The sequence below is a fragment of the Anopheles ziemanni genome (genome assembly GCF_943734765.1).
Source record: "Anopheles ziemanni chromosome X unlocalized genomic scaffold, idAnoZiCoDA_A2_x.2 X_unloc_5, whole genome shotgun sequence".
NCBI lineage: Eukaryota > Metazoa > Arthropoda > Insecta > Diptera > Culicidae > Anopheles > Anopheles ziemanni.
In genome coordinates, this window is record NW_026689818.1 from 427,372 (window position 1) to 499,460 (window position 72,089).

A 72,089-nucleotide genomic window follows, 5' to 3' on the forward strand; every position below is an offset into this window, starting at 1 on the left:
ACGAACGGCAACGCGCCCTGTGAAATTTGTTTACTTTCCATTTGATATTTGTTTACATCCAGTAGTCTGTGGTGCGTGTCTGGTGACAGCGTTGACAGCACACCAAAATGATGCGATCGGATGCAAACTCAAACGGAGCCATTACATCTATAGATGTAGCCGGCCGTCAGAGTGTTCTCACTCAACCTCAACAAAAAACTCACGTGCTTTCGATTAGCTAATAAATATGAAAAAGATGCACGTTGACTAATCCTATCCATAGTAACTTATGTGTTAAATTGCCGAATGTTCTTTAAACACTCGTTTGCCCATCGGCGACATAACCTTTTTCATCCATTCCAATGTTAAAAATGTACATTGTTGTGCCTAGTTCCACAAAAATATCGACTTCCCTATTGATATTTTACAATAAAATATCTTGCGCGGAAGATTTGTTTATTAAACAACTACCCCAGACACATCATATAATAAACCATCGTCAACGCTGAAGTCAGAGCGTATGCGATGCCAGAAACCATGGTTTATTATACTGCTCGAAACTTTTACCCGTAGAACCCTAGGGTGCGTGACAATCGTTTGTTTAGTTTTAAACCACCCAGCCAACATTCCGCTATGGAAAATGACCGCTGCTTTTCTGTGGAGTATTCAGCTGCTTTTTCTATTAAAGCAGCTGCGTTCATTCAGAAGCAGCGCTGCAGTTCATGAAATAATTTAAGTGTCTCGACTGTAGAAAGCTTACACGATGCAGCTTTAAGCTTCAACAAGCTGAAAGCTTGCGATGCGAGCAAAAAAAAGTTTTTTTCATATTTATTTCTCTATCCTCTTTCCTTCGTTTGTGATATTACTACTTTGTTGCTGCTACCATCCATGCTACCATGCTGCGACCCCCACACTTTTCTCTTCCCTCTCTGGTTGTCTGCCAGCTGGTGGTGCTGCCGGCTTTTCGCCGAAGTCTAGCTTAGTCGTTCGGTTTGGTTTGGTGTATATTCTGTCACTATCCGCAAACCGTGCGTTTTTGGGGGCAGAATAGCGGTCGTGCACTACTGCTCGAAGAAGGTATTCTTGCAGACGAAAAATACCGTCTTCGGGCGCGGCACATTCTGTCGCGAGAACGTTTTGAGCTGGTTTCTAGCACGCTCGAATTATGGCAAAAACAATTAGTCGGTACACCTAGTGGAGACAACCACCAATATTTTTGTAAAAGAGATTATGCATATTGAAAAGTATTATGCATATTGATGAGCGGAGGAGTTAACTATTTACGCACACTAATTGCTCAAGCTAATTATTAGGCGGTGTTAACTTTTGTCTCGGCAGCAGGTTGGATCGAAGCTGGCTAGGGAGAAATGTCAGAATATGTTTATGTTATATTTATTTGGTGACAAAGTAGTCCTCATTGGAAACAACTGTCATTGGCATTGATGTGTTTCTGTTGGCTCCGTGGTTTTTTCCGTTTTTCATCGTGTTTGATTGTTGTTTGTTGATGGCTGTAGTTTTTGTGCGTCTCTGACTGTTTTCGCCTGCTACTTTGGGTCTTGATAGTGAAGTTTACGCGGCGTCCTGTGCTAAAACAAACATTTTAAAGTTCAGTGCTCGATCATACTCTTCGGTTGCCATAGCTACTTTTCTGTTTAGTGTGCGTGATATCCCGGATAATGGCATCTGTGTTCTCAGTGTGCTCCGCCTGCGGAGATGACGTTACGGATGGAGAGTGTGTGTGTACTGGCTTCTGTGGAAGGTCCTTCCACTACAAGTGCACCGGGCTTGCCACCGGTATCATTAAGGAACTAAAACGCCCGAGTTCACAGCTTTTCTGGTCCTGCAAGTCGTGCAGAGATATTCATCCAGGTGGTTTCTCTGTGCTCCTGGGCCAATTGGAGGCTCGATTCAACACCTTTAAGTCGGAGCTGATAGAGTCGCTACGGAAAGAAGTGTTCGATAAAAGTAGTAATCCTTCCAATCTCACCAATACTGCTCCAATGAGCTCCGTCGGAGGCGCCATTCGCGCTGCAACTCAACACTCACAAGCGTGGACCAGCCGAATTGAACCGATTCACTCTGGCACTCCGGTGAGTGCGCCTAAACGTAGACTAGCCGACCGCTCGCCACCGGCTCCACCTCAGCTCCTGACGGGAACTGCCACCACCTCCCCATCGCTATCGTTTAGAACGGTGCCAGCTGTGCCAAAACAGCCCAGATGTTGGCTCTTTCTAACACGTATCGCACCCGAGGTCACAAAGGAAAAGATTGCTGCTTTGATCCTGAAATGCTTAGATACTGACGATCACTTGATTTACCCACTGCTCCCCCGCGGTTTGGATCCAGGGACTTTGACCTTCCTATCCTACAAGGTCGGGCTACCCATGAGCCTCCGCAATAAGGCTTTGGACCCTTCCTCATGGCCACAGGGTTTAATGTTCCGGGAATTTATCGACAACCGCCAGCACGTGCCGTACTTTTGGCGTCCTTCAGATGACCCCGAACAGCTCCTTTCACAACCAAGTCTACCAGCACAACGACAAGATTCCTCTGGTCTGCCCGAGCACCAGATGGAGGCCACCACATCACATAATACTTCTCTCACTGGCTCGACTTTTTTAAACAAAAACTGATTAATTCGACCCGACTTGGCTGCTTCAATATTTTTTATCAAAACGTCAGAGGATTGCGCACCAAAACCACCGAATGCTATGCCTGCTCTACGATCACTGACTGGGATGTGATTGTTCTAACTGAAACTTGGCTGGATGATAGCATTCCATCCTCACTACTATTCGACACCAACCGATATATTGTATATCGTATGGACCGTTCTGCCACAAACAGTACAAAAAGCAGAGGTGGTGGGGTTCTCATTGCGGTCAAGTCAATATACACTTCAACTCAGTGCTCACCCAACTCATCAAGCATAGAGTGCCTTTGGGTTAGAGCAAAAGTTCATGAAACATTTGTGATCATTGGTTCTTTCTACCTGCCTCCAGACCAAACAACCAATTCGATCGTAATAAACCTGTTTTGCAATTCTCTTCATAACATCAGAGACAAATTCTTAAATGATCACCTCATCCTCTTTGGCGACTTCAATCAACCTTCCTTAAAATGGAACATGCCGAATAACCTCCCGATGCTTGACCTTCTTCATTCCCGTATTTCGTCAGCGTGCGAGGCTCTTCTCGACGGCATCTATTTCGCTGGTCTTCAACAGCTGAATACTATCCAGAATCGCAACAACACCATGTTAGACCTCGTTTTTGCCGATGAAGACTCCACCGAACTTCTGAGTCCAATTGACTTGTGCCAGGATAATTTGGTCGATCCTGACTTGCACCATCCTGCACTAACTACCAGCTTGTCGATCCCGTGCCGCAGCATTTCACAAGTTCGCGCTTCCACGCAACGTGACTTTAACTTCAGACGAACGAATTTCGCTGGTCTCACCGATGCGCTCTCTGTTGTAAACTGGGACTTGGTTACAACGGACGATGACATCGACGAAAATGTCAAGAGCTTTACTGGAGTGATCAACAGCTTCTTCGACCAGTTTGTCCCACGTTTCTCAAAACCCAAGAAACCACCATGGACAAATTCCTCGATCCAAAGTGCGAAACGCCAAAGAAATCGAGCTTTGAGAAAACTACGTACCATGCGTCATTTGCGAAACGAATTTCACCAGACAAACTTTGCTCGTGCTGCCAAAATTTACAAAGAGCTCAATCGGATTGCCTATGCTGAACATATTAGAAAAATCGAGATCAACTTTAAGAAGAATCCCAAGGCATTTTGGAACTTCGTGAATACTAAGAAGTCTAGCAAACGGCTCCCTTCCTCCCTGGTCTATCAAGGGAAAACGATCACCGGAGATGCCGAGTTTTGCAAAGCTTTCGCGAAGCACTTTGCCTCTATTTACACCAGCAACTCCTCGACCAGTTACGACACCACACCAGCTACAACTGGCATTAACGAGGAAGTCGACCTAACATTGCCCATTCTTTCTGAAGCTGAGGTGTGTGCTGCACTCTCTCAATTGAAGCCATCGTTCGCGCCTGGGCCTGACTCCATCCCAAGCGCAATCCTACTAAACTGCAAGGCTGCTCTTATACCTGTCTTGACTGTTTTGTTCAACAAATCCTTGCAGTCGAAACGCTTCCCGCTTCTTTGGAAATCGTCCTGGATGTTTCCCGTTCCAAAAAAATCTGACAAAATAGATGTGTGTAACTATCGAGGAATTTCAATGTTATGTGCTTGCGGTAAGCTGTTCGAGAAAATCATGCACCTCCATGTCCATCGTGCTTTCAGTCAGTCTATTTCCGTTCTACAACATGGCTTTATGCCGAAGCGTTCTATTGAGACCAACTTGCTATCGTTCTTAAGCATTTGCTACGACACCATTGACAAGGGCGAGCAAGTTGACGCTATCTACACCGACTTCCGTGCTGCTTTCGACAAGGTCAATCACTGTATTCTGCTTGCTAAATTCCTTAAGTATGGTGTCCATATCAATGTCGTTAATTGGCTCGATAGTTACCTACAAGATCGTCAAATTTGTGTCAAAATAGGGTCATGTTTTTCCGAATCATTTTGTAACTCGTCCGGTGTCCCCCAAGGCAGCATTCTGGGCCCGTTACTGTTTTCAATATTTATTAATGATATCGCCTACACCGTACGTAATGTGAATGTTCTGCTGTTTGCCGATGATTTGAAAATGTTCCTTCCTGTGCAGGGCCTTGACGACTGCAAAAAATTACAAGACGCGCTTAACTCATTTTCTGTCTGGTGTACTAAAAACGACATGTATGTTAATGTGAGCAAATGTAACTCTATAACCTTTGCAAGGAAAAAGACACCTGTGATATTCGATTACAAAATTACTGACCTTGGCGTTCCTCGTTGCACTGTGATACGTGACTTAGGAGTAATTTTAGACAGTAAGCTTAACCTTTCATGCCACTACCAGACCATAATCACCAAAGCGACCAAAATGCTAGGTTTTGTTCTTCGTGTTGCGACAGATTTTAAGGATCCTTACTGTTTAAAATCGTTATATTGTGCCCTAGTTCGTCCAATTCTGGAGTTTGCAAGCATTGTCTGGTGTCCTAACCATGTTACGAAAATTGAACGTCTTGAAAAAATACAAAAAAAAGTAACACGTGTTATGTACTATCGTCTTCCATGGGCTAACCAAATGCCGCGTCCCCCGTACAACGTAAGATGTCTTTTGTTCGGCCTTGAAACCTTAGAAGCCAGAAGAAGTACTGTTCAATGTCTGTTTATCCATAAATTACTTAATGGTGAAGTGGATGCTCCCTTCATTCTTGAGAATATTGAACTTGTGGCACCAAGCAGAAATTTAAGAGGCAGAACATTAATTAGGATACCCTATAGAGTAAGTGAATTTGGCGCCAACGATCCATTGATCCAATGCTTGCGTGTATACAATAAGCTAGGGTTTTCCGTCGACTTCCATATGTCTGTATCTCAGTTACGTCAGGTCCTTCGTTTTAGTATAGCGTCTTAACTATGTATTATATGTGTAAGATACCTCGTTATTTAGGCTCACAGCCCGATAACTGAACAACAATAATAAATAAATAAATAAATAAATAAATAAATAAATAAAGTACTTACCGTGACTGGTGTTGATCTTCATAGTTTGGTGTGGCATTCAACGTCTCAACCGGTTAAACCAAAAGCTTTGGTAAGTGAAGAGCTGCCAGTGTCCAATTTAAATACAGCGTTCGTGAATTTGGTTTTAGATTATTCAAATGGATCAAAATACGCCATCAGCATCCTCAGCGAAGAAAAGGCCGCTTGTGCTACATTCCGAATCAACCGATATTCCGGATTTGCCTCCTCCGTTGATATGGTTGTCGCAAGGCACCCCGTCCGCGGCAAAACCAAAACGCCGGAAAATTAAAGCTGGCGCGCGTGTGAAACCCCAAAAGGTGCAAAATGATCCATTGGAATTTGTCCGGGAGCCTGCTCCTTCTACGCAGTGGGAAGTGGAGTCAGGCCCTTCTACGCAGTGGGAAGTGGAGTCTGGCCCTTCAACACAGTGGGAAGTGGAGTCTGGCCCTTCAACACAGTGGGAAGTGGAGTCTGGCCATTCACAATGTGTTAAAGAGGAGCAGCACGGAACGTGTGTATCACCGTTGAACTGTCAGGTAACGTTAGATTGGTATTCATTTATGTTACTAAAACCTATGTGAACTAACAATCTATGTTATTCGCTAGATCGATCCTGCTGCTGAACGGAAAAAATCAACCGAACCTGCACAACAAATGTTGATCACCGTTCCTCACTCGGACATAATTGTGTTGCCTATCAGTACAACAATAGGCACACAAACATCACCAGCAAAATCATCAATAGAAAATGAGGTGGCCGAGTTGAAGGATAAAATGAAATCATTTATGGCACAAACGGATAAACGGCTGACAATAATTTCAAAAAAGCTGGACCGTTTGCTTGATTTGTCTGTGCCGAGAGGTGATCTCAGACAACACAGTGAATTCACCATGTCACCCCTCGAAGAGTTACCCCAGTTGATAGAGTTCAACAACAAGTTGGACGATCCATCGTTCAGAGAAACCGTGGAGCTATGGTTAACCACCATGGTTCAGGAAGCGGATTGTCGTCGTCGCCTAAATGACGCCGTGGAGCTCTGCCTCCACAAAAACTTGTTGGCCAAATTGAGCTGGACAGGGCTCGGTAATGATAAATCGGCCATGCGGGAATTTGAAGGTGTGCTAAAACTGTTACAAAAAATAGCAAGTAATAGTCATCAAGCGGTGTCGGAGAAGTTTTTGGCCGAGTATTTCAAGGCTAAATTAAAAAATGCCCCAGCCAGGCTGCTGCATCAAGAAACGAAAAGTTCCACGGTTCAACGTTCGAAGCAGTAGCAGTGTAAGTAAGATTAAACTTTAATGACAAAAGAATTATCAATTATTAGAACAGTAATGTATTTTACTATCTTTGTTACAGTTGTGTGCATACTTAACCCTAGCTACCTATTATACTAACGTGTGTAACAGAGGAGCAAAATCTATTAAACCCTCACTTCTTTCCAAGGCAACTAACTTACATTTAACATGAGACAATGGAATCCTAAACACACTAACAGACAAATCTTCTAATTTCCCTACATACAAGTGCATAATCTCTTAACCAACTGGTGTCTGAAACATAACTGCCTTCTTGTTAAGTCTCCTACCTAATATTCTGATTGACCCTGCTTCCTCAACAATTCCCTGATACTGCACTATGCTGTTATCCGATGTTAAAAACCATTCATTCCTCATTCCCTGTCTTAAAGAAAAACCCTGGCTAACGAATAAAACCGTTTGGTTCCCTATCTCTTTTACTCTTGGATACTTTGCTCTCAACCTCGTTCTGACAAATTCAAAAGCTGCTTTCTCTGCTGTCCTGTTCACTACCTGTTGTATATTTTTGTATCCTGAACGGAGCATGCGGTTCAACTGTTGCATGAAGCTTTCGAATCGATATGAAGAAATTGTTTCAAGGTTCCCAAACTTAGCAACGTCATCGTATATATGCAACAGTTGATGGACATTACTTGAGATGTGTCCAGCACCATAAATTGAGCCGAATTGATCCACGAACTTCTCAAGCAATGTCCCCGCAAGCCTCCAATGTTCCCTGTAAGCGTTCGATGACAACAGTGTTATGGCACAAAAATACAACATATAATGATCGAACGCATCCTGATCTAAGCTATCTCTTAGAATCCCTAAGCTGGCATAGTGTAAAAACCTCCTGAACTCTGTACCTTTCCAAGAAGATAAGCTATTTAATGAACGCATTGCTGCGTTCATTTCATTTGGAAACTTCATCTGCAGCAGCTTCTCCGAAATAGTTCCCTTTTGTGCTGATGTCCATCGATGCTGAGTTCCTAGTCCTCCTTCGCACCATCCTGTCAGGAGCCTTTTTGTCACTCCGTGGTCCATCAGATGCAGTCGATCGGCTATAATGACATCCTCTATGATGTCGATGTAACGAATATCCAGTAGAGGTGTTCTCGATCGATGATGCTCGCCATAACTGCCTGCTCGGAATGCGCTATCCGTTCACTTTGGTCCTGCACTTGAGGGGAAAATAACCTTCCTCAAAACTTTATGGTAAACACCTAGACCGGTGCATTTTAAACAGCCCTGCTTTGCGTTAAAATAAGCGATTCCTGAAAATTATAACAATATTAACAGTCACTTCTATCACCATCTACTTTCCAGGCATACCTTTTATGAAAGCACGTGCAGGTGAGTCTGCAATTATTGCGCGCAATCTGAGCTGGACTGGTTTTCCTCCGATGGTGATTCCGTTCTCCTGTACTTCGTTGGTATCATCCACAGACGGGCGCAGATATTCCTCAAGGTTGGCTGGTTTAGAATCTCCGCAGAAAAGTCCAACCGTCATCACTGGAGCGTCGGGCATCTCGAAAACATCGATGAGTATCAGCCAAAACTGTGCAGGTCCACTATCGTGTAGTGGCAATCCGTCGACCGATACGTTGATATGGACCGTGTTCACTGTGGGAGGTTTTATATTGCTAAACAGAAAAACAAGATTCCGAGACATTAAACGACATCAACGATTCATCAAATAATTTTCAACTTACCTCAGCTCAAAAGCAAAACAAGCTCTGATTCCTTGATACCAGAACTGTCCTCCCTCGATGTTTAAAATGGTCCGATTTGCTTTATCTCTGTATGTTTCCAAAAATGTCCGGGAATCCTTTGGAAAGTTCTCCGTTGTGTATTTTCGAAGTAAAGCCAGAAGACGGTTACAATGAATGTGCGGTAAATTAGCATCTAATGCAAAAGATCGTATTTCCTCGCGAAAACCCAATTCGAAATCATCATCTTCATCGTTGCCACAATCCGCTGTTTCATCGTTCGCGTTGTTTTCTTCCATACACTCAGGCGGCGCTTAGAATAGAATAAGTGTAATAATTGATCATGATCGCAATTTCATTGATTGCATATGATAAACTTTGCAAGGTCCTACGATACGGTTATGGAGACGCCTGCTGTAAATAATCACTTGCATCAACGAGTGCATTCTTTGGAAAAACTGTTTCCGAGCCTATTATCACACGTATAAACACACTACACACATTTTTCTTAAAAGTAATTCCACTGTTAAATTCACAATTTACTTACGGGATATGTTCTGGGTAATTGGAGGAATGTTTGCATCCTCTGCTTGCGGCAAAGCTGCGTCCTCTCCGGCATTGTTCCGGAAAAATCGATACAATGATCCGGTTTGTCGGATCCGACGGGAAAACAGCACCCGATCAACGGATTTTCGCATCTTAATCTTGGGTATGAAAACTGAATACACACTGTTCTGGTCACAAGTGTCCTGGAGAAAATATCCTGGGTGTTAAAAAAAACCTGTGCGGGTTAATATCTAACTATCGCGTTTGGATGCCAGATACCAACTGATGGTCGGTTCGCGATCTGGATCGTTGGCTCGTTGTCAAACTGCAACTCTGCAAAATGCGGGCGGTCCGCGTTGCTATGGGAAGCTGCAACTCAGCATAATGTTGTGGTCCGGGGGCCGCGTCGCGATGATCGAATGCTGACTCACAATGTATGCTCTGGCGTTGTCCACAATGTATGCGCTGGTGTTGTCTTGACTTTATGAAAACTGAAAACACACTGTCCTGGTCGTGGAGAAAATATCTAGTTTATTCAAAATTTCGAGCGCTTATATACTATTTCGGTAACATTTCATTAATAGGTGTAAACAAGATCGGTGTAAAGGATCTCGCTCTAATTGCAGATTGCCCCCTGCGCTTCGTGGGAAAGTTACGCGGTATTTTCCTAAGCGTCTCATTCTTTCCTAATGATATTGCATGAGGTCGCAGCGTCCCGTGATAGCGATCCACTTGACGCTTCGCCCGTTTGATCCTAGCAATCGCGTTAAGATTTCAATCCTTTGTGGCGCGGGCGTCTGGTTATCGTCACGCTGACGTGGCAATCCGGGGTTTGTAAGTTTATCCATCGTGGGTAAATATTGTAATTAATAATTGACCTTGCTTGATCTCTCGAGCGCATGCATGTTCGTTCTCTTACAACACCATCCATTGTCGTTCATTCCTAAAAACGTGACTTCAATGCTCACGATTGTACTCCTACTTGCTATGTACGCATAGTTTTCCATCTGGAAAACATAAAATATTTTGTGGTTTCTTCAATTACGTCATTCTCGCGCCTTCTTTCTTTGTAACGACTTTCTTGTCCTAACCTTTCTCGTCCTATGAAGGGAATATTTTATCTTATACTAGCTGATTAACCCGATTTCATCCGGGTAGAAAAACAATTCCAAACGAAAGAGTGTTTTCATTCAGTGTCTTGAGTTTTACAATGTTAAGAATGTTGGACGTTTCACACTTGAAAATTGGCTTTCTTATTAGTATGTTGGGTGTAAATCGAATCGATTTTGTGTGATTGAGAATATTTGTAGCAGAAGATAAAAGAAGTCTGAGATGAGATTGACCACTCAAATTCGATTCCATTCGATTTAGTGACCCCAAAAAAACTACGAAAATGATACCCATTTTGCTTTTAAACCATTGTAGAGATATAGAGGTAAGATGGTAGCCCCTCTTATCCTTTCCTGTACATGGATGAAATTTTATTAGATGATGGCTACATATTTAAGAAGTACGTGTACCAAATTTTGTAAAACTCCCATCCCATAATTGTTTAATTATTATTATTTTTCTTCATTTTAGGTGTTCGGTGTTCGGGGATAGGGAAAAGTTTTCGGTTCGGGAAAGGGACGGAGGATATTCGAAATCATAAAAAATTAGCTACACTCCAGCCTAGTTTGGTTAAGGTAGACTTATTAGATTTTGCGTTGAATACATGTGATCAGAATTGACGTTTTTTGTTCTGAGAATTGCTATTGTTTTGCTGGAGAGGAGGACGGTAGTGGGAGTCTTAGCTAAGGTTGAACATTAAGAGTGAGGCCATTCGATTTAGAGACCACAAATACTGCGAAATTGGTACCCATATTGCATTTTTACTATTTTTAGGGTAGGGGGTAATTTGAGAGTCCCCTTTTTCCCTTGCCTTAGGAGGTTGAAATTTTAATCAAAGCTATGTCTCTTTGTAAGCAGTATGTGTACCAAGTTTGTGACAATCTGTTCAATAATCGTAGAGCTTTAATTGGTTTTCTTTATTTTTGAACGGTTGCTATCCGGGAGGGATAGGGAGGTATGGGGATATCAACAAACGAAGTCCAAATAATTCATCCTTGTAAAATTAGCTAATCCAGTCAAGTTTGGCACAAATCGGTCCGTTAGAGTTTGCGTAATGCTGTTGAATACATGATAAGAAATAACGCTCTTCGTTTTGAGAATTGCTATTGTTATGCTGAAGAAGAGGAGGATAGAGGGAGTATGGGCTAAGATTGAACATTAAGAGTAAGGCCATTCGATTTAGAGATCATAAATCTTGCGAAATTGATATCCATATTGCATTTTTACCATTTTTGAGGTAGGGGGTAGTATGAGAGCCCCCCTTTCCCCTTCCCCTAGATCGATGAAATTTTAAACCATGCTATGTCCTTACGAAAGCAGCATGTGTATCAATTTTTATGTAAATCCAATCAGTAATGGTTGAGCTATAATTGTTTTTCATTAATTTTAGATGGTAGGTGCTCGGGAGGTGTAGGGAGGATTGAAGATATCAACAAACGAAGTTCAGATCATTCAATCCTGGAAAATTAGCTACCTTCCTGCCAAGTTTGGTGTAAATCGGCCCGGTAGATTTTGCGTGATGCGAGTGCATACATATATATATATACAGACAACGTTGACTTTTATATATTAGATTTACTTTCTCAAACATTGTTTTTTCTCTGTTCGCGGTCAGGGGTGGAATTTCCTATCCGTTGGTATCACAAACAAAACATATCGTCCGTCCGTAGCACACACATGATGTCGTTTTCCATTTTCGGAGTTTCAAATGCTCAGCAGCGCCACGGAATATTTATAGTTCTATGGTAGCACCATCAGATGTCGCTACTGTTATGGCAAAATCAGGCAAATTCCAACAACAACGCTTCGTGCCCCATACAAAACTTCGGGAAACGTTCTCAAACCGTTCGGTTTGCGGATAGTGGTGTGTTTGGCTGGAGCAGACTTGTTATTATATTGAGGTAGGTTATTTCTGTTGAATTTTTACTTACGGTTTGTTCCTTGGTTTTAGCATGAGCCGGTCCCGTCACGATTCGTACACAGTAGCAGTTGAACCTTGAAACTGAAAGTTAGTTGTGTTTTCACGCTAGACCATTTGTGGTGGTGCTAGGTGTCAAGTTCAAGTAGCAATATAAATTAAGCCGTTGCCATCATTTAAGAATGGAAAAATACAATATTGAATGGCAAAAATTGCCGGATTTCACAATCAAAGACAGCAGTTCTGTTGAAGACCACAACGCTAGATCTCGACATGCTGCATGGCATCACGCTGCACCAAATCAAGCTGCTTCACCCCAATACGCCGAAATTACTGTACTCCAGAAAGAGGTAACCTTCCTCGAACAACCAGAAGCGGCACCCTTTTTGGAAGCACCGGTGCTGCAGAACCCGTCGGAAGGTGAGGGTAACTATACCGCAGCGCCTGCCCCAGACGAGTTGTACGTAGCCAGACTCGTAGTCGAATCTCCTCCATCCACTACGGCTCCCAACCTGCCAATGTCCAGTGCGCAGTGTCTCTACCAAGGGAGAAACGTTGCGACATCCAACGTGCGCAACTCTGACGTCGCATTTCAATTGACGCGGATGGAGGAGAAGTTGGATAGATTGAAGACGGACCATGCGAAAACTCGGGCATCTGTTGAGATGTCGATGGATAGACTTTTGGTGGACCACAGCGTTTTATCCTACATCGATATCGTCCAATTGGAAACGCAGGATCAGCTGGACGATTTCGAACAAACACTTGGCAGAGACACTGCGTATGCGGATGAAATTGTGAACCAACTAAAGAGCGAGACCGCTCACTGCGATCCACGAACACACATCGCACGTGCGTTGGATGCGCTTTTTAGTCGCCCGCTTTTCGCATCATGCAGCTGGACCGGGGTTGGCAAGGATACGCCGAAAATATCCTTTTCTTCTCTAAAAAACATTCTGGAATTGTTGCGGAAGGTAGCTGGTACTGCGAACCATCAGGCATCTTCGTGTTTTGTAGAGGATGTTTTGCGTAATCGGTTGCGTAATGCAAACAAGAGGCTGATGTACACGTCGGGTCGCAAAGCATATTGCAACCTGAAGAAAACTGTCAGATCTACCGGTAAGTGCACTGCTTATCAATTTACCCATTTCATAGAATTCATTTTAAATATCTCCACCTTCTACAGGAAACAGCCGACCATCATCCCTTCCTTCCAAAAGCGGTCGTTAACTGTCGTGCAAGTGAGTTTCAGTAGAGTTGAGAAGAGAAAAGAAGAAAAGGCAAAACCATTCGGTACGATACGGAAAAAACACACTGACGTGATCCCCAACGCTGAACTGGAAATGGAAATTTTCTTTTCATATAGTTTATTAAACAACACGTAAATTCTTGTATCAAATATCTTTTATTGTATGAATCAAAGGAATAAATGCTGTGCACAATGGATTTTTGAAGTAACTTATCGCGACTAGTTTACACTTAATATCTTCAGGCTGAACCTCTGTATAATCGGTGCGCAAGTTGGATGTTTGACCAAGATACATATTTAGACAAATAGGATTGTTCGGAGCACGCAAGTAGTCTCTAGCGCCAGTTAATCCCCTTCCGCGTATGACGATACCATGTGACGTTTTCGTTGCTTCACTGTACCGCATTACTTTTGCTTCCTTTGTCAGGAACCATCCGTCGGTAAAATTGTCCCTCAGTTGGGACGATTTCATGAATAATATTCCGTTGGCAGCAACGTACGTTCCGGTGTTTCGAGCTGGCATTTCGATGAGTTCCTTTATTTGATCCATTTCCGACTGTCGATTTGAAATTTGCTCTAAGCAAAGGTTGCCATGTCTCAGCGAACGTTTCAACGGTTGTGCTGCGCTCTCAAACGGGTACGTTGATATCGTTTCGAGTGGTCCGAACTTATCGACGTCTTCGTGAACATGCAGCAAATTGTGTAGGTTGCTCGAAATGTATGCTGCCCCAAAAAATTCGGCATACTGTTCCACAAATTTTTGTAGCATTCCACCTGCAAGTGGCCAATGTCTTTAGTAAGCTTCCGTCGACAGGATGGTGATGGCGCAAGAATACAACAGGAAATGCTTGTAGTGCTGCGGCTCCAAAATGTCTTCCAAGACAACGATTCCAACGTAGTGTAAAAAGCTACGATACTCCGTTGCCTTCCAATAGCCAATGTTATCCAAAGAGCGCATCTTTCGGTTGATTTCGGATGGCAACTGAATTTGTAGCAATCTCGATGAAACCAGCGTTTGAACTTCATCCGACCAGCATGGCAAGCCCCATTTTCCAGTGACTCGGCCCTTCAACAATCGTCTTGTTACTCCGTGATCGATGAGATGCAACCGATCTGCGACGACGATGTCCCGGATGATGTCAAAACCTCCTTATAAATCGACCAACGGCGAGCGATGTGACGTCCTCTGATGGTCGGGGTACTCGTTGTTACAAAAAGCCACGTGTGTCCTCACTGATCCCTTTTCCACTGGGTAAGCTGTTGTTCTCGATCTGGAGCTGTGTACACCGACACAATCGCAGCGTTGGCATCCATGCAGACTATTATGACTATTATAAATTTATGTAAAGTTAACTGTTACCTGTAGGTAAAAAAGGCTTGTTTACATTTACGAAATCATTGTTTTCGGGTTATAAGTAGGTAGCATAATGTCAGAAATGACAGGGCTGTATGGAGACACCTGCGTGGGAGTGTTCGTGGGGACATGTCAAACGCCCCCGCGGGCAAAGGATCGTTGCCGAAAAAGTAGAGGATTGTTGCTGAAAGAGGGCGCTAGTGAGGGACTTGGTATAAAAGGCGGTACCGAAGAGAAAAGCGCCAGTCGCAAAAGTATAGAAAAGGAGAAAATAAATTAAAATTTTGGCTGATCAGTTGATCACGTCTAAAACATTTATCACCTCCTTTTCATTTCGGTGACTCTACGTTGTAGTTACAACATATGAGGGTTATTTGATAGTTTTTGAAACGGATGTGTTACAAAGTACATATCGACTATATTGCATCTGGCTCTTGAGAAACCACGCGAGAATGCTTCGAATGTTACAACATAATGAGGGTTATTTGATAGTTTTTGAAACGGATGTGTTACAAAGTACATATCGACTATATTGCATCTGGCTCTTGAGAAACCACGCGAGAATGCTTCGAATGCTTTTGAAATCATACATTTTTGATCATCTAAAACAGGGATCGGCACACGTTTTCCAAAAAGGGCCAGATGATTTAAGAAAAACCGAAGGCGCGGGCCGGATACTTTAAACGATGCTTTCATGTTTTCAAACCCTTTTTAATGGAGAGAGGAACTTTCTAAATAGCAAAGTTACATTAAAAGTGGGAAAAGATAAAGTATTTAAAATGTTATCAATAAACATATAACAGGAACACCTCGTTGAACAATTTTCAACTTCATTTTTGGGGAAAAAACAAACCTGGCAAATCCGATAACAATTGCGATGGATTTTTTGTATGAAGCACTAAAATATTCTTACGGGCCGGATAAAACCATTTGGCGGGCCGGATTTGGCCCGCGGGCCGCACTTTGCCGACCCCTGATCTAAAACACAATCATTTCAGAGGCGATTGAGATGATATAAATATTATTGCATAGGTATTTTACGGAACTATCTTTTGTCTGAATGAATCATTAAGGAGCTATTTTTGTTTTATTTCTTTCTTTTTATTGTGCATCGATAACAGATTTGGAAGCGTCAATGTTGTTTACATTGGAAAATGTTCTACCGTTGGTGGCAGCTTTCGGTGCTTTTGTTTGAATGCGAATGGTTGTTTACGCTTGGTATACTGGTTTGTTTACCATTTCTGTACTAGGTAATATTGAATTGTCAAACATTGGCGAGGTTGCAACCAAAATTTTTTGGTTGAGCAAGATTTGGTTGCAAACTTTTCCGACAGATGGCGATACCATAGAATCTGCATATTGGCAGTGAAAGTTGGCGCCAACATTGGCAATGTGTGCAAAAACTTTAACGGTGTATGCTTTCCATCCGTCGCTTTATTTCATTCTTCATGCAAAGTTTCACGCAAGAGCGGGTTGAAAAATTTCGGCGCTGCAGCGCGAATGCGACGTAGCATAAGTCAGTCGCTGCGTCTCGCTCCGATCCACGGGGATAGGCCTGAGTTCATTCAAAATTACTAGTAGGGGCATGCGCATTCGCGCTGCAGCGCCGAAATTTTTGCATCTTACATAGGTACAACAAGTTTTATACATCACGGGGAAATTGATGAAACATGAAACATTTTGAATATGGCGTTATTGTAATTATTAAAATGAATCGAACTTTCAAGTAGAGAGTAAAAAAATGTCTCTTTTCTCAACTTCTTCTTCACCGAGCAACGCCGGGGCGTCAAGCTAGTATATTATATTTGCATATTTTTAAATAATTTTGAATTTTGTTTTTTTTTATGTGGCACGACATCCCCTAATGGGACAAGGCCTCTCTCCGAAGAGAGTTTGTGTGACCGAAAGACGGTATATTATAGATCGGTGGTCAGCCGCTCGTAATACCGGAGGGTGCCAGACTCGAGATTCGATCCCACACCTGTGGTGTGGTGTTTCCTCGCGCTACCGCTGCGCCATGGGCACCCCCAAATAATGTTGAATACTAATATGAAAAACAAATTGGGCCGGATCGAAAAAAATACAGAAACGAATCCGGAATGGATTCCGGGCAAGCTTTTTCGAGCGACCAACTACGGTAAACTTCATTCCCTCGACCCCAATTCTGACGATAAACTCGGGGTTCACTGGATTGTCGATCGAGCCGAGATCCTGGTAGGCGACCTGCGGCCGCATGTGTACAAGCAAGCTCATTGGATGGCGGAACACGGCAAAATCCGCTGCCAAATTGGCCCACGGTTTTGGGGCCTTGGGAATCCACTCTTCGAACAGTTTGTCCAGCGCGAACCCGGCCAGTTGCACCATGAGCAAGGCGTCTGTTTTGCCATCATCGTCGACGTCCATTTCTTCCGAGGCGTTCGATCCGGATTCCCACATAGGGGCTGATGATGCAGTGGGTGGTACTGTTTTGTTCGCATGCGTCGCCTTCACGCGGTTCATCTGCGACATCGCATGCTAGCGCCTTCGCTTGTTTCTTGCCAGATCCAAGCGCCTCGTACTTAACATTTTTGATAACGACTTCCGCCTTCGTTTGGTTATCGTTGGTGGTGATCGCGCGCTCTGTCATACCTGGTCCCAGCAGCTCGTTCAGAGCACTCATTGCGGTTTTAGGGATGAGTCATTTACGCTGACAGCGCATAACGCGCGCCTTGCACTCCTTTTGATCATTCCTACGTTGGTCCGGTGTGTATTCCGGTGTCACAAAGTCTTGGCTGACATAGAACAGGCTGACGAAGCGTTTCGAATGCACTTGGTAGAACCGTCATTAAAGCGCTACCTAATTGGCGGCAATGTCGGTCCGCCAGTGTCGGTCCGCCAGTGTCGGTCCGCCAGTGTCGGTCCGCCAGTGTCGGTCCGCCAATGTCGGTCCGCCAGTGACGGTCCGCCAATGAGATTCTTAAGACTTCGTCTTGATCCTGATCGTCTCCGGAACGCGTTTCTTCTTCTGATCCAACGAAGTCCAAGGCGATCGCAGAATCATCACCAATCTCATGCTGATCCTCTATCTCATAAAATATAAAATCGTATATTGAAATTTTGCATTCACATTTGGAGCAGTACAAGCACAAACACTTAGCGTCGTCGGAACGCTTAGGCTGCCCTAGAAAGTTGTTATTGTCTGCCATTTTCACTAGCTATGGACACCACTTTTAATAAAATCGAAATTTTCGAAGTGCTGGAAGATTGCAGCGTTGCTTTTGATTTATATACAGGAGGGTATACGAAGTTTGCTCAGACGGTGATGGTGTTCGGGTGCGTCTCGTCGGAGGGAGACGTGATGCCGCCTCACATGTTCCCCCAGGGCCTGCGGCTGAATGCTGACGGGTACATTGACCTGCTGGCCACCGTGGTGAAGCCGTGGATTGAGACGGTGGCCAATGGGCGGCCGTACGTTTGGCAGCAGGATTCTGCACCATGCCATACGGCCGTAAAAACACGCCAATGGCTCACTGCCAATTTCGACCGATACACCAGCACCGACGTTTGGCCACCCAGCTCCCCTGACCTTAATCCTATGGATTACTTTGTGTGGGGCACAGTTGAGCGGGACACCAACAGGGCGTCCTGCAATACCAAAGCGGAGCTGGTGGCCAGAATAAAGGCCGTGTTTGCGGCCATCTCCAGAGACATGGTTGTCCGGGCTTGCGCGCGGTTCCGGAAGCGGGTGCAGGCGGCCATCGACGCGGAGGGGGGGTACTTCGAATAAAAAATGCGGCAAACATGGTAAGCTAAACTTCCCGTGATGAGATGAGGCAATAAACCCTACATTTTTACAGTGCACGTGAAGCATGCTTTTTACAATCTGACTCTAAGTGGAAACGGGACTCGAACACGGGTTTACCAAGAGCGAAGCCGTAGTCTTGCCGAGGAACCATAGCACAAGTTAGAAATAGTGAGGAAATATCGCTACTTGAATGGCAAACGTAGATTTTGAAGAAAAATTTTATTACGTACTATGAAAGATTTTCCCATTCGGTATTCGAACACCAAACCTCTGATACAAGGCTCGAGCACCACTACCAGTACACCAGTTGTGCGAATGGATAGCACAGAGAAAATACAGGTATATATGGCTATGTGAATAAATTGAACCACCAAGCTGTTCATTTAATAATGGTTATGATAATTTGAAATCTATGTAACAAAATATGATCAGATTTGAAAAAGTACATTAAATATCTAAAAAAAATTATGAAAAAAAATGTTTAAAACCGTCAACAAAAAAGTTTTTCCTAGCCTAAATTCGAACTCCGATCCTCCGGAACAACACCCATGCACTTTGCCCCCTAGACTATTGATGAAAGAAAATTTCCGCGTATTATCACAGCTACTTATATGTCTGTAGGCAATCTGCATCTAGCATAGAAAATGAACCAAGAATAAAATCTTTAGTCACATTTTTCCTCCCCGAGCTTCGTCGGGGCTTCGAGCTAGTCCTATATAATAATTTTCCTTCCGAGGGTCGACCATGGCCCAACAAACACGCGCGCGAAAAGTAACCCTTATTCGAATGATGCGTGATTCAATGTCGCTACTAATTCAAAATCAGAAAAATGGGCCTGTTAAGCAAAACCGACCCTTCTGTGCGTTGTTGTTGGAATTTTGTGCTGTTAGTGTGTGTAAGAGTGAGATAAAGAAATAGGGAGAGGTAGAACGATAAAATGAGAGAGAAAGAGAGAGACATACAGTAAAGATAGAAGCTGACATAATGGGAAAAAGAGAGATAAAAATGGAATGTATGACAAGGCGAGAGAGAAAAATAGACAAAGAGAGAGATAATAAGAGAGAGAGAGAGAGAGAGAGAGAGAGAGAGAGAGAGAGAGAGAGAGAGAGAGAGAGAGAGAGAGAGAGAGAGAGAGAGAGAGATAAATAGACAGAGAGAGAGATAATGAGAGAGAGCGAGACAGTGTGAATGCGATGGTAGATGTGGTTGGCAAAGTGAGAAAGAGTAGATGGGAGATGGGAGATGGAAAATGGGAGATGGGAGATGGAAGATGGGAGATGGTTGATGGGCGGTTCATGGTGGTTGGTGAAAGGTTGGTCGTGGTTGGTGGGCAGTTGTTGGTGGTTAGTGGGCGGTTCGTGGCGGTTGGTGGGCGGTTCGTGGCGGTTGGTGGGCGGTTGGTGGTGGTTGGTGGGCGGTTGGTGGTGCTTGATGGTGGTGGGTGGATGGTCATCAGTGGAGGAGGGAGGTAGGAAATAGGCGGTGGAAGGTGAGAAGGTAGAGTTGGGTAAGTAAGGGACATAGAGTGGTGAACAAAGAAAGAGAGGTATTGGGTGATAATGAGAGGGATGGGGAGAAAACGAGAAAGAAAGAAAAAGAGAGTGAGAGTGAGAGGGGAGAGGGAGAGAGAGCGAGAATGCGAGCGGCATAGGACGATATGTCCGAGCTGTGCGAGCATGTAGCTTTACCTTCCAAACGGGTGTATAATACTCGCGCGAATGTCAGTTTTGCTGTCATTTTTTTTGTTTTGTTTCGTATCGACGCTCCTATTCGTGAGCCGATCCAAATGAAAGCGCATTCAGTGTTGATTTGAATGTTTAACTGTAACAAATTACAGAGAGGTAATGTGTTCACCGAAATCTTTTGAACAAACATTAAATATCATCACAAACAACTATTTTCCATCGGCTTGCAAGCAATATCAGTTGCGCAAATTTTTGCAAATCTATTTGTCACTCGACGACCGAAAACACATTTGCGCAGATTTTGACAGTTTATTGACTATCTGACATTTTACCGTTTGCAAAGGTTGCAGTACCCGGTTGCATGTGCTGTGTGGCACAGAAACTGGTACAATATGCTGTACCCACACAACACGAAGTCGTATAAAGTTGAATAAATTGAATCTCATATTAGTATATTTCGAATCGGAATCGCATTATGCATAGACAATGTACGAGCAATGTATATTCTTTGTTGCATATGATGCCGATTAAGAATGTAATACGATTTTCTTTCTGCATACGTATATACGAACAATGTACGGCTGATGTATATCGTAAGTCGTATATGATGCCGACTTAGAAAATATACGACTAAACATATACATTTTGAACAATGTACGGTTAGCGCCTCCACTTTTGTACGTTTAGGCATTATTTTAGCATCATTTACGATTCAATCATATTGCATAGAAGTACGATTATTTCAAGTTGATATTCGATTTACATGCATATGTGTTGTGTGGGTAATTCGGTTCAAGTCCCTGTCTTCGAAAAACCTTCTACTAACCGAGCTGTTCGATAGACGCGTTTGGTTTTTTGGTTACATTTTGCGATATAACAGTGCTTTTGCATACATATCGATGGGGGCTTCAATTAAAGGGACACATCTTGCGCGTGAAGATCGGGCTCTGGTCGAACAGAGAGAGGGTCAGATTATTTCGTAATTTTTTATCCCGCAATTCGTATTTGTATTTGAACCCACTTATCGCTCGGCAATTGTCAACACAATATACCTTCTGCGGAAAGACCTAGAAACTGTAACGGGGACGGCATGGAACCAACAATGGGGCGGTAGGGGAGCCAGGGACTGCTGACGGGCCAGGTACCTGGCCTAAAAATCCTAGTCCTATATAATAATTTTCCTTCCGAGGGTCGACCATGGCCCAACAAACACGCGCGCGAAAAGTAACCCTTATTCGAATGATGCCTGATTCAATGTCGCTACTAATTCAAAATCAGAAAAATGGGCCTGTTAAGCAAAACCGACCCTTCTGTGCGTTGTTGTTGGAATTTTGTGCTGTTAGTGTGTGTAAGAGTGAGATAAAGAAATAGGGAGAGGTAGAACGATAAAATGAGAGAGAAAGAGAGAGACATACAGTAAAGATAGAAGCTGACATAGTGGGAAAAAGAGAGATAAAAATGGAATGTATGACAAGGCGAGGCATAGGGATAGGGATAGACAGAGAGGGAGAGAGAGAGAGAGATAAATAGAAAGAGAGAGATAATGAGAAAGAGAAGGAGGCAGTGTGAATGCGATGGGAGATATGGCAGGCAAGTTAAGAAAGAGTACGATGAAGAGAAGAGCGATTGTTGATGAGGGATGGGAGATGGGAGATGGGAGATGGGTGATGGGAAAGTTGGGGACAAAGAGAGGTAAACAAAGAAAGAGCGGGATGAGAAGTGGGAGAGAGATAGAAATAGAGCGAAAGAGAGAAAGATAGAGAGAGAAAGAGAAAGATAGGAAGAGAGATGAGATAAGAAAGAGAGAAAGAGAACGAAGTTGAGGAAGAGAAAAAGATAAAGAGAGCAAAATTTAGAGAGCGAGAGAGAGAATGAGAGAGAGATAGGGAAAAGAAAGAGAGAAATAGAAAATGAGCGGCATAGGACGGTATGTCTGAGCTGACATAGTTATTATGTGAGAAGGGGTGAGAACAATTGCGCTCGCATACAGGATTAGCTTACAACGCATCCAGTTGATTCGAACTCGCATCTCTATGCATGTGTTAACGGATCTACCACTACAAGAAAACAAAACAAGAACGTGAGAAGTGGGGATCGCTATCCGCGGCAGAGCATACGGGGGACCGATCCGAGACTGCAGTTGTGCGAGCAGGTAACTTTACCTTCCGCGAAACGAACAAGGCAAGAAAAGGGTGATAGTTCCTTCCGCGAAACACAGAAGGTGGTGGATAGCAAGCGGCAGAGTGTGCAGGCCGTCGAGCTGCTACTTCGCGCCTTTTATGAATCATCACACACATGGAAGGATTCTCCATTAGAAACAAAAGAAAGAAAAAATCGATGGGGGGAATAGTGAGCCACAGAACGTGCAGCGTATACGGCACTGATGGCTCAGGGAGAGAAGGATGTGCCCCGCATCGCATCGCAATAATATGGATTATCATGCGTAGCAGGAGTGTTATGCTCAGTTTACACGGGACGCAAAAGCCTGATAAAACACGAGCAAATGTCAGTTTTGCTGTCATTTTTTTTTCGTTTCGTGTCGCCGCTACTATTCGTGAGCCGACCCAAATGAAAGCGCATTCAGTGATGATTTGAGTGCTTAACTGTAAAACAATAGCAGAGAGGTAATGTGTCCACCGAAATCTTATCAACAAACATTAAACATCATCACAAACAACTATTTTCCATTCGCTTGCCATCAATACCAGGTGCACACATTTTGGCCTACTCCTTTTTTTAACTCGACGACCGAGAAACAAATTTGCGCAGATTTTGACAACTGCAGTTAGTCAGTTAGTGTCAGACTGACAATATTTTACCGTTTGCAAAGGTTGCTTTGTGCTTCATGTCCGACCCACACTTTAAAAAGTGGCGTAACCACAGGACATGCGTAGGCTTGCATGTACTGCGTAGCACAGAAACTTGTACAATATGCTGTAACTCGGTTTAAGTACATGTCTTTGAAAAACCTCCTACTAACCGGGCTGTTTGATAAACACGTTTGGTTTGGTATTTGGTAACATTTTTCGATATAACTGTAATTTTACATTTAGGGGTCCGCGACAGCCGAGCGGTAGCGCCGGTTAGAAAATCGGCCCATGAGCGCCGGGGCTCACCACCTCGACGGCGTGGGTTCGAATCCCAACCGAGACCGGACCCTCCCCTGTACGAGAGGACTGACTATCCACGTACACATAGGGTAAAAAGTCTCGTAAGCCCTTTACAGGGCAGGCATGACCAAACAAGGTCGTTACGCCAAGAAGAAGAAGAAGAAGATATCGATGGGGCTACAGTCAAAGGGAGATATCCTGTGCGCCAAGATCTGGCTCTGGTCGAACAGGGAGATGGTCAACTTACTTCGTATCTTATCGATGGTCCCGCAATACGTATTTTAAACCCCCTTACCGTTCTGCAATTGCCGATACAATTGAAACCATAACGGGACGACATGGAACCATCAAAAGTGAGGTAGGGGAACCAGAGACTGCCGACGGGCCAGGTACCTGGCCTAAAAAACCTAGTTGTAATTAAAAATTTTGCATAGTATGGTGAGCAAAAGGCAAGGTAAATATGCATGGTAAACTGCCGTATACCCAAAAACTCACTTTTCGTACGAGCTAGCGAAAAGCAATGTTCGGCACGCATGTGTATCGCCACGAGGCCTATCTTTCGTCCATATACGGCATTTCGATCCGAGGTATGGAAAAGGGCGATATGGCCGATGCACGTATGTGACAAAAAGTGTGCAAAAAATGGGCCACCGCGTGTAATTCCCCGACCGGCATGGTAAGCACTGTTTTGGCAAGCTCTTGGCATGGTGGAACTCCATATGGTCCATATGGTAGAACAGACTGCCAACGTTCCGCTTTTGCCAAGCTAGTAATACCATTACTCCACATTCAAGGGCAATCTATAACATTAGTGTAAGTAAAAGAAGCAGTAAACGAAGGGGATATGGCTGTGACCTAGTTTAACCGACGGTTAATTTTTCTCCGAATTTTAGCAGTCAAACGTATGCGCCAAGTACGCCACAACCGGTATGCTACAGTACCGAACTGGTTTCTCCTGGAAGGTCAATGCCACCAATGTTGTAACGGTGACGCGCAAATCATACTAACGGTTCTTTTTCCGCCGAATTCCAGCCACGCAACGTGTGCACCGAGCGACCCTGACCTTGATAGAAACAATTCGATAATTCACGGTCAGCCTGCTCAGTTCGTTCTTCGCTTCCGCACTGGTATTCAACGGAATGAAAATTATTTTCCCATGAAGTAAAGTCGGTCATTTGGGTCGTTGACCGATCGTGGCGCACACTTGGCGTTGTTGAGCCAGGGGGTAGGATGGTATTCCCTGACCTCCTCCGCCAAATGAAAGAAATATTATCACAACATGGCTACATATTAAAATAGTATGTGTACCAAATGTTGTAAAAATCCATTCCATAATTGTTGAATAATTATTATTTTTCATCTTTCTAAGGCATAGGTATTCCGTAGGGGGAAAGGGAAGGAGGGCATTCGAAAGAAAAATTAGCTACACTCCAGCCAAGTTTGGCACGGATACAAGTCAAGACAACGCCAGCGCATACATTGTGTACAACGCCATCGCATACATTGTGGACATCGCCAGAGCATACATTGTGAGTCAACATTCGATCATCGCGACGCGACCCCCGGACCACAACATTATGCTGAGTTGCAGCTTCCCATAGCAACGCGGACCGCTCGCATTATGCTGAGATTGCAGATTCCCGCAGCGACGCGGACCACCTAGAATCAGAAGACCGTGAACCAACGATCCAGATCGCGAACCGATCATCAGTTGGTATCCAGCATCCGAACACGATAGTTGGGTATTAACCCGCACATATGTTGTAGGAAATAAAGTTTAAGTTTTTTTAAAACACCCGCAGCAGTGCGTTAACTGGCGCCCGAATAGGGACCGCGCTATGTGAAATTAAGTACAAGTGAAAGTGAAAGTAACCACGCTAGAGTGATAGTTACCACCGAATCCCAAACTTAAAAAGACTTTCCTGATCGCCGAGTGCAGCCGTGTAAAAAGGATCCCGAGTCACCTGTGCAGTTAGCAGCTCACACAGGACAAAAAGGAGCCATCCATTACACCGAGAAGGAAGTCATTCACAGCCGGTTTACCAGAAACTAAACTACGCCCGCTAGAGGAGCAGTAAAACACAACACCCGTCAGAGGAGCATCATAAATCATAAAACCATCGCCCGATACAGGATGCGTATGGTACTGTAAGTAACAAAAAAAAACAGTAAGTAAAAATTGTGAAACAAACACAAAATTGTGAAACAAAAATCAAGTGATTACAAAAACGCGATTAACAAATATTAAGTAAAATTACCTAGTGAAGTGAAAAACGTGTTAAAACAAAAAAACCCTGGAGGATCTTATAAATTCATTACAATCTTTTTCCTTCAAAATGTCGAGACCAGACCTTGACCAAATTATTAACCGCATTGCCGCACTCGAAGCGTGCAATGTCGCCCCCACTCAAATCGATTATTCCGATCCACCGCTTTACTTTACAAAGCCAGATGGAACTAGTGTAAATCCCGAAAGTTTTGAAAAAATCCCTGATTTGGTAAAGGATGTACCAAATTTCACTGGGGATCCCAGCGAACTGAATAGCTGGTTGAGTGACGTAGACAGCTTGGTAAAACTGTACCAAACTAAAAGTACAGACACACTTGAACGCCAAAACAAATACCATATGATCTGCAAATTCATTCGCAGAAAAATCCGCGGTGAAGCGAACGATTCACTCGTTGCTTCAAACGTAGGCATAAATTGGAACCTGATCAAAAAAACATTGGTCACGTATTACGGTGAAAAGAGAGATTTGGAAACATTAGACTTCCAACTTATGAGCGTGCAGCAGAAGAACCGCTCACTGGAAGTATACTACGACGAAGTAAATAGATTGCTCTCCCTCATAGCAAATCAAATAAACACTGACGAAAGATTCACACACCCCGAAGCCTCAAGAGCTTTAATCGAAATGTACAACAAAAAAGCAATCGATGCTTTCATGAGAGGACTAGATGGAGACGTTTATAAATTCATTAGAAATTATGAACCGACATCCCTTGCAGGAGCGTACAGCTACTGCATTTCATTTCAAAATATTGAGTGTAGAAAAATGCTAACCAAACCAAGGCCATATATCCCACCAACGGCACCAAGGAATATGATTCCCTTACCGCCACCAACGCCCATAAGATATACAAATCCACCTCCGCCACCAAGGCCTTACCATCCCAAACCGTTCACGGGAAACAGAAATTTTAATAATTTCGCCCAAAAGAACAACCAACACTACCAACAAAAACCATTTAACAATTTTCAACGTCAACCGCCACCAGAGCCTATGGAAGTTGACCATTCCATCAGAACACAACAAGTGAACTATGGAAACCGCCCCAACTCAAACAACGTTCGACCCCCAAAACGTCCCAGGGTCAATAATATCCAAACACAGTCAGGACACTCAAATACGGTGAACCACATAACGGATGCCAATCCGCCACAACAATTTGAAAACGGTAACCCCGCGAACAACACAATAGATAACAACACATTACAATCGTTCGAGAGATACCTCCGAACCATTGAAAAACAAGAAGGATGCAACTTCAGTGACACTGTCGAAGTCGCAGAACTTAATTTTTTAGACTAAACTCGGCGTTGCCTTATTTTCTTTTTTACGGTAACGCCTCGGAGCCATTAAAAATGCTCATTGATACCGGTTCTAATAAAAACTATATCCACCCGAAACATGCTAAAATTTCCCACAAAATTGATAAACCATTTTTTGTATCTTCAGTAGCAGGAGACATAAAAATCGAAGCTTATTCACAAGCTCGACTATTCAAACCATTTTCAGATAAAATGTTAAAATTTTATCATCTTGAAAACTTGAAATCATTCGATGCCATAATAGGGCACGATTCACTGAAAGAAATCAAAGCAGTTATTGATACAGCCAATGATGAATTAATCATTGACGGTACAAATGTAATACCCCTACAACAATACGAACTACAGGAAGTAAATAAAATAAACATCCGCGATAGTCATCTCAACCAAAACGAAAAAATACAGCTACATAACCTATTACAGGAATATCAGGATCTTTTCCAACCACCTGATTCTAAATTACCTTTTACCTCACAAGTAAAAGCTACGATAAGGACAAAAAATGAATCCCCAATCTACAGTAAGACTTATCCTTATCCCCAAGCACTTAAAGGTGAAGTTAACAGGCAAATTGAAAAACTACTAAATGATGGAATTATCAGACCTTCAAAATCCCCATACAATGCACCAGTGTGGATTGTTCCAAAAAAACTGGACGCTGCCAATGAAAAAAAATATAGACTTGTCATAGACTACAGAAAATTAAATACTCAAACAATAAGTGATAAATATCCAATTCCGGATCCATCTACTGTTTTAGCCAATTTAGGCTCAAATAAATTTTTCACTACCCTTGATTTAGCATCAGGATTTCATCAAGTACCCATGTCGGAGAACGACATCGAAAAAACTGCATTTTCGATAAACAATGGAAAATATGAATTCGTACGCATGCCCTTTGGATTAAAAAATGCACCCTCCATATTCCAACGCGTCATGGACGACACTTTAAGAGAACATATCGGAAAAATATGTCACGTTTACATCGATGACATTATCATTTTTAGTGAAACAGTTGAAGAACATCTGCAAAATTTGAAAATTGTCTTAGACACATTGCGAGCCGCAAATTTCAAAATACAGCCAGACAAATCCGAATTCTTAAAAACAGAAGTAGAATTCCTCGGATTCATTATCTCAAGTGAAGGACTTAAGCCAAACATAAAAAAAGTTGAAGCCATAAAAAAATTCCCAGAACCACAGAACCTCAAAGAACTGAGAAGATTCTTAGGACTGTCAGGTTATTACCGCAGGTTTATTAAAAACTATGCACACTTGGCAAAACCCATCACAAAACTCCTAAGAGGGGAGGATGGCCATCGCCAAATTTCAAAAAACGAATCAAAAAATGTTCCAATTAAATTTGATCAAAATGCAAAGAACGCATTCCAAACCTTGAAAGACATAATATCTTCTAATGATGTTTTAGTTTTTCCAGATTTCCAGAAGCCATTTGAACTGACAACAGATGCATCAGATAAAGCACTAGGAGCTGTGCTTTCACAAAAATGCCACGACGGAGATAGACCAATAACCTTCATTTCCCGAACTCTTTCCCAAACAGAGGAAAATTATGCAACAAACGAAAAGGAGATGCTTGCCATCGTGTGGGCACTACATACACTGAGAAATTTCATATACGGAGCAAAAATTAATATCCATACTGATCATCAACCATTAACATTTGCTTTATCACCGCAGAACAACAACGCAAAGCTGAAAAGATGGAAATCATTCATAGAGGAACATGATTACCAGCTATGCTACAAACCAGGAAGATCGAACGTCGTAGCCGACGCCCTTTCCAGAATACAAATTAACTCACTAACACCAACCCAGCACTCAGCTGATGAAGACGATAATTCATATATCCCTTCAACAGAAGCACCTATTAATGTTTTCCGCAACCAACTAATATTTAAAATCGGAACTAATTCCTCTTCCGAACTAATAAGCCCTTTCCCGAAATTTAAAAAGCATATTTTCATTGAACCAACTTTTACTACTGATTTTATCAAAGATAAATTCAAAAAAGTTATTAATCCAAACGTAATTAATGGAATTTACACAGATGAACAAACAATGGGAATTATCCAAGAAGTTTATAAAAACCTTTACAATCCAAAAACAGTTAAAGCTAGATTTTCTCAAATACAAGTTGAAGATCTTTGCGACGTAGAAAAACAAATCGAAGAGATTAAAAATATCCATAATTTTGCACACAGAAACGCTAAGGAAAATTCATTGCAATTCATAAAAAAATTCTACTTCCCCGGAATGAGAAAAAGTATTCAAAATATTGTTAAAAATTGTGAGATATGCAAAACCGAAAAATACGATAGAAAACCACAAGTATTTATACCAGTAAAAACACCAATACCGACATATCCAGGAGAGATAATTCATATTGATATATTTGCATACAACGCAAACTTTTTATTTATCACGTCAATCGATAAATTTTCAAAGTACGTTAAAATTCGACCGATAAAATCGAAATCAATTGCTGACATAAAGGAAGTATTACTACAACTTTTATATGACTGGGACTTGCCAGCCCAAATTGTTATAGACAACGAATGTACTTTTGTATCGAATGTAATCGAACAATCAATATTAAATCTAGGAGTCAAAATCTTCAAAACTCCAGTTAATCGTTCAGAAACGAATGGTCAAGTAGAGAGATGCCATTCGACTATCAGAGAAATAGCGAGATGTACGAAAAAACTCAATCCAGAAATGAGTATCATAACATTAGTGCAACAAGCCGTTTATAAATATAATCATACCATTCACTCATTTACAAAAGATACACCAAGAAATGTGTACGTAGGAGAACGATCAGATGATCCACAAGAAAGAGCAAGAATAAGAGAAGCTACAAATGAAAGAATACTCGAAATATTCAAAAAGAATGATGAAAAAATCAAAGATGAAAAATACAAAGACTATGAAGAAAATGAATACGTATATGAAAGGAAGAAAACAAATAATAAACGCGAAAGTCGTTTTAATATAATAAAAGTAAAGGAGAATCATCCAACTTATATAATCGATTCGAATAATCGAAAAATTCATAAAATGAATCTAAGAAAATAAGGAAGAAATATTAATACACTCTTTGAAATTCTTTTAACTATCGTTACAGAGTGATTACAACCCTGTTGATCAAGCTTATTGTAGCAGATATAAGCATATATGATCTAAGTAATAATCCCTTAGCTATAATACCAATAAGTAAAGCTAAAATTCAAATCGGATATGTAAGGACGATACATCCAATCGATTTATCAAACATAGAAGAAGCAGTAGAGAAAACGTTAGAAGAAATTCCAAATGGAATCTATACGGCATCAATTGAAAGTTTGATTAATATAAAAGCTAGAACGCTACAGGAAACCTTTAGAATGATTAGACCGTTTACAAACAGAGAAAAACGATGGGACACGATCGGAAAAGTTTGGAAATGGATCGCAGGAAATCCAGACGCCGACGACCTACACATTATTAACTCAACGATAAACTCCCTAATTGCTGAAAACAACAAACAAGTAGTTATCAACCAAGGTTTAAATGAACGACTCCAACAAATAACAGAAGTCGCCAACACGGTTATCAACATTGAAAATCAACGATACGAAACGCACCAGACAGAGATTCGTCAATTAATCCTGTTATCAAACATGAACATGCTACAAGAAAAATTAGAAGTAATTGAAGATGCCATCATACTCGCGAAACACGGGATTCCAAGCAGCAAGCTACTATCCCTAGATGATCTAAACTCCATAGCCCAATTCCTAGAGAGTAACAACATTACTTACCGTACTCCAGAGGAATTGCTAGGGCAATCAACTGCGCAAGTTGCTGTAAACCAAACGCATATTATCTACATACTAAAGTTCCCCAAAGTAACCACACAAATGTACGAATACGAATACATTGACTCCATAATCCAGCACGAGAGACGGATTATCGTAAAACAAAATTTCATAATACGAAATCGAACGCATGTATTCGAAATTACGGAAAGATGCCAAGAGCAGGAAGATTTCTACATATGCCAACAAGTAAATCTGCAACAACCCACCAAATGCATAGAAAAACTCGTGAAACGAGAAGACGCCGAATGTCAATACGAAAAAATTTACTCGAAAAGATTGGTGAAACGCATTAATGACGCCAATATTCTCATTAATGATGCAATCGCAGAAATATCGTCAAATTGCAGTAATGCAAACCAAGTATTGAACGGGTCATACTTGATACAATTTGAAAATTGCAACATAATCATCAACGGAGAAATTTATTCGAACAATGAAGCCATCATTCCCGGTAAACCATACCACTCGACAGCGGGAATAAAAGTCAACATAAGCGAAATTGAAGACAGACCACCGATAGAATATCTGAACAATCTTACGTTGCAACATCGAGAAACTCTACAAAGTATAAATCTACAAAACGATTCCATCAAATGGAAAATTCATGCATTCGGAGGAACGTTCATGTTACTATTCATATGCGCAACCGTAATCTGCTTATTTTTCAATAGAAAGAGAATGGTAAAAGTAAACATAAACCAAGAACCGCAACGCGGAGAAACATTCGTAAGCAGACCAACATCATTCCACGCAGCAACAAGACTTTGAGGACAAAGTCATTTAAGAAGGAAGGAGTCAAGACAACGCCAGCACATACATTGTGTACAACGCCATCGCATACATTGTGGACATCGCCAGAGCATACATTGTGAGTCAACATTCGATCATCGCGACGCGGCCCCCGGACCACAACATTATGCTGAGTTGCAGCTTCCCATAGCAACGCGGACCGCCCGCATTATGCTGAGATTGCAGATTCCCGCAGCGACGCGGACCACCTAGAATCAGAAGACCGTGAACCAACGATCCAGATCGCGAACCGATCATCAGTTGGTATCCAGCATCCGAACACGATAGTTGGGTATTAACCCGCACATATGTTGTAGGAAATAAAGTTTAAGTTTTTTTAAAACTCAAACACCCGCAGCAGTGCGTTAACTTACACTTAGTAGATTTTGCGCTGCATACGTGTGATAAGAATTAACGTTTTTTGTTTTGAGCATTGCTATTTTTTTTACTGAAGAGGAGGAGGGTATAGGGAGTCTGGGCCAAAATTGAACTTTATGAGTGACGCCATTCGATTTAGAAACCACAACCACCGGGAGCCTCCCTTTTCCCTTCCGCTAGAAAAAAAATGAAATTTTAATCTATGCTATATCCCTGCGTAAGCAGCATGTGTACTAATTTTTGTGAAAATTCGTTCAATAGTTGTTTAACTATAATTGTTTTTCATTAATTTTAGAGGGTAGGTGTTCGGGAGGGGTAGGGAGGTATAAGGATATCAACAAACGAAGTTCAAATAACTCAACCCTGGAAAATTAGCTACCTCCCAGCCAAGTTTGGTGTAAATCAACCCGGTAGATTTGGCGTGATACGAGCACATACATATATATTTATATACAGACAACGGTGACTTTTATATATTAGATGACACAAAATTGATCTTATCAATTTATACCAAACATAATTATAAGAAAACCAATTTTTCAAGTGTGAAATGTCTGTCACCAGAAAAATAAAAATTATGTTGTGGTGTATATCTACAAACGGTATCCATAACTCGTGGTCACCCTGTATCAACGCATACTGCGTGAAACCACTCGCGGTCGCGGACTTATCGAAGCGGAGGGTTTGCCATCGTTTAAAACTTGAACTCAGATGAAAACTCAGAAGTTTTTAGCTTACTGGATGCACGACGGGCATTACGACCACGTCCGATCAGTGTCCACCGAATAGTTCTGTGGTCTATTCGGTATCGATTTATTCATACGGTTTCTAAGGGCTAGTTTACAGGTGGTTGAATAAGTGTTGGTAATGAGGCTGACCTACTTTACAAAAGTTGTTTATCGGTTCTATAAATGCGCGATCGAACTCAATAACCTAATTATTCTTGAAAAACATCAATATATCCAATCAGCATGCACCAGCTTGAGCTATTGACAAACCTACAAATCCCCAACGAGTTAGGAGGAAGAGGTGTGTTCTAACTTTATTTGACAATCATGGATCGGATGTGTCGCATTGACAAGGCGTGTGCTTTCTTTTTGGGGAAAATAATAAATTCGGATTGAACGGAAATTATTTGAGAACATAGTTATTTCGAGTTGTCGCGTTCGTCGTGTTGCGAACGAACATGAAAGCTGAAAGAAAACATTTCTACCGATACACTTCATTGAAGGTCATCCCGGTCAAAGCCGCTTATATCGTCAAATAAACAAAACCGGGAATAAGTCGAGTTTCTCGCAACCGATCTCGCATTGTGAAAATTGCAAAATAATCATCAACGGAGAAATTTATTCGAACAATGAAGCCATCATTCCCGGTAAACCATACCACTCGACAGCGGGAATAAAAGTCAACATAAGCGAAATTGAAGACAGACCACCGATAGAATATCTGAACAATCTTACGTTGCAACATCGAGAAACTCTACAAAGTATAAATCTACAAAACGATTCCATCAAATGGAAAATTCATGCATTCGGAGGAACGTTCATGTTACTATTCATATGTGCAACCGTAATCTGCTTATTTTTCAACAGAAGGAGAATGGTAAAAGTAAACATAAACCAAGAACCGCAACGCGGAGAAACATTCGTAAGCAGACCAACATCATTCCACGCAGCAACAAGACTTTGAGGACAAAGTCATTTAAGAAGGAAGGAGTCAAGACAACGCCAGCACATACATTGTGTACAACGCCATCGCATACATTGTGGACATCGCCAGAGCATACATTGTGAGTCAACATTCGATCATCGCGACGCGGCCCCCGGACCACAACATTATGCTGAGTTGCAGCTTCCCATAGCAACGCGGACCGCTCGCATTATGCTGAGATTGCAGATTCCCGCAGCGACGCGGACCACCTAGAATCAGAAGACCGTGAACCAACGATCCAGATCGCGAACCGATCATCAGTTGGTATCCAGCATCCGAACACGATAGTTGGGTATTAACCCGCACATATGTTGTAGGAAATAAAGTTTAAGTTTTTTTAAAACTCAAACACCCGCAGCAGTGCGTTAACTTACACTTAGTAGATTTTGCGCTGCATACGTGTGATAAGAATTAACGTTTTTTGTTTTGAGCATTGCTATTTTTTTTACTGAAGAGGAGGAGGGTATAGGGAGTCTGGGCCAAAATTGAACTTTATGAGTGACGCCATTCGATTTAGAAACCACAACCACCGGGAGCCTCCCTTTTCCCTTCCGCTAGAAAAAAAATGAAATTTTAATCTATGCTATATCCCTGCGTAAGCAGCATGTGTACTAATTTTTGTGAAAATTCGTTCAATAGTTGTTTAACTATAATTGTTTTTCATTAATTTTAGAGGGTAGGTGTTCGGGAGGGGTAGGGAGGTATAAGGATATCAACAAACGAAGTTCAAATAACTCAACCCTGGAAAATTAGCTACCTCCCAGCCAAGTTTGGTGTAAATCAACCCGGTAGATTTGGCGTGATGCGAGCACATACATATATATTTATATACAGACAACGGTGACTTTTATATATTAGATGACACAAAATTGATCTTATCAATTTATACCAAACATAATTATAAGAAAACCAATTTTTCAAGTGTGAAATGTCTGTCACCAGAAAAATAAAAATTATGTTGTGGTGTATATCTACAAACGGTATCCATAACTCGTGGTCACCCTGTATCAACGCATACTGCGTGAAACCACTCGCGGTCGCGGACTTATCGAAGCGGAGGGTTTGCCATCGTTTAAAACTTGAACTCAGATGAAAACTCAGAAGTTTTTAGCTTACTGGATGCACGACGGGCATTACGACCACGTCCGATCAGTGTCCACCGAATAGTTCTGTGGTCTATTCGGTATCGATTTATTCATACGGTTTCTAAGGGCTAGTTTACAGGTGGTTGAATAAGTGTTGGTAATGAGGCTGACCTACTTTACAAAAGTTGTTTATCGGTTCTATAAATGCGCGATCGAACTCAATAACCTAATTATTCTTGAAAAACATCAATATATCCAATCAGCATGCACCAGCTTGAGCTATTGACAAACCTACAAATCCCCAACGAGTTAGGAGGAAGAGGTGTGTTCTAACTTTATTTGACAATCATGGATCGGATGTGTCGCATTGACAAGGCGTGTGCTTTCTTTTTGGGGAAAATAATAAATTCGGATTGAACGGAAATTATTTGAGAACATAGTTATTTCGAGTTGTCGCGTTCGTCGTGTTGCGAACGAACATGAAAGCTGAAAGAAAACATTTCTACCGATACACTTCATTGAAGGTCATCCCGGTCAAAGCCGCTTATATCGTCAAATAAACAAAACCGGGAATAAGTCGAGTTTCTCGCAACCGATCTCGCATTGTGATATATTTTTGGAGAGGTAAATTTAGGACCATGTTTATTTGTTTTATTTCGATATGTGCAGATGTAAATAAAAAAAGTGTTTTGGAGCAGAAACGGACAATTGCTCCATTAACGTATCAAGGTGACTTCAATGTCATCATGTGTACAAAAATAAGAAGAATTTTAATTCTTGTATTCTCTGCTAGAAAAACACTTTCATTTTTGAATTATTGAAAGATAAACTATCGCAGTTGAATCAACTGACGTTGACACTTCATTGAAGGTCTTCCCGGTCAAAGCCGCTTACATCGTCAAACAAACAAAACCGGGAATAAGTCGAGTTTTTCGCAACCGATCCCACATTATGATATAGTTTTGGAAAGGTCAATTGGAGACGAATAAGATTTAATTAATTTCGATTTGGTCAGGTGCTGATTAAAAAAAGTCTTTTAGCGCAGAAACAAATACAAATTTAATTGTCTTCTATGTCAGCATGTTTACAAAATGCGGTTCCTACATTTTAGTTCTTCAAGTAGGTGGTCGTAGAGCAATAAAAAAAATAATCTTATTTCTTGTTTTTATGCTTGAAACAGTACTTTGTTTTTGAAAAATTAAAACATAATTATTTCAAGTCCGAGCAACTGACGACAAGCAAATAGGATGAAGATGTATAATTAAAGAACACATTTCTACGGGTAAACTTTACCGAAGGTGATTCCGGTGAGCTGTATATTGTCAAATAAGCAAATCCGGGCATAAGTTGTGTTGTTTGCAACCGATCTCGCATTATTATATATTTTTGGAATGGTAAATTGCGGACCAAGAAAACTTATTTCATTTCGATATGGTCAGATGCAGATTAAAAAAAGTCTTTTGTAGCAGAAACGAACCATTATTGCATCAACGTATGAAGGTGGTTTCAATGAAACCATGTTTACAAAACACGGGTTCAGTTCTTCAAGTAGGTCTGCGATGATTCTGTTTCTAGCAAAACTACAAGAAATGAAATTATTTTATTCATTGTTTTGCTAGAAACAGAACTTTGTTTTTTATTAAGTAAAAAATTATTATTTCGTTATCTTTAGACTTACTTCGAAGAAAGCAGGAGAAAGATGAATGTTGAAAGAACATATTTTTACGATTGCGGTTCATAGTAGGTGCACCATGGTACTGGTCAAAACTGCTGATATCGGAAAAAACTACAAAACCGGAAATAAGTCTGGTTGTAAGAACCCGATCTCGCATTATTAAATATTTTTGGAAAGGTAATTTGGAGACCAAAAGATTCATTTTTAATATATATGCGCAGATGTAAATAAAAAAAAAGTCTGTTACAGCAGAAACAAATAATTTTTCGTATGAAATTGAAGACAATTGTCGTGTTTACAAAGTGTGGGTTCAGTTCTCCAACGAGAATAACGAAAACCAATGAACGAATTAATTATTATTCTTGTTTTGAAATAAGTTGCTCACTCTAGTCGTTATAATTAATTTTATGATGATTCTTCCACATGGTCGCAACAATATCGGAACAGTTACGTTGAAAGAAACAACATTTTCTTGATTTTGTTTGTGAGCTATTGAAAAATAATAAATTCCTTTTCGTTCAACTGACATTTCAGTTGTCCAGCAGAAGCAAGACAGAGAATCGACTCAATGTACCTGCCAAAAAAAACCGACGTCATTTTACAGACGCCTGCCTACGGACGAAAAAAGTAGACGCAACCTATTTTACTCCAGAGAAAATAAAAAGTTTGGTGCAGAAAATGGCCTCGAGTTTGATTAACGCAAGTGAGGATTTGTTCGGATCGGCGGAGATCGAACAAGGTGCGGTTTTTGGAAACGTTGCTGCAGAACAGTGGACGGAAGCCGAGTACGCTGATTTGGTCCTCCAGCTTCGAGCCATTTTGCCGGCGGAGGACGACAAAAAAGCCGACGTCCGGCTTAAGAAAATAAATTGGTCTTGCGTCGCTGTCGGCAACCACACGGCCGAAGAAGCGGAGGTGGCGACAAAATTGTTGCTACACAAAATTGATAAGCATCGGACCCTGGACGAAATGCTCTGCATTGTGCAGAAGAAAGGGATTCAGGCGTGTTTGGCAGAGAAGCCAAAACATCCACCAAATGAATACAACCTTTTCATAAAAGCAAACCTCCGGATGCTAAAATCGCAGCATCCGGAACTAACTTGGGCAAAAGCTGCGGTGCATGTGGTCGCTAAAGGATTATGGTTGCAACATTTTTTTCAATTCTCTTCTCGTTTTCAGGCCGAGCTGCTTTGGAAAGCGGGCAAAAAGTACAAGCTGCTTTCCGCAGAGAGCAAAGCAGTCTACAAACAGCTCGCAACCTGGGCGAAAGTAGACTATAATGAACAGATGAAACAATATTCGTAAGTTTAAAGAATCGACCGAAAGGTTACTTGTTTTTAATTGATTAAAAAATTTGTTTTGTTTTGTTTACTTTTAGCTTCCATATCCCAGCAGCAGAAACCCAACATTTATCACAAAAGAAAGCAAACCGCACCATTACTCCCTACATCATTTACTCCAAACAAGATATTCATTCAAATATGTCTTGCGCCGACCGGAAACAGCTGTGGAAGTACGCTGACCCTGCCGCAAAACTTCCATACATTATTGAAGCATCGCGGGCGGAACACCACCGGCTTAGCAAGGAGGAGAAAACCATTGACAAGGCAAATGGAAAGCCTCAAATCGTGCCACTCGTCACGAGCGACTTCTTTGTCATGAAGTCCGGCCGACATAAACCACCATTCACCGCAGCAAAATGTCGCCGGATTGGACGAAACAAATTCCACCGACTACCTACAGCCCGCAAGACAGCAATAGAACAGAAACATAAGGACGCTCAGCTGAAGTACATCATTGATCAACTGGCCTATATTGACAAATTTTTATCTTTACAGATGCAAGCGGAGAGGGAGGAGCTGGATCGGTACATGCTGGCTGTGCTACCGAAAACGGAAGCAGCGGACGAAGACCAGGCCAGATGCAGCACCGATGATTTCGACGACTTGCCGATTGCGGAGTCGACGGCGCTGGACGATGCATCGCTTTTTGGCCATATTGATCAACGCACTAGCCGTCCTAAAAGAAGAAAACCGGATAATTCGTCGTCGTCATGAATAATTCTTTTAACTATAAAAATGGAAAACCTTGTTCAGTTTTAAGTAATGCATGCAATATAATAAATTTATGCATGCAAATGTAGATATAGCTCATTCAATTATAATAAATGCATGCAAATAAAAAACTATTAAAACCATATCACTCGTGTTCAAGTTATTTGAGTTTTTGCTACATTTTCCCTATTTTTGCTGCTCGCACTCTTTAATTTCAATTTCGCTGGCACTCCTTACTTATTTTGTAGTTTGAATCCACGTTTCACCCACACTTCGTGCATGATAAACTGCATCTCATAAACCCAGCAAAGCATAATATGGAACGCAAAATCAAGCGTAGCTCAGGCTGCATCAAACCAATCTCGCAAAACAAAACAGTTTTGGAAACGTTATGCGGAGCCCAACATGATACACCACTTAGCGAGATACGTAGATGCTTATTTCACAAAATCATAGATGAGGGCAGACACCACCGATGTTGGCCCCGTTGACCCGGTTTTCAGTACCGTAAAAAACACAAAACCAAGCTATGCTCAGTTTTGGAAACGTTATGCGAAGCCCAACAACATACCACCGAGAACGAGAAAATCCGATGCTTTTACAGCAAAATCATGTGTTAGGGGAGACACCACCGATATTGTCCCCGTTGAGCCGGTTTTCAGTACCGTAAAAAACACAAAACCAAGCTATGCTCAGGCTGCATCAAACCAATCTCGCAAAACAAAACAGTTTTGGAAACGTTATGCGAAGCCCAACAACATACCATCGAGAGCGAGAAAATCTGATGCTTTTACAGCAAAATTATGTGTTAGGGGAGACATCACCGATATTGTCCCCGTTGAGCCGGTTTTCAGGTGATTCAGGTGAAAGCCTGAGAACATCGTGTTGGATGCGAACGATACCGTAAAGTTGATAGATTTTAGATTTACTTGCTGCTTGTCGAAGGTAGATGATGAGGATGAGCTGCGGCTGTCGGAAACCTTCTGTGGGAGTTTCGCATTCGCCAGCCCGGAGTTCGTCATTAGTAGACCGTACGCTCCGCAATCGTGCGACTTATGGACATCGGGAGTAGTTCTCTACATGATGTTGTTTGGCAGACATCCTTACGCCACCTGCAAAAAGAGCTACGTAAAAAATATATGACGACAAAAAAGCCGACGTCCGGCTTAAGAAAATAAATTGGTCTTGCGTCGCTGTCGGCAACCACACGGCCGAAGAAGCGGAGGTGGCGACAAAATTGTTGCTACACAAAATTGATAAGCATCGGACCCTGGACGAAATGCTCTGCATTGTGCAGAAGAAAGGGATTCAGGCGTGTTTGGCAGAGAAGCCGAAACATCCACCAAATGAATACAACCTTTTCATAAAAGCAAACCTCCGGATGCTAAAATCGCAGCATCCGGAACTAACTTGGGTAAGTGCTGCGGTGCATGTGGTCGCTAAAGGATTATGGTTGCAACATTTTTTTCAATTCTCTTCTCGTTTTCAGGCCGAGCTGCTTCGGAAAGCGGGCAAAAAGTACAAGCTGCTTTCCGCAGAGAGCAAAGCAGTCTACAAACAGCTCGCAACCTGGGCGAAAGTAGACTACAATGAACAGATGAAACAATATTCGTAAGTTTAAAGAATCGACCGAAAGGTTACTTGTTTTTAATTGATTAAAAAATTTGTTTTGTTTTGTTTACTTTTAGCTTCCATAACCTAGCAGCAGAAACCCAACATTTATCACAAAAGAAAGCAAACCGCACCATTACTCCCTACATGGACATCGGGAGTAGTTATGTACATGATGTTGTTTGGCAGACATCCTTACGCCACCTGCAAAAAGAGCTACGTAAAAAATATATGTACGAACAGTTGAAGATCATATCGAAGGGCTACAGCTTCTCGGAAAATGTTACGGTAAGAGACGAAGTGAAGAAGCTTTTTAAACAAATCTTCATTCTTGTTGAAAACCGCATCAACGCTGATCAGGCAGAAATTGACACGTAAACAAAAACATTGGATAAGCCATTATGGCAATTACGGCCATAATTAATTTATGGGGCCGAACCCGTAATGATCAAAAGGGGAACTAAAAGGAGCTAGAAAAATATTATAAAAGATAGTGGCAATATAAAAATCTCTCTCTTCCACCAAAAATCACCCGGGTAATTATAATACGCAGCTGAAGTCATCCGAAAAATATCCCGAAAGAAAACTCGCGCAAGAACAAACGCTACTAACATGCTACAAAGGAGGAGGAGAACAAATCAGAATCGAAGAAAGAGTCAACTCCGCAACTGGTGTACCTTATCGAGCCGGAACAGATTGAGCAGGACCTGATGGAAATTTCTAGAAGCGAACCATCAAAAAAACGCAACACTGGTGAACCGTTGGTAATGGTGAACGGGAGTGAAACTTCGTTGACATTTAATGGGCATTTGTTCCATTGTGGAGATTCAATAACAATCAAGGGACTTCAGATGAATCCGATTTCAGGTACAATTAACGTTGTCCCGTTGTCGTGTGGGTGGGCACTTTTTCTTGTCACTGTTTTTTTAGATACTTTTTTTTTATATTTTTCTCAAAATCAAAATATGTTTGTTTTCGCTTACTCATTAGTGGATCTTATATGAAATATGTTAATCAATATACGAAAAATTCGAAGTGGGCACTTTTTCCTGCCGGTCACTGTATATGAAAACACTTTTTCAAAAATGAACTATGTAAAGACAGTAGACACAGTACAGACCATCACTAACCGACGATCATTTACAATCCGTTTTAATTGCAGGATGTACGCAATTAGACCCTCGTTTTGATAGAATAATTTCAGGTCAGAAATAAAAACCTATGAGCTTCTGAAATATCTTCATTGTTTATTGTTTTATTTAAAGATTCGCTTGCAAAAATGTATAAGTATGGCTTTATTCGCTACATCACCTTATTTAAGATATTTGTTTGGTGAATATGGCCCACAGAGTCAGGCTTATTTTTCTTGTCTGGCCCTTTTAGTTAAAACTGTGCCGACCCCTGATCTATAACATTGGTGTAAGTAAAAGAAACAGTAAACGAAGGGGATATGGCTGTGACCTAGTTTAACCAACGATTAATTTTTCTCCGAATTTTAGCAGTACGCCACTGCGTTTGCGTCAGTACGCCACAACCGGTATGCTACAGTACCAAACTGGTTTCTCCTGGAAGGTCAATGCCACCAATGTTGTAACGGTGACGCGCAAATCATACTAACGGTTCTTTTTCCGCCGAATTCCAGCCACGCAACGTGTGCACCGAGCGACCCTGACCTTGATAGAAACAATTCGATAATTCACGGTCAGCCTGCTCAGTTCGTTCTTCGCTTCCGCACTGGTATTCAACGGAATGAAAATTATTTTCCCATGAAGTAAAGTCGGTCATTTGGGTCGTTGACCGATCGTGGCGCACACTTGGCGTTGTTGAGCCAGGGGGTAGGATGGTATTCCCTTACCCCTTCCGTCAAATGAATGAAATATTATCACAATACTAGGATTTTTAGGCCAGGTACCTGGCCCGTCAGCAGTCCCTGGCTCCCCTACCGCCCCATTGTTGGTTCCATGCCGTCCCCGTTACAGTTTCTAGGTCTTTCCGCAGAAGGTATATTGTGTTGACAATTGCCGAGCGATAAGTGGGTTCAAATACAAATACGAATTGCGGGATAAAAAATTACGAAATAATCTGACCCTCTCTCTGTTCGACCAGCGCCCGATCTTCACGCGCAAGATGTGTCCCTTTAATTGAAGCCCCCATCGATATGTATGCAAAAGCACTGTTATATCGCAAAATGTAACCAAAAAACCAAACGCGTCTATCGAACAGCTCGGTTAGTAGAAGGTTTTTCGAAGACAGGGACTTGAACCGAATTACCCACACAACACATATGCATGTAAATCGAATATCAACTTGAAATAATCGTACTTCTATGCAATATGATTGAATCGTAAATGATGCTAAAATAATGCCTAAACGTACAAAAGTGGAGGCGCTAACCGTACATTGTTCAAAATGTATATGTTTAGTCGTATATTTTCTAAGTCGGCATCATATACGACTTACGATATACATCAGCCGTACATTGTTCGTATATACGTATGCATAAAGAAAATCGTATTACATTCTTAATCGGCATCATATGCAACAAAGAATATACATTGCTCGTACATTGTCTATGCATAATGCGATTCCGATTCGAAATATACTAATATGAGATTCAATTTATTCAACTTTATACGACTTCGTGTTGTGTGGGTACAGCATATTGTACCAGTTTCTGTGCCACACAGCACATGCAACCGGGTACTGCAACCTTTGCAAACGGTAAAATGTCAGATAGTCAATAAACTGTCAAAATCTGCGCAAATGTGTTTTCGGTCGTCGAGTGACAAATAGATTTGCAAAAATTTGCGCAACTGATATTGCTTGCAAGCCGATGGAAAATAGTTGTTTGTGATGATATTTAATGTTTGTTCAAAAGATTTCGGTGAACACATTACCTCTCTGTAATTTGTTACAGTTAAACATTCAAATCAACACTGAATGCGCTTTCATTTGGATCGGCTCACGAATAGGAGCGTCGATACGAAACAAAACAAAAAAAATGACAGCAAAACTGACATTCGCGCGAGTATTATACACCCGTTTGGAAGGTAAAGCTACATGCTCGCACAGCTCGGACATATCGTCCTATGCCGCTCGCATTCTCGCTCTCTCTCCCTCTCCCCTCTCACTCTCACTCTCTTTTTCTTTCTTTCTCGTTTTCTCCCCATCCCTCTCATTATCACCCAATACCTCTCTTTCTTTGTTCACCACTCTATGTCCCTTACTTACCCAACTCTACCTTCTCACCTTCCACCGCCTATTTCCTACCTCCCTCCTCCCACCACCCATCTACCTCCACTGATGACCATCCACCCACCACCATCAAGCACCACCAACCGCCCACCAACCACCTCCAACCGCCCACCAACCGCCACGAACCGCCCACCAACCGCCACGAACCGCCCACCAACCACCAACAACTGCCCACCAACCACGACCAACCTTTCACCAACCACCATGAACCGCCCATCAACCATCTCCCATCTTCCATCTCCCATCTCCCATTTTCCATCTCCCATCTCCCATCTACTCTTTCTCACTTTGCCAACCACATCTACCATCGCATTCACACTGTCTCGCTCTCTCTCATTATCTCACTCTCTGTCTATTTATCTCTCTCTCTCTCTCTCTCTCTCTCTCTCTCTCTCTCTCTCTCTCTCTCTCTCTCTTATTATCTCTCTCTTTGTCTATTTTTCTCTCTCGCCTTGTCATACATTCCATTTTTATCTCTCTTTTTCCCACTATGTCAGCTTCTATCTTTACTGTATGTCTCTCTCTTTCTCTCTCATTTTATCGTTCTACCTCTCCCTATTTCTTTATCTCACTCTTACACACACTAACAGCACAAAATTCCAACAACAACGCACAGAAGGGTCGGTTTTGCTTAACAGGCCCATTTTTCTGATTTTGAATTAGTAGCGACATTGAATCACGCATCATTCGAATAAGGGTTACTTTTCGCGCGCGTGTTTGTTGGGCCATGGTCGACCCTCGGAAGGAAAATTATTATATAGGATGGCTACATATTAAAATAGTATGTGTACCAAATGTTGTAAAAATCCATTCCATAATTGTTGAATAATTATTATTTTTCATCTTTCTAAGGCATAGGTATTCCGTAGGGGGAAAGGGAAGGAGGGCATTCGAAAGAAAAATTAGCTACACTCCAGCCAAGTTTGGCACGGATACACTTAGTAGATTTTGCGCTGCATACGTGTGATAAGAATTAACGTTTTTCGTTTTGAGCATTGCTATTTTTTTTTTAACTGAAGAGGAGGAGGGTATAGGGAGTCTGGGCCAACTTTATGAGTGACGCCATTCGATTTAGAAACCACAAATACTGCGAAATAAAGAAAAGTAGGGGGTAGTATGGGAGCCTCCCTTTTCCCTTCCCCTAGAAAAATGAAATTTTAATCAATGCTATATCCCTGCGTAAGCAGTATATGTACTGATTTTTGTGAAAATTCGTTCAAGAGTTGTTGAACTATAATTGTTTTTCATTAATTTTAGAGGGTAGGTGTTCGGGAGGGAAAGGGAGGTATAAGGATATTAACAAACGAAGTTCAAATAACTCAACCTTGGAAAATTAGCTACTGTTACAAACGCGTAACGTTTGTAACGCTCCGTCCCACGAGCTGCCAAATTCCGATAATCTTCGGGCTAGCGGCCAACTTCGGGCAAAGTCAGGTGGTGGGGGGCGTCGGCCGGTATAAAAGGAGCGCACTCGCGCAGGAAACCCTTTTCCCTGTAAAATAGACTGGAAATAAACAGTGAAAGTTTTAAAACGCCGCCAGTACGGCAGTTTACTAAAAATCATAAGTTTTATTTACCACCACTTACACCACAGGGACGAAGCGGTTGCTTTTGCAACATTTTTTAAAACTTTCAACAAGTTTCACCGAATCAAGCAGCACGAGCCGATACCACTCCGTTTCGTCAAAGATGTCAACAACCGAAGCATTAGCGGGACTGATCGAAGATCACAACGACGCCTTGAGTGCAACCGGTGCGGACGACGATAATGGGGCGTTTAGGACGTATGATGCTCAGCGGGTTAATTCGACGGAGGTAAACCTGTCCACCGAAGACGACTCGACCACCGTCGAACCAGCTGGAATCGCGCCTGCGCCAATCTACTTGGAACGGCAAATCATCGCGCTGGAGAGGAGGGAGCTCGAACTCGAGCGCAAAAGCATTGAGCTAGCAAAGCGTGAGCTCGAACTTCAAAAAAGGATGCTGCATCCTAAACGCAGCGAAAACGGTCAAGGTCCACAAACCGAGATCGAAAAAGCGGAGGACTGGCCGAAACGGACGGCGCAACTCGGGGCGATGACCGGGCTTTACGACGCTGATGCATCGAGCAGCAGCATCGCACAGCAGACGAGAGAGCGCGTACCGTTCACCCACACCACTCCCCTGCCGTCATACTCGAGTCCACCTACACTGCAGGACGCTTTTAGGCGGGACTTAGAATTCCTGCATAAAAAACATGAGCTGGAGGATAAGTTCGCGACGGAACGAGAACGGTTGTTTAGGGGATACGGTGTGCTTGGAGGTGAGCACCGCACACACAACACACCTAGTGACACTTCCGCAACACCGAAGGTGAATTTCACCACGACCGTGCTGGAACAAAGCCAACTCACCGCGCGCAAAGTAGCCAGCAGAGAACTACCTAGTTTTTCCGGTGCCGCCGAAGAATGGCCGATATTTATCGCAAGCTACGATAGCTCAACGGCCATTTGCGGCTATTCCGATGAGGAAAATCTGTTGCGCCTGCAAAAGGCGCTCAAAGGCAGAGCTCGCGAAGCTGTGCAACACTTAATCCTGTTTCCGGCTGGCCTGAAACTCGCGATGGCGACCCTGCGGTCTCAATTCGGACGGCCGGCGGTGATCATCGAATCGATGATCACCAAAATACGCAACATGCCCACGCCAAGGGAAAACCGCCCCGATCTTCTGGCAAACTTCGGCGTGGTAGTGAGGAACATGTGTGCTACCATCGAGGCAAGCGGTCTGCTCGACTACATGTGCAACATTGCACTGCTGCAGGAGCTTGTCGGGAAGTTGCCGCCTTCCGCATTTTATCAATGGGCATGGCACACCCGAAACTCTCACAACACGACACTCCGAGATTTCGGTCACTGGATCGGGGAGCTTGCGGACGGCATAGGAGCCTTGCCTGTTACGTACACACCATCGGCTCCAAACACGATGCGATCCGAACGATCCCGCCCAGAACAACACCCGACGCGACGGACAAACGCGTTTGTGAACGTGCATGCAACGGAGGTGCAGGACGATACAACACGTAGCAGCGGCAAAGTGTGCGTAGCATGTGACGGCCAGTGTAGTGTCCTTACAGAGTGCGCGACGTTCTTATCACTTAATGTGAAGGCGCGGTGGGCCATCGTGAGCCAGCGGAAGGCGTGCTCCCAGTGCCTGAAGTGGCATCGAAACACGTGCCGTATGACCAGCGTATGTGGACAAAACGGTTGCACGCAGAAACACCACACTCTGCTGCACAACGAGAAAGGCGGTAACCGGCCTGCTTTGACAACGGCGGTGACGATGGCAGAGTGCAATGTCCATGTGAACGCTGCGGACGAAGTTCTACTACGATACGTTCCGATCGTCCTGCACGGCAAAGGAAAGGCGATAAAGACGTATGCATTGTTGGACGACGGATCCTCATCGACCTTCATTGAACACGACCTGGTCGAAGAGCTGGGGTTAAGTGGAGTTCCGCAGCCGCTGCGTATTAGCTGGACCGGTAACCAGAAACGCGAGGAGGCCGGATCAGTCCGGTTGGCCCTTACACTTTCCGGCGCCTTTGACGGTAGCAAGCGCCATAAACTATCGAAGGTACACACGCTGGAGAAACTCGCGCTACCAGAGCAGTCGCTGGACACGGTATCAATGTCCAAGCGATACAAACACATCACGGGAGCGAAGGCCGAATCCTACGCTGCAGTTAAACCCCGGGTGCTGATCGGAGTGGACAACTGTATATTGGGTCAATCGTTGTTGACTTTAGAGGGAAAAGCCAACCAACCGATTGCAACGAGAACTAGGCTGGGATGGATTATTTACGGCCCAGGTCTACGCTCGGATACTTCGACCGAAAATTTAACAGCCGCACATCACGACAATCGTTTCTGCAGCGATGTTGATAATGCCGGGCAGCACGTCACATCTAGCACCAGAAGAGCACAACTCTCGCAGCAGCTGGGAATGTTGAAAAAGAAAGTAAAGGTGACAAGTAACCGCTTTCAGATCGGTATCCCATCTGTCGATGGTAACGTACAGTCATACTTTCAAAAGAACCGCATCGCATGCACCTACATAATGAGCCTAATTTTCCAACTCTTCCTCAGCACTGTCGATCAAGCATACAACCTGCATAGATGGATCCCCAGCGGGCCATGGTTCCAGTGGTTGCTGACTCTATGCATTTGGCTAGTGTATGGGCTATCGACAGAAGGGATTTCGCTAATTCTGCACCACACAATTCAGAGCTGTTATCTCATTGCCTCGGCATGCCAGTTGGTATGTAACCATGTGACACGATTACTAATAAGCCTCCTGACCGTGACATTAGAGGGCGCCAGCAGAAGGAAACCTTCGACCGTCTTCGATGACGGCTCTATGGCACTGCGACTTAAAAGGAAAGGAGATGGGAAAGAGAGTATCACGGACGGAGCAAAGCATGTACAGGTGCAGCAAGTGGGACGGAGGAGAAGTAAATATGGCCAAGTCGGCATAATTACTCGGGGGGCAATGTTACAAACGCGTAACGTTTGTAACGCTCCGTCCCACGAGCTGCCAAATTCCGATAATCTTCGGGCTAGCGGCCAACTTCGGGCAAAGTCAGGTGGTGGGGGGCGTCGGCCGGTATAAAAGGAGCGCACTCGCGCAGGAAACCCTTTTCCCTGTAAAATAGACTGGAAATAAACAGTGAAAGTTTTAAAACGCCGCCAGTACGGCAGTTTACTAAAAATCATAAGTTTTATTTACCACCACTTACACCACAGGGACGAAGCGGTTGCTTTTGCAACAGCTACCTTCCAGCCAAGTTTGGTGTAAATCAACCCGGTAGATTTGGCGTGATGCGAGCACATACATATATATTTATATACAGACAACGGTGACTTTTATATATTAGATGACACAAAATTGGTCTTATCAATTTATACCAAACATAATTATAAGAAAACCAATTTTTCAAGTGTGAAATGTCTGTCACCAGAAAAATAAAAATTATGTTGTGGTGTATATCTTTTATCGGTATCCATAACTCGTGGTGACCTTGTATCAACGCATACTGCGTGAAACCACTCGCGGTCGCGGACTTATCGAAGCGGAGGGTTTGTCATCGTGTAAAACTTGAACTCAGATGAAAACTCAGAAGTTTTTAGCTTACTGGATGCACGACGGGCATTACGACCTCGTCCGATCAGTGTCCACCGAATAGTTCTGTGGTCTATTCGGTATCGATTTATTTATACGGTTTCTAAGGGCTAGTTTACAGGTGGTTGAATAAGTGTTGGTAATGAGGCTGACCTACTTTACAAAAGTTGTTTACCGGTTCTATAAATGCGCGATCGAACTCAATAACCTAATTATTCTTGAAAAACATCAATATATCCAATCAGCATGCACCAGCTTGAGCTATTGACAAACCTACAAATCCCCAACGAGTTAGGAGGAAGAGGTGTGTTCTAACTTTATTTGACAATCATGGATCGGATGTGTCGCATTGACAAGGCGTGTGCTTTCTTTTTGGGGAAAATAATAAATTCGGATTGAACGGAAATTTTTTGAGAACATAGTTATTTCGGGTTGTCGCGTTCGTCGTGTTGCGAACGAACATGAAAGCTGAAAGAAAACATTTCTACCGATACACTTCATTGAAGGTCATCCCGGTCAAAGCCGCTTATATCGTCAAATAAACAAAACCGGGAATAAGTCGAGTTTCTCGCAACCGATCTCGCATTGTGATATATTTTTGGAGAGGTAAATTTAGGACCAAGTTTATTTGTTTTATTTCGATATGTGCAGATGTAAATAAAAAAAAGTGTTTTGGAGCAGAAACAGACAATTGCTCCATTAACGTATCAAGGTGACTTCAATGTCATCATGTGTACAAAAATAAGAAGAATTTTAATTCTTGTATTCTCTGCTAGAAAAACACTTTCATTTTTGAATTATTGAAAGATAAACTATCGCAGTTGAATCAACTGACGTTGACACTTCATTGAAGGTCTTCCCGGTCAAAGCCGCTTACATCGTCAAACAAACAAAACCGGGAATAAGTCGAGTTTTTCGCAACCGATCCCACATTATGATATAGTTTTGGAAAGGTCAATTGGAGACGAATAAGATTTAATTAATTTCGATTTGGTCAGGTGCTGATTAAAAAAAGTCTTTTAGCGCAGAAACAAATACAAATTTAATTGTCTTCTATGTCAGCATGTTTACAAAATGCGGTTCCTACATTTTAGTTCTTCAAGTAGGTGGTCGTAGAGCAATAAAAAAAATAATCTTATTTCTTGTTTTTATGCTTGAAACAGTACTTTGTTTTTGAAAAATTAAAACATAATTATTTCAAGTCCGAGCAACTGACGACAAGCAAATAGGATGAAGATGTATAATTAAAGAACACATTTCTACGGGTAAACTTTACCGAAGGTGATTCCGGTGAGCTGTATATTGTCAAATAAGCAAATCCGGGCATAAGTTGTGTTGTTTGCAACCGATCTCGCATTATTATATATTTTTGGAATGGTAAATTGCGGACCAAGAAAACTTATTTCATTTCGATATGGTCAGATGCAGATTAAAAAAAGTCTTTTGTAGCAGAAACGAACCATTATTGCATCAACGTATGAAGGTGGTTTCAATGAAACCATGTTTACAAAACACGGGTTCAGTTCTTCAAGTAGGTCTGCGATGATTCTGTTTCTAGCAAAACAACAAGAAATGAAATTATTTTATTCATTGTTTTGCTAGAAACAGAACTTTGTTTTTTATTAAGTAAAAAATTATTATTTCGTTATCTTTAGACTTACTTCGAAGAAAGCAGGAGAAAGATGAATGTTGAAAGAACATATTTTTACGATTGCGGTTCATCGTAGGTGCACCATGGTACTGGTCAAAACTGCTGATATCGGAAAAAACTACAAAACCGGAAATAAGTCTGGTTGTAAGAACCCGATCTCGCATTATTAAATATTTTTGGAAAGGTAATTTGGAGACCAAAAGATTCATTTTTAATATATATGCGCAGATGTGAATTAAAAAAAAGTCTGTTACAGCAGAAACAAATAATTTTTCGTATGAAATTGAAGACAATTGTCGTGTTTACAAAGTGTGGGTTCAGTTCTCCAACGAGAATAACGAAAACCAATGAACGAATTAATTATTATTCTTGTTTTGAAATAAGTTGCTCACTCTAGTCGTTATAATTAATTTTATGATGATTCTTCCACATGGTCGCAACAATATCGGAACAGTTACGTTGAAAGAAACAACATTTTCTTGATTTTGTTTGTGAGCTATTGAAAAATAATAAATTCCTTTTCGTTCAACTGACATTTCAGTTGTCCAGCAGAAGCAAGACAGAGAATCGACTCAATGTACCTGCCAAAAAAAACCGACGTCATTTTACAGACGCCTGCCTACGGACGAAAAAAGTAGACGCAACCTATTTTACTCCAGAGAAAATAAAAAGTTTGGTGCAGAAAATGGCCTCGAGTTTGATTAACGCATGTGAGGATTTGTTCGGATCGGCGGAGATCGAACAAGGTGCGGTTTTTGGAAACGTTGCTGCAGAACAGTGGACGGAAGCCGAGTACGCTGATTTGGTCCTCCAGCTTCGAGCCATTTTGCCGGCGGAGGACGACAAAAAAGCCGACGTCCGGCTTAAGAAAATAAATTGGTCTTGCGTCGCTGTCGGCAACCACACGGCCGAAGAAGCGGAGGTGGCGACAAAGTTGTTGCTACACAAAATTGATAAGCATCGGACCCTGGACGAAATGCTCTGCATTGTGCAGAAGAAAGGGATTCAGGCGTGTTTGGCAGAGAAGCCGAAACATCCACCAAATGAATACAACCTTTTCATAAAAGCAAACCTCCGGATGCTAAAATCGCAGCATCCGGAACTAACTTGGGTAAGTGCTGCGGTGCATGTGGTCGCTAAAGGATTATGGTTGCAACATTTTTTTCAATTCTCTTCTCGTTTTCAGGCCGAGCTGCTTCGGAAAGCGGGCAAAAAGTACAAGCTGCTTTCCGCAGAGAGCAAAGCAGTCTACAAACAGCTCGCAACCTGGGCGAAAGTAGACTACAATGAACAGATGAAACAATATTCGTAAGTTTAAAGAATCGACCGAAAGGTTACTTGTTTTTAATTGATTAAAAAATTTGTTTTGTTTTGTTCACTTTTAGCTTCCATAACCCAGCAGCAGAAACCCAACATTTATCACAAAAGAAAGCAAACCGCACCATTACTCCCTACATGGACATCGGGAGTAGTACTGTACATGATGTTGTTTGGCAGACATCCTTACGCCACCTGCAAAAAGAGCTACGTAAAAAATATATGACGACAAAAAAGCCGACGTCCGGCTTAAGAAAATAAATTGGTCTTGCGTCGCTGTCGGCAACCACACGGCCGAAGAAGCGGAGGTGGCGACAAAATTGTTGCTACACAAAATTGATAAGCATCGGACCCTGGACGAAATGCTCTGCATTGTGCAGAAGAAAGGGATTCAGGCGTGTTTGGCAGAGAAGCCGAAACATCCACCAAATGAATACAACCTTTTCATAAAAGCAAACCTCCGGATGCTAAAATCGTAGCATCCGGAACTAACTTGGGTAAGTGCTGCGGTGCATGTGGTCGCTAAAGGATTATGGTTGCAACATTTTTTTCAATTCTCTTCTCGTTTTCAGGCCGAGCTGCTTCGGAAAGCGGGCAAAAAGTACAAGCTGCTTTCCGCAGAGAGCAAAGCAGTCTACAAACAGCTCGCAACCTGGGCGAAAGTAGACTATAATGAACAGATGAAACAATATTCGTAAGTTTAAAGAATCGACCGAAAGGTTACTTGTTTTTAATTGATTAAAAAATTTGTTTTGTTTTGTTCACTTTTAGCTTCCATAACCCAGCAGCAGAAACCCAACATTTATCACAAAAGAAAGCAAACCGCACCATTACTCCCTACATGGACATCGGGAGTAGTACTGTACATGATGTTGTTTGGCAGACATCCTTACGCCACCTGCAAAAAGAGCTACGTAAAAAATATATGACGACAAAAAAGCCGACGTCCGGCTTAAGAAAATAAATTGGTCTTGCGTCGCTGTCGGCAACCACACGGCCGAAGAAGCGGAGGTGGCGACAAAATTGTTGCTACACAAAATTGATAAGCATCGGACCCTGGACGAAATGCTCTGCATTGTGCAGAAGAAAGGGATTCAGGCGTGTTTGGCAGAGAAGCCGAAACATCCACCAAATGAATACAACCTTTTCATAAAAGCAAACCTCCGGATGCTAAAATCGCAGCATCCGGAACTAACTTGGGTAAGTGCTGCGGTGCATGTGGTCGCTAAAGGATTATGGTTGCAACATTTTTTTCAATTCTCTTCTCGTTTTCAGGCCGAGCTGCTTCGGAAAGCGGGCAAAAAGTACAAGCTGCTTTCCGCAGAGAGCAAAGCAGTCTACAAACAGCTCGCAACCTGGGCGAAAGTAGACTATAATGAACAGATGAAACAATATTCGTAAGTTTAAAGAATCGACCGAAAGGTTACTTGTTTTTAATTGATTAAAAAATTTGTTTTGTTTTGTTCACTTTTAGCTTCCATAACCCAGCAGCAGAAACCCAACATTTATCACAAAAGAAAGCAAACCGCACCATTACTCCCTACATCATTTACTCCAAACAAGATATTCATTCAAATATGTCTTGCGCCGACCGGAAACAGCTGTGGAAGTACGCTGACCCTGCCGCAAAACTTCCATACATTATTGAAGCATCGCGGGCGGAACACCACCGGCTTAGCAAGGAGGAGAAAACCATTGACAAGGCAAATGGAAAGCCTCACATCGTGCCACTCGTCACGAGCGACTTCTTTGTCATGAAGTACGGCCAACATAAACCACCATTCACCGCAGCAAAGTGTCGCCGGATTGCACGAAACAAATTCCACCGACTATCTACAGCCCGCAAGACAGCAATAGAACAGAAACATAAGGACGCTCAGCTGAAGTACATCATTGATCAACTGGCCTATATTGACAAATTTTTATCTTTACAGATGCAAGCGGAGAGGGAGGAGCTGGATCGGTACATGCTGGCTGTGCTACCGAAAACGGAAGCAGTGGACGAAGACCAGGCCAGATGCAGCACCGATGATTTCGACGACTTGCCGATTGCGGAGTCGACGGCGCTGGACGATGCATCCCTTTTTGGCCATGTTGATCAACGCAACAGCCGTCCTAAAGGAAGAAAACCGGATAATTCGTCGTCGTCATGAATAATTCTTTTAACTATAAAAATGGAAAACCTTGTTCAGTTTTAAGTAATGCATGCAATATAATAAATTAATGCATGCAAATGTAGATATAGCTCATTCAATTATAATAAATGCATGCAAATAAAAAACTATTAAAACCATAACACTCATGTTCAAGTTATTTGAGTTTTGGCTACATTTTCCCCATTTTTGCTGCTCGCACTCTTTAATTTCAATTTCGCTGGCACTCTTTACTTATTTTGTAGTTTGAATCCACGTTTCACCCACACTTCGTGCATGATAAACTACATCTCATAAACCCAGCAAAGCATAATATGGAACGCAAAATCAAGCGTAGCTCAGGCTGCATCAAACCAATCTCGCAAAACAAAACAGTTTTGGAAACGTTATGCGGAGCCCAACAACATACCATCGAGAGCGAGAAAATCCGATGCTTTTTCAGCAAAATCATGTGTTAGGGGAGACATCACCGATATTGTCCCCGTTGAGCCGGTTTTCAGTACCGTAAAAAACACAAAATCAAGCGTAGCTCAGGCTGCATCAAACCAATCTCGCAAAACAAAACAGTTTTGGAAACGTTATGCGAAGCCCAACAACATACCATCGAGAGCGAGAAAATCCGATGCTTTTTCAGCAAAATCATGTGTTAGGGGAGACATCACCGATATTGTCCCCGTTGAGCCGGTTTTCAGGTGACATAAAGCCTGAGAACATCGTGTTGGATGCGAACGATACCGTAAAGTTGATAGATTTTGGATTTACTTGCTGCTTGTCGAAGGTAGATGATGAGGATGAGCTGCGGCTGTCGGAAACCTTCTGTGGGAGTTTCGCATTCGCAAGCCCGGAGTTCGTCATTTGTAGACCGTACGCTCCGCAATCGTGCGACTTATGGACATCGGGAGTAGTTCTCTACATGATGTTGTTTGGCAGACATCCGTACGCCACCTGCAAAAAGAGCTACGTAAAAAATATATGTACGAACAGTTGAAGATCATATCGAAGGGCTACAGCTTCTCGGAAAATGTTACGGTAAGCGACGAAGTGAAGAAGCTTTTTAAACAAATCTTCATTCTTGTTGAAAACCGCATCAACGCTACTAACATGCTACAAAGGAGGAGGAGAACAAATCAGAATCGAAGAAAGAGTCAACTCCGCAACTGGTGTACCTTCTCGAGCTGGAACAGATTGAGCAGGACCTGATGGAGATTTCTAGAAGCGAACCATCACCGAAACGCAACACTGGTGAACCGTTGGTAATGGTGAACGGGAATGAAACTTCGTTGACATTTAATGGGCATTTGTTTTATTGTGGAGATTCAATAACAATCAAGGGACTTCAGATGAATCCGATTTCAGGTACAATTACCCGTCTTTCCCAGGAAAGCCTGTACTTCAAATAAGATAACCTGGACAGTGAGCAGTGTACCATTCTCTACCCTCTCAACAACCTGCTTAAGAAGGACGTACCCCCGAAACACTGCACGAAGTAAAGCCAGCCAAATTGTGGCCAAATCGGGACACGAATATTCAGAAAGATTTGGTTGGAAATTTCCGAAGCAAAACCGAAGTTGCCGCGGCAAAAACGAAAAATGGTGGCCCCTTTCGGGGCCCTCGCTCTTTTTCTCTTCTCTTCCTTCTACACATTCTCATGTCTCGAGCTGTTACGCGGAATTGAACCGCGTTGTTTCCACTCCGGCCTCTGCGCACCTACCCCAAGACCGTCGCTCTTTGTTGAGAACGGTGTGCTAAAGGCCCAATATATATCTACTGCGTAGTCGTTTGTATGGACTGTATGGGAATGCATCGTTCGAGCTCAACCCGCTCTAGCCATTTAAACCTCTCGCGGAGCGAATTCATATTGCCAGCGCGTTTCGGTTTTTGCTCTTCATTTAGCGATCGCTTGCGCTGCGTACGTATGCATGAATGACCGCTCGCGCTGGGTATACTCGTACGGGTACCCGTACGTACGTATTCGACCGCGCTGGGTATACCCGTACGGGTACCCGTACGTCCGTATTCGACCGCGCTGGGTATTCGACTGGTCTACGATTGCTCGCGCTGGGTCTTCGAAGACCCGATCGCGCAGGGCATTTCGTACCGTATTGCATTGCGCATGCGCACTTTGATGCACAAACCTCGATTTTTCAGTTCGGATCGGCTGCCGCGGCAACAGATGGGCGCGGTAAGGAGAGATTTCTGGCAGTGGCGGGACGGGGGAATTTCTGCGTTGGTGTAAAAGAAACAAGAATATCACCATCTCGCTCTTGCCCATTGAATTCCCTATCTCCACCCGAAGCTATTGCTGGTAGGGTATCATTCAAATGGAAGAAGGAACAAGATAGAGCGTTCCAAAAAAAAAAAAAATCCAATTTAACGGATGCTTGGTACATTATTCACCAGAACTTCCTCTCTTGTTAGCTACAGATGCTTCTCCATATGGAGTTGGTGCCGTTTTGAGCCACGAATATCCGGACGGTACAGAAAGGCCTCTCCAGTTTGCGTCTCAGACGCTGAACAAAGTTCAACAAAAGTACATGCATGTTGACAAGGAGGCATGTGCGATCATCTTCACGGTAAAGAAATTTTTCCAATACTTATACGGAAGGCAGTTTACGCTCGTGACAGATAATCAGGTAATTACCAAAATACATAGAGCATAACGGCATACCAGTAATGTCAGGCCTACGAATGCAATACTTCGCTACGTAAGGTAAGGTGGGGCAGGACGCGCCCCTTAAGCGAAAAACATTATTTTCTTCCATTCCTTTCATTAAAAAGTCTCTAATTTTCATAGTTAGATAAATAAACATCTTGTTTATGTATGAAAAATATCAATCACTATATCAAACTAATCAATTTCATATTAAATAAGATTTTGCAAGGGCCTTTCAATTTTTGCTCCGTTGACAATAGTGGGGCAAGATGGCCCAGCCGGTGGGGCAGGACGCGCCACTACGTAAACATGGGGCAAGATGGCATAAAACAGACAGGAGATGGACCAAGGTTGCTTGTTGAAAGGTTAGTCTATGTAGAGGCACTAGTAAACAGTCCGATACTGAGCCCATGTAACCCACATTGGATTGAATTTTGTGGTGCACCCATTCAAAAGAATTCCGAACAATTATTAAATATTTTCACGAATCTGTTTTTGGCCTTTTATACAAACCGCCTTAGTACAACCTTTACAATTACATCAACCTTGCAGGTAGCACTTCTGACAGAGTCAAAATTTGACGTTTTGTAATCCAGATGATCTGTGGTTTGAAAACACAGTTGACCATCATAAAAAACTAACACAAATTTCATATGAAGAACTAAAAACTATTCGTTTCTTATGAAACTCACATGGCATGTTTAATATAAGACTTATTTAAATCAACAATGCGTTGATAATGGAGGCACCGTGCGACTTGCTCTTGTTTTAATGGTGCGTCCTGCCCCATTGTTTACATTTGGAATGCTAGGGCGTCTTGCCCCACCTAGGCCGGCGCATCTTGCCCCACTCTGAGGATCGTCCGTTTTATGTAATTTATTCAAAATTTTGAGAATTTTAAAACAGTTTCTCTTCGGTATTCGTTAAATACCATTATCAGGTAGTAAAAGAAGGCCTCGGTGTTTAAAAAATATAATATCAAAGCATGCCTTACCTTACATAAAAGTGACAAAATATTAGATCATTTAGAGTCAATTTGGTTTTTTCTCGTTTTCTTTTTGAAATGGTTATTTCGTGCAATGAAATTTACATAGGCTGTAGTAGATACTTTGATGAACATATTCTTTTACTTAAATTATTTTAAAATGGCTTAATTCAGCGTAAAACAGGCCGGGGCATCTTGCCCCACCGGCGCGTCTTGCCCCACCTTCCCCTACTTACAAGGGTTTGACTACAAAATTCGGTTCAGAAAGGCCGCCGATAATGCCAATGCAGATACTATTTCACGCCTGCCTTTAAACGAGCAAGATACTAGTCAGATATACACCTGGGTCGCGCCAAGACAGACGTTACTTATCATATAGTGACAGATGCTACTAGTCATAGTGATAGGAGACAGGAAATAAAAACGGCGTGGTCAGAAGTGACACACTCGCATACAGAAAGCCGGCTGGTCAAGACGTGTTAAACAAGTGGTATCCGAAAGAGTAATAATATGACAGATAAAGAAAGAGAAGTGCGTTCCGGAAAGGAAAGCACAAGCCTACTTCAGTCAGCTCGTTGGTGCTATCGAGTATTTGCATTAATGCGGTATCGCTCATCGTGATATAAAGCCTGAGAACATCGTGTTGGATGCGAACGATACCGTAAAGTTGATAGATTTTGGATTTACTTGCTGCTTGTCGAAGGTAGATGATGAGGATGAGCTGCGGCTGTCGGAAACCTTCTGTGGGAGTTTCTGTTGGATTTTGCATCGACGTCCAATTGTCAGCGCTGCTGACAATCAATGTGTATATAAACTATATTTGACTACTTCGATTGACAGCATGATTATTTGAATAAAACGAACTTTAGTTGAGCTTTGACCGTCAGGTAGAACGGAACCCTCGTGTGTAGTACACTCATTTATTCAAGCTCAGCCAACAGGCTATGGGCGCAGATAGAGGCTAACGTGTGTTTTTTACTATACAGTCTTGTGACCAGTTAGAGTCGTGTACGTGTGTAAAGAAAACAAGTAAACGAAGAAAATTCGGTTGCGCTTCCGAATAAAGGCAAAGCAGTTACGCCTTGGTGAACAAATAACAAAATGGTGGACAACAAGATCTTTTTCCAGAAACTCAAAGGGACGAACTGGAACACTTGGAAAGTGCGGATAGAAAATTTGTTGCAGCGTGAAGACCTTTGGGAGGTTGTGGAAAAGGAACCGACAGCTGCGGATGAAAAGAATGGTGCTTGGAAGTCCAGCAACAGACACGCTAAGGCGAATATTATCCTATGCCTGGAAGACAGCCAGCTCCCCTTAGTAAGAGATCAAGTAACAGCCCATGACGTCTTCAATGCTCTCAAGAGACATCATGAGAAGAACACGCGATCGGTAAAAGTTTCATTGCTAAAGAAACTTTGCGCATTGAACCTAGAAGAACATGAAAACGTTGAACAGCATTTGTTCAAAATTGACGAATTGTTCGATCGTTTGATCGCAGCCGGAATGACTCTTGACGCAGACATACAAATATGTATGATTCTTAGAAGTCTTCCCGCGTCATACGATACGCTCGTGACAGCACTCGATTGTCTATCGGACGAGGCCATTTCTGCGGAATTGGTGCGGTCAAAAATAGCGGATAAAAGCCTGCGCCGGATTGAACGACAATGTTTTTCAAACCATCGGGGTGAAAAGGCACATGTTTCAGCGGAAAATAACCGACACCGTCATCCTCGTCTCTGTTATTTTTGCAAGAAGCAGGGTCACCTTATGGCAAATTGCAAAACGAAACAAAGACAAAGTAAAAGCAATGGCAAGGCAAAGACCGTACTGAGCGATATTCCTGAAACAGCTTTTGTTGTCAACGGCGGGTACAGCAACGTTTGGATCATCGACAGTGGTGCCAGCAATCACATGTGCAATGACAAAGAGCTTTTCATAGAATTAAATGAATTTGATGGTGGCCTTATAACACTCGCAAATGGTGAAAAGACAAGAGTTCTAGGTGAAGGAAAGGCTTTTATTACCGTAATTGATGGTAACAAAGAAGACCGGCACATTACTTTCACTGACCTAAAATATGTGCCCGGCTTAGAAGTCAACCTAATCTCAGTGGACCGTTTGGCGAAGAAAAATATGAGTGTCCTTTTCGATCGCGAAGGGTGCAAGATTACCGATGCGAATGGAACCATCGTGGCAATTGGTCAGTATTATCTACGATTGGCTGAGGCATCAGCGAGAGCATCCAGTGATCAACATCACACTAATTGTCAGCATCTGTGGCATCGACGATTGGGACACCGCGATTGGGCAGCAATTGAAAGGATCAATAAAGAACAGCTAAGCACTGGGATAAAGATCGCCGATTGTGGCATGAAACTAGTGTGTGAGTGCTGCCTTCTGGGGAAATCTACCCGTAAAAGTTGTGTAGAGGTTCCATTGACTGCAGAATTTCGAAAGAAGCCAAACAGGAGAAGGAAATTCTGGACTCTGAAACGAGAATAATGGAAGAAAACCCACGTTCAGAAAGAAAAAGAGAAATAAGATCGCCTTCGAACTTAGAAGACTTTGTTCTCGGGTATGCAGCAGGTGTAGCGTCGTGCGCACGCGAGGAGCCACCTGATATTGGAAAGGCTATGGAAAAGGAAGAATGGCGTGAAGCCATGACTTCCGAAATGCAATCGCATCATAAGATTGGGACATTGGAACTGGGGCCAATTCCTAAGAGACGTGAATCTGTTGGATCCAGATGGGTGTTCGGAATGAAAAGAAACGAACAAGATGAAATCGTAAAAGGCAAGGCCCGTGTAGTGGCACAACAACAACGTTTCGGGATTGACTATTGTGATGTGTATGCTCCAGTAACCTCAACGCCCAGAACATTCCTCACTGTTGCTGGTAGACATAAAATTGGCGGTTCGCCTTCTGGATGTGAAAACGGCGTACTTAAATGGAACACTGCAAGAAGAAATGTAAATGCGTCAACCACCTGTTTTGCAGTAAAACGACAGGAGGAGCTATTTTGTCAGCTTAAACGGAGCGAGATCACCCTGGAGTACGACGAAACCATTGGGACCGCAAAATCACGATGTATTTTGCAAGTTGCTCAATCTTGAGTAGTTGAAGGATGTAGTCGTCGATGAGGAGGAGTGTTGGATATTGCATCGACGCCCAAGGGTGTTAGAGCTTGCATCGACGTCCAATTGTCAGCGCTGCTGACAATCAAAGTGTATATAAACTATATTTGACTACTTCGTTTGACAGCATGAGCATTTGAATAAAACGAACTTTAGTTGAGCTTTGACCGTCAGGTAGAACGGAACCCTCGTGTAGTACACTCATTTATTCAAGCTCAGCCAACAGTTTCGCATTCGCCAGCCCGGAGTTCGTCATTTGTAGACCGTACGCTCCGCAATCGTGCGACTTATGGACATCGGGAGTAGTTCTCTACATGATGTTGTTTGGCAGACATCCTTACGCCACCTGCAAAAAGAGTTACGAAAAAAAATATATGTACGAACAGTTGAAGATCATATCGAAGGGCTACAGCTTCTCGGAAAATGTTACGGTAAGCGACGAAGTGAAGAAGCTTTTTAAACAAATCTTCATTCTTGTTGAAAACCGCATCAACGCTACTAACATGCTATAGCTAGAATATCAATTATAAATTCACTATAGATCCGGGGTCGGCAAAGTCCGGCCCACCAACAGATTTTATCCAAAAGTTTCAAAAAGTTTAATGATAAAGATTAAAATATTTCATCCTACCACTTTTTATGTAACTTGAGAACATCAAAATCTTCCTTCTTCATGCGAAGAAAGTTGATTATAGTTTCATTTGCGTGCTCTGCTAGAATATTGTCCAGCAAACGGTTGCCATCTTCTTGCCTCCGGCAAAAATTGGACGCATCCACTACCTATGCACAATACGTCTGTTGCGTTGCCTGTTGCATTGTTGCAAGTTTTGGGTACTCAACTCGATGACCCGCGATAGGGTAGTTAGCCACACTTCACTCTCTTCACTTTTAGTTTTTTTGTGAATTGAAATAAGATCTTGTTTGCTTTGATGGAAGCTTTTTGAGTTAACTGAAATATCAAAAACAAAAACAGCAGAGAATGACGCGTGCATAGACTGTCAGGAACTTTGCGCTTGCATTGACTGGCGACAGAATTGGTACCGCAAAACGCGGCTACACGAGCCGCAAAGATTTTTACGTTAACTTATACGGTTTCTGAGTTTGCGGCTCTTGTAGCAGGCCGGTTAAATCAATCTCCAACTAGAGTAACCTCGTTGGTTTTTATCTCACTCTTTGCCATATCCGAAAGCTCGAAGCACCCAGTCTCCCTTTTCAAAGCATAGGCCTCCACCACATGCAGAGGCAACTAGCTGGAAAGTATTAGAGTCCAGTGACTTTGACAATTAGCCGGCAGACACATAACTTCCCGTTACACACCGATAACCAAGCTAGGAGGTCTTCCTTCGCGGGACCTACTTGGTTAGAAGTGCGTTAACATTGGTGGCTCCAGAGAGGAATCTCACCGAGGTTTCCTCGAAAATTTGTCTATGAAAAGCATTTTTGTTTCGACGCAATTGTTTGCTTTGTTACTTGCTTGGGTAACTTGTTCCAACAAGAAATATAAAATCAGAAAAAAAATCTCTGACAAAAGCAACGCAGAGAGAATAAAAAGAGTGAAGCTTGGTAAAAGGTCAAAGAAGAATTCCGGTAGCAAGACTACGGTATTACCTTACCACACGCCACTCAATTATAAGCAGAAGAAATGTCCATAACGGCCAAGATGGCACAAAAGACCCTGTATTTTGTGGACAACAAAAACGGTCACTGCCCAACTGACGGTGACATGCAACATTGCCCCGTTTCCCCACATTCCAACCCCCTTAAGTCCAGTACTGTCAGCTTTCTCTTGCACACTTTGTCTTCCCACTCGTTCTAATGATGAACCGGTGTGCTAGGGGGGAAGTCACATCTGCCCTTTCACATCTTCCCTTTCAGTCTGACACATTGCAATAGCGGAATCGATCGTGTAGCATTCCCATACTGCACAGTAACCCGTGTGTGTGTTGGTGCACTTCATGTCGGTCAATCATGTACAGAATAAAAAAGGGCGTTTGTATGAATGCCATCACGTATGAATGTCAATCGCGACGCGGTGAAGTTTTCAGTCTTCAAAACAACTAGCGCCAGAACAGTCGTGTAGAAAAGTGTTAAGTGTTTTTCCAAAGTTCATGGTGCCCAATGGGAAACTTAAAGGAGAAAAAGTGCATCCATCAACAAGTCCGCGACGGCGTCAGCTCATGGACGATCTGGTCCGTAAAACGGATGAGAAGTTTGATCGTTTGGAAGGATCTTGGAATCGGTAAGTAAACAGTGTGATAGAGCAACATCATGACCGTTAAAACAGCGATTCGTTAATTCCTTTTCTTTGTTTGTTTCGTTCAACAGAAATAACACCGGAGGAAGAAGCCGCCCATAATGTTCCGGGAGAGCAGAGTGTAGAAGTAGAGTTCGAATTTAATAAAGAATAGAAATTTCCGCGTCGACGGATTGCGCAGAACACAACACTGTTTTCTCATTTGATATCCGAAACGCATTATATAAATGTGTGCATGCCAATATGGTGAAATAACACGCACACCTTCATTACCCCCTGTTTGACACTAACACTACCACAAAATAACCGATTGAATGTTGCACCCCACCCCCTTTTTTGGCGCAACACTTTGTCTTGTTATCGATCAAAAAAATTAACTAACAACATGAAAACAATATGTTAACAAGATAAAATCCGCCAGTTGGGTGTCGCTTGTGTGACAAACCAGACAACGCCGATACCAATATGGTCCAATGCGACGAGTGCGATCGTTAGTTCCATATGGTGTGCGTGAAATTAACTAAACTCCCGACGAAAGAGGAAGCCTTTTCTTGCATCAAATGCAACGATGACCGAGCCAGATCGGCACCCTTGCCGCAAGATCAGCCAGGAACGTCGAAGGAGAAAAAATCAAGTCCGAACCGGAGGTTACAACGATGGCTGATCTAGTAGCAGCTATGAGAGTTGGGAATACGGTCGGCGCAAACCACCTGATGAGAATGTCTCTCAACGACTTGCCATATGGCATGGCAACCCGAGAGACTGGCCAGACTTCAACAAAGCATTTACCGATACAACGGAAGAAGGAAGATTCTCAGACCTGGAGAATATGAATAGATTGCAGAAATGTCTAAAAGGCGAAGCCCTTAGAAACGTTAAGGCCCTATTTTTCAACCCAGAAAACGTGAACCTCATAATAGAACGCTTAAAAACTCTATTGGGTAGGTCGGAACAAATCTAACATGAGCTTTTAAGAGAAGCTCAAAGAAAAGCGGATCCGAATCGTATACCAGATTTGAGCATCGCTGTAGAAAATCTCGTGGCCAATATTATAACGATAAACAAACCTTCTTACCTGAGCGACCATCGTCTCATAAACGAGCTGGTTAGCAAATTACCACAAAATAAACAGATAAAATGCAATGAATCGTTCCGTCCTTTTCTCTCGCGTTATTTTGCCAACAGCATAGACTTGTGTGTGTGAGCAACAGTCCGTTGAGGAATTGTTTATGTTTTTAAACAAACGGTTGTGCAGTATGTTGTAAATCAATATTGTTCCTCGGCAATCGGACACAGCTCAAAAGGTTGCAAAAAGTGCAAAATAGGGTAATGAGGTTAGTGTTGTGTTGTAGTCGGTACACGCCGTCTGCTGTTATGCTGGATGTCCTGCAATGGATGTCGGTAGAGCAGCGGATAGTGTATCAGACTATGATACTAATATTCAAACTCCTGAGAGGCTTGTTACCGGGGTACCTTGGAGAAAGAGTAGTTAGCGGTTCTGACGTTCATCGGAACGGTTTCACCTGCATCAGTTGCTATGCACCACCATCCTGGAATCTTCCCCGGTTCAAGCGGCTCATGGGCGACATTCTGACAGTGGCGCCCGGACGACATCGCGTGCTCATGGCAGGGGACTTCAACGCCGCTGCAACTGAATGGGGGAGGATCAGCACCGACGCAAGGGGCCACCAGAACCTCGCACTGGCAGAATTGCTGTCGCTACAGGTTATCAACCGTGGAAGAACCCCTAGGAATAGCGTCGTTCCTCCGGGGGTTAATAGGTACGGTCACACGAGACGAACTCTGCTCGAATTTGGACGCTCGGCGAACCTTTTCTGGAATGTGTTAGTGAATCGAGCAGAGTTCGCGAACCTTTTTCGAGCAGAAAAGGTTCACCGATTTTGGTGGATAGCACGAACCTCTACCGCGAACCTTTTTGACGTTCCGTTCGATTTTCCCATTTGTTTACAATGCTTACTTTGATTTATTCTTACCAACTATCAATGAAACTACATCAAAGATTCGTTACGTGTGAACGCTGAAAGGTTCGACGAACCTTTTTTTGGCATTCGTTTGTAATAGTGTGCGAAAGGTTCGCCATCAAAGGTTCGTCTCGTGTGACCGTACCTAATGACATCGCACTGGCCAGCCGGTGCATGACGGGGCAACCGACTGGACCGATCCAGTACACGGTTGGCGTATCAAGTCCTCCACGCCAGGCATCGGCTGTCGGCAACAGGCCACCACCGTCTGGCCGGAGGTGGGATACGACGTTCTTCTCCGCGAAGCTGTACACAGAGGCCCTCTACCTACACCGGTTTGACGAGGTGGCAGTTGACCCGGCGACCATGGTGTCGACGCTGCGAAGGGCATGCGATGAGACAATGCCAAGGCTAACCGGCGCCAGAAACCGGAGCAACGTTTACTGGTGGACGGAGGAGATAGCGGACCTGCGCATGGCATGCAAGCGCGCCCAAGAAACCCTTCGCCACACCAGGGACCCGACGATGCGATCCTTGCGCGCCGGCACCTTCCGCGCTCTCCGTAAAAGCCGACGGGAAGCCATCAACACGAGCAAACGACGGTGAAATGCAGAACTCGCCGACACCATCGAGAAAGACCCGTGGGGAGAGGCATACCGCATCGTGAAGGGGTGGGTGAAGGGCGCTCGTATGCCCCAGGAGAGCGACCCGGAGATATTGGGCGGCATCGTCGAGGAGCTCTTCCCAAGGCATCCCCCCAGCCAGCAGAGTGAACTGCGCATGTGAAATCTTCGAGTTGGGAAGGATAACCGAAGACAGTTTCAAATGCTTGGTATTCGCATGCGGGTTAAAGGACGAGGCAGACGCAGACTTGTGAACAAGAATATTAACCGAAATGGGGCTTCAAACAGATCTGACATTCGAGAAACTAGCAGCCGAGTGCCAACGCATAACCAGTTTGAAAAGTGATAGCAAAATGATTGCTTCTGGTCGTGATGGACAGGTGTTAGGTGTAATCCTTGCTGGTTACGCGGAGCGCTCCACTGGTCACGCGATTGTTCTTATACAGGGTTTCGATTCATATAATGGAATATTTGATGTTGCATACAGTTCCTGGAGGTATGCAATTCTTCTCTAGAGCATTACAAAGACCGTTTTGAAATTCTTCACCTTTGTGGAACACTACAAATCTACTACATCTACATACATTCTGTCAAAGCTGAAACTTTTCACACATATAGTTTAAGCACTGCAGATGTTGTTGAAGGTTTGTTTGATCACTATTTTTCGATAAAATCATCTAAATTTTACAATTTAAACTCAGTTTTACTAACACAAACAAAACAATCATGTAAACAAATTTCAAGGTGTATCTACCATAGCTACAACAAGGTTGATACATCACGGGGAGATTGATGAAATATCAAACATTTTAAATATGCCGTTATTGTAACTATTAAATTAAATCGAACTTTCAAGTAAACAGTAAAACCATAACTCTTTTCTCAACCTCTTCTTCACCGAGCAACGCCGAGGCGTCAAGCTAGTGTTGTATATGTAAGAAGAGTTCTATTCAGTGTGGCTTAGTAGTAGTGTGTTAAGACACTACGGGACTGACTGGGAAAGAGCGGCCGAGAGATCGAGTGGGTAGGCAGTAGCAGTTCGGAGTTGACAGTGAACAGTCGCGGTGAAGAAAGATCAAGGAGCAAACCCGAGTATTAAAAAAAGCAAGGAGATAACGATACAAGATAATCAGACGTGTGATTACTAAGATTAACATTGTTAAGTCCGAATACTACATCACATATATGTTGCAAAATGTCACATTGAAAATTACACCGTGCAGAATTGAATGAATCAAAGTTTTTGTTCATTGATGACGTAGGGTTTAATGCATCCCTACGATGCAAGCGAGGCTGGGCAGCTGCCGGCAAGCCTGCCAGTCATGTGGTAGCATCCATTAGAAGCCAGAATATTACAATATGCTGTGCCATGCCCAGAAATGGTATACTTACGTACGTTTCCACCGATGGTGCATTCATCCAACATTTATTTTTGGAATTTTTAGAAAAATTGAAGGACGCCCTGTCAACACACCAAATAACAGACCCCATTATGTTTATGGATAAAGTTGCGTTTCATAAAACACACATTGTAAAAGAGTTCGCAAACCAACAACATTCGGATAGAATATCTTCCACCGGACTCCCCCTTACTTAACCCTATTGAAAACATGTCAGAACATTACACCAGCTGATTCAAATGTTCCATTACATCAATCGAAACCCTGTAAGTCCCACAAATGCCAAGATTGTAATCGAATGGGTCATCGTGAGGGTTACTGTAAAAAGCCCCACCGGCAGCACAGGCCTCGCAACTTTAGAAGAAAATCCCGGGGAAGGAGCGTAACCGTAAATGTGTGCAGTGTTCAAGGACGACGCAACTATGTAGATAATTTAATAATGAACGTACGACGAGTAATAGGGACGAGGACGAGGACAACGAGGCGCCGAATGCGTGCGGCACCACCTCCACCTCCTCCAACGCCGCTATGCTAGCCGCCAAGCGCCAGCTGGTGAATACGGCCAGTCAGCAACAGCAACAGATCGCTTTCTTGATGCTGATGAATTTCGAGCACGAAAGTGCCGATGATCGGATCGTGCCCAGTACACCGACACTTTACGTAACACGACGCACGGATGGTGAGGCCGTGAGTTTGCCACATCCGCAGGAGCCCAACGCACGGTTCACTTTCGGCGAAACTTCCACTAGCCGGCAGTCTGTCGGCGTTGTGCTGACGAGTGTCGGTGCCGGCGGCGGTAGCGTAGATCAGCAGATGTTACCGGTCGGAATCGATGATACGCCAAACGAGTCCTATCATTCCAAAACTTTAGTTTTGATAATTAAACACCTTCCAAAAGCTATTTGTTTTAATTATGGGTGCATTATAGGTGTTTTACACTACAAATGATGTTTTTTTGTAGTTTAATTGTTTTTTTAGAACCGGGGAACTCCTAGATTCCGTCTGCAACTTTTCGACGAGACCAGAAAAAACTTCACGTACAAAATATGGACAACATGGCGGTAGAAAAGCCTGCTTACGTTCCGCTTATGGCAAGCGAGTACTATTTTCACGAATATGCCAAAAAAGATTATACAGTTCCGACGCGTGCTTGGCGCAAGACCGCAATGAAGGAGTTCAAAGAATTGTCGTAAGAGCGCAAACAAACACTAGAAAAAGAACTGGGCCAGAAACAGGCTGCGTTTGTTACAAAATTTGCAGCACATATAGACACCCTTCCGTTACTGAACAAGCCTGCACAACAAAAAATGCTTGAGCAGTATGTGATGGGCACGCTGTCTTACTGTTCATCTCCACATAGCGAACTCTCCATGTCCTAGAAATCAGGCCACCCTTATGGTGAAATAGGATCAACCAACACACCAAAACTATTTGTAAAACAACGCACCAAGACACGCACCATACGAAGAGCATAAATAAAAGCGACGAGCAGCCAGTCAGGACAGAACTCATTCGGACTGTCTGGACTAAGCATCAAACTTCCTAACCAAACGTCTTGCTTCCTGTAAGGGAAAGGGCTTCCATGATCCCCTGGACCTGAGGTCTCCAAACTACGGCCCGCGGGCCGCATGCGGCCCGCAAGACGCTCCGGTGCGGCCCGCAGTGCTTTAGCATCGGTTTCAATTTTGATTTCGATTGATGGTTTTGTTCACACTTCTGACGGGAATGTTGGGCATCGTCCCTTCTTTTCTTTCGGAATAATAACTAAGTTGAAAATCAACACACAACAGACACAACACTGCACGAATGGCAAGCGTGCTGTAAACACAAAGCAGGACCTAGCTGAATAAGCTGTCAAAGGTTCGTTGGGTCATACCCGAAAGGTGGGTATAAACTTTGTTTACTACGTGATCTCTATTTACATACATCGCGAGTTATCGCGAGCCAGATAGAGTGATATCACTGTTACATATGTTTGTGAGTTGGATTGCGAGGATAAGTCCGACAAAAAGAGTGATTGAAGGAAGAGGGGTTCGGAGTTAGACTGAACGGATCTCGAGCAATAAGTCCAACAGTAGGAGCAGAAAAAAAGTGATAAAAAGGGTCCATTGCAAATTATCGTGGCTGTTCTGTTGGGAAAACGATAAATAGCAGTTTAATTTTTGCGTATATCTTGGCTACAAGAGGTAAACCATTTACTGATGGTGAATTAGTGAAGGAGTGTATGCTAGAAGTTGTTCAGGAACTCTATCCAGAAGCACTACAAAAGTTTGCAAATGTATCTTTGAGTGCCAATACAACTACTCGTCGTGTGGAGGATATCGGCGAAAACATAGTGGACCAAATTAAAATACGAGCAGCCAGCTTTCGATACTTTTCAATTGCAATGGACGAATCGTTGGACATTTCTTCTACATCGCAGCTTCTTGTTTTCATCAGAGGAGTGGATGAAAACATGAATGTAATACAAGAGTTGGTCACAACGCATAGCATGTATGGCACCGTTACCGGGGAAGATATTTTCACCCAGCTGGTTAAAACTTTCTTGGAGTACAATCTAGATTGGCGTAACTTTAGTGGTTTAACTGTTTAAGTGAAGGAGGAGTGCAAAAAAGGAATGTTCCTCAGCCAATGCTCGTACACTGTTTGATTCACCTCAAGCGTTGTGCGCTAAATATTTAGATATTAGCTGTGTACTTCAACCCATCGTTAAAATAGTGAATTTCATTCGATCGCACGGTCTGAATCATCGACAGCTTAGGAGCTTGTTGATAGATAATGAATCAGATTATCAAGACTTGCCTTATTACACAGCTGTGAGATGGTTGAGTTGTGGCAAACTATTGAACAGAATGCTTGAAATAAGGAAGGATGTTATAGAATTTTTAGATAAAAAGGGAAAACAAGAGTCGTTGTTACGTGACAAACCCTGGCTTTGGAAATTGGCATTTGAGGCAGACGTAACAAATCATTTCAATGTATTGAATCTTAAACTTCAAGGTCAGGAAAATCTTATTTTATACGCTAATATTAAGGCTTTTAGATTAAAGCTTAGTTTATTTTTAGAACAGCTTAAAAAAACAAATTTAGCTCATTTTCCGGAGTGCCAAAAATGAAAAGAGGAATCAAAGGAAGAGTTCCCAGTTGAGTATGCACGTGATATAATTGTCAATTTGAAAAACCAGTTAAACAAGAGGTCGGCAAAGTGCGGCCCGCCAAATGATTTTATCCGGCCCGTAAGAATATTTAAGTGCTTCAGACTAAAAACCCATCCCAATTTTTATCGGATTTGTTCACGATGTCAGGTTTATTTTCATCCCAAACATGAAGATGATAATTGTTTAACGACGTGTTTCTGTTACATGTTTATCGATAACATTTTAAATATTTTATCTTTTACCACTTTTTATGCAACTTTGCTATTTAGAAAGTTCCACTCTCCATTACAAAGGGCATTACTTTGAAAACATTGAAGCATCGTTTAAAGTATCCGGCCCGCGCCTACGGTTTCTCTTTAATCATCTGGCCCTTTTTGAAAAACGTGTGCCGATCCCTGAGTTAAACGATAGGTTTTCTGAAGTAGATGCAAAAGCTTTAGAAATAAGAATGTTCCAAAATCCATTCGAAGCGGTTGTTGAGGATAGTCCCAATGAATTGCAATTGGAGCTCATCGAAATTCATACAAATGACTACCTGAAGGACAAATTCAAAGAAGGGCTAGTAAATTTTTATAAAGGTTTTAGGATTTTCCAAACATGAAGGATTTTGCGTGCAAGTATATTTCACTGTTCGGAACGACATATTTGTGTGAAGAAACATTTTCTCGCATGAAATATGTGAAAAATAATTTACGATCTAATTTGACGGACAAACATATGGAGTCCGTACTGATAATAGGAACGTTAAACCTGAAACCCGAATTTTCGACGAGAAAAGAAAAAAAACAATTGCATCATTCGCATTAGTAGATTGTTGAGTAGGTTTAGGTACGTACATGAATAAACAAATGTCAGGATTAATAAAATAGCGGATTCATCTCTTAACTTGAAGAGTTACAGTTTCTTTAACCTCACTACAACTACCAAGACTACAAGACAGAAACCGAAAACAACCGGGTTGACAAGCGGGGTATGACATGGGTTATACAGGATACGCCATGAATGCAATAGAATTTGTGGAAAATCTTCCTAATTCGCTCGTTGAGATGGAAAAGAGCCCTGACTGGAGTAAGTGGGAAGCTGCTATTCAAGACGAGATAGATGCCCTTGAGCGAAATAAAACGTGGACGCTAAAAAACTTCCTGTGGGGCGTGAACCTATTTCATGCAAATGGCTCTTCAAGGTGAAGGAAAACGAAGCCAACGCACGATGGAGCGAAACCGGGATAAAAATCAAAAATTCATTTTTGGAATTCAGAAAAATGCAATATGTTTTCTTAAACTACAAGATGAAACTAAGAAATGACGCAAAAACTAGAGCATTTGTTCTTCCAGATTCTGAGAAACAGCCCGTCAAAGTCAAGATTTGTGAAAATATTGCGTGAAAAATTGAAAAAAATCCATCAACTTTGAAGGTCTGTAACTCCTAAAATAATGGCCGGAATCAAATTCCAAGCACAGTTTTGGAAAGGTATATTATCCTGCTTTAAAATTGATGACAGTTTAAGTAAATTGGAATTGAATGTCACAAAATATTAAGAATTGTTTCGTAAAACTCCTAGAAATTTTTTCAAATTTCTGTTTTTAACCTTACGCCATCGCTAGGGATTGTAAAAGATTGTAATATGTTTCATACCCACTTATAGTCCAGAATGTTTTGTAACAATAAATAATGTTTTTTTTTGCATATACGCGCGAACTTTACCTGTTTTTTTGAACTTCGTATGTGAAGCTTATAGTTTATCACCTACGAGGCGTCTCCATCATGCCATATGCTGCATCATGTGTGGTAAGAAATATTTGAATTTCTCATTCAATGAAAAATGTAAAGCAGGGTGGTGGTTGAACATCACGTAAAAGGGGAAAGACAAGCCAAGTCACTGGCGAAGAATGAAATTTGTTTTGGTTTGCTTTGAATGTATCAAGTCGCTTTTACCCCAGTGCCACAAAATCTCACTGGTGAAAGCTTTCTCACCATAGTGAAAAAGTGGCCTTTTAGCTGGCCCCATTTTGGTTCTGCCTTCATGCCCTGTAGGAATTGGCAAAGCTTTGAAAAAAAGCTCGGAGCGTAAGCTTTGACCAGCCACGCCCCGCGATTGCTTCGCATTGACTTCTGCGTTGGTGGTCGTGCACCCGTGGCTCGGTCACCGTTCGCGCCTCTTCTCTGTCTCATCTCT

The 72,089-nt window shown here is 42.6% G+C and overlaps 1 protein-coding gene across 1 annotated transcript; it reads left to right on the forward strand.

Annotated features, from left to right (window-relative positions):
- The first annotated feature begins 50,936 nt into the window (after window positions 1-50,936).
- Window positions 50,937-52,266, forward strand: LOC131292354 (nucleolar transcription factor 1-B-like). Its single transcript, XM_058320810.1, has 4 exons — window positions 50,937-51,362; window positions 51,438-51,559; window positions 51,637-51,727; window positions 52,141-52,266. The coding sequence occupies exons 1-4, from the start codon at window positions 50,937-50,939 to the stop codon at window positions 52,264-52,266; spliced, it is 765 nt and encodes a 254-aa protein (XP_058176793.1).
- The last annotated feature ends 19,823 nt before the right edge of the window (window positions 52,267-72,089 follow it).

Coding starts and splice junctions, on each gene's coding strand:
- LOC131292354 (XM_058320810.1), top strand. CDS start 50,937: ATGGCCTCGAGTTTGATTAACGCATGTGAGGATTTGTTCGGATCGGCG. Junction 51,363..51,437: donor AGCATCCGGAACTAACTTGG/GTAAGTGCTGCG, acceptor TCTCGTTTTCAG/GCCGAGCTGCTTCGGAAAGC. Junction 51,728..52,140: donor TGGACATCGGGAGTAGTACT/GTACATGATGTT, acceptor TCTCGTTTTCAG/GCCGAGCTGCTTCGGAAAGC.